General features: G+C 35.6%; 3 protein-coding genes and 1 long non-coding RNA gene across 6 annotated transcripts; 3 read left to right on the forward strand and 1 right to left on the reverse strand.

Moving 5' to 3' along the window:
- The first annotated feature begins 18356 nt into the window (after positions 1-18356).
- LOC149201204 (aspartyl protease family protein 1-like) lies at positions 18357-21786 on the forward strand. Its single transcript, XM_089401222.1, has 7 exons — positions 18357-18410; positions 18658-18828; positions 20227-20465; positions 20794-21015; positions 21113-21251; positions 21356-21420; positions 21521-21786. Exons 1-7 carry the CDS (start codon positions 18357-18359, stop codon positions 21675-21677), a joined length of 1047 nt encoding a protein of 348 aa, XP_089257348.1. The 3' UTR covers positions 21678-21786.
- An 11193-nt stretch (positions 21787-32979) lies between these two features.
- On the forward strand, positions 32980-34127 carry LOC149201205 (uncharacterized). 3 transcript variants are annotated; one of them, XR_016253403.1, is made up of 4 exons: positions 32980-33093; positions 33295-33381; positions 33475-33567; positions 33740-34092. XR_016253403.1 is itself a non-coding variant. In XM_089399687.1 (4 exons), the coding sequence occupies exons 1-4, from the start codon at positions 33057-33059 to the stop codon at positions 34029-34031; spliced, it is 510 nt and encodes a 169-aa protein (XP_089255813.1). In that variant the 5' UTR covers positions 32980-33056; the 3' UTR covers positions 34032-34127. The 3 variants fall into 3 exon arrangements, 2 of the variants coding, with proteins under 2 accessions (XP_089255813.1, XP_089255814.1); XM_089399687.1 differs by having other exon boundaries at positions 32980-33104; positions 33750-34127; XM_089399688.1 differs by having other exon boundaries at positions 32980-33104; positions 33740-34100.
- Positions 34128-50654: 16527 nt separating this feature from the next.
- Positions 50655-51804, forward strand: LOC149201206 (FRIGIDA-like protein 4b). The gene is made up of 3 exons (XM_089401223.1): positions 50655-50763; positions 50860-50938; positions 51261-51804. The coding sequence occupies exons 1-3, from the start codon at positions 50655-50657 to the stop codon at positions 51802-51804; spliced, it is 732 nt and encodes a 243-aa protein (XP_089257349.1).
- Positions 51805-53468: 1664 nt separating this feature from the next.
- On the reverse strand, positions 53469-54290 carry LOC149201207 (uncharacterized). Its single transcript, XR_016253404.1, has 2 exons — positions 54164-54290; positions 53469-53525 (listed from the first exon to the last, which is right to left on the reverse strand). It is a non-coding gene; the product is annotated as an uncharacterized LOC149201207 (long non-coding RNA).
- Positions 54291-72089: the final 17799 nt, after the last annotated feature.

Raw genomic sequence — 72089 nt, forward strand, 5'->3', positions numbered from 1 at the left:
GATGAGGGTCCCATTATTTGTTCCTTTACAAATCTTTATTAATGAAGATTACAACCTGGAACATTAGAGGTATAGGAAGTAGAAGGAAACAAAGAAATCTTAGCAATAGAATAAAACAAAAAAAAACAAATATGGTTATTATTTAGGAAACAAAATGCTCGATGGAAAAGATTAGAGAAATACATAACAAATGGTTAATCAAGTATGATTATCTAGAGGTCAAAGAAAAATGCTCGACCGAGGGGGGGGGGGGTACTTAGGCTTTGGGATCCCCAGAAATTTGGAATCCTGGATGTTGAAGCAGTCCAGGAACTATCTTTCATTGGTGTGTCAACCTTTAGGGGATCAGGAGAGTTACATGATCACAAATGTCTACGGGCCTCAAAAGCAAGAAGACAAACTCAAGCTTCTCACAGCCCTTGAGGAGCTAAGAGTGAGACACTTTGATGTGCCCTGGATTGTTGCAGGAGATTTCAATATGATTAGATCTCTCACAGAGAAAAAATGGGATATCATACAACTAGGCAGAGACTCCATTGCCTTCCAAAACTTCATACTGAACATGGGGTTAGTGGACACTAAAGCTTTAAATGGTACCTTCACCTGGAACAATAAGAGAGGAGGGGCTTCTCAAATCGCCTCTAAGCTAGATAGATTTCTCATCTCAGAGGACCTCCTTCTGTCAGGCCCTGCCATGTCAGCTTCTATCCTCCCCTTTGGAGGCTCGAACCATTGGCCTATATAGCTTGAAGCCACTTTTATGGGCACACTTGGAAACATATCTTTCAGATTTGAAAATTCATGGCTCTCTCACCCTAAATTCACCAACAATATTGACACATGGTGGAGGAAGGATCTAAACATTCAAGGCACTAAAATGTTCTTGCTCCAACAAAAACTTAAACACATCAAATCCAAGCTTAAAGATTGGAACAAAAAGGAGTTTGGTAATATTTTCAAAGCTAAAAAGGAAGTTGAGCAAAAACTCCAGGAGATAAAACAAAGCATCATCACAGATGGTTTCACTGAGGAGTGGAAAAATATAGTTGATTCTCTCCAGAAAGAATGGGAAGATAGATGCATGCAAGGGGAGATTTTCTGGAGACAAAAATCGAGGGTGCAGTGGATTAGAGAGGGAGAAAGAAACACAAATTTATTTCATAAATCTACCATAGATCACAGGGCACACAACAGAATCACAAAACTCAAATATTCTCAAGTGATAGAGCTCATCTCTCACAAAGAAATGGAATCTGTCCTTGTTCAACACTTCCTCAACATAGTAGAGGAGCCTCTGTTCGATAGATCTAGGTTGATCAGTAACTTTACAAAGTACATCCCTCAGCTGGTCACAAGAGAAGACAACCACAATCTTAACAAGCCAATGTCGAAGGAGGAGGTCAGTGATGTGATCAATGAAATGCAAAATGGCAAAGTTCTAGGCCCGGATGCTTCAATGTGGACTTCTTCAAAGCTTGTTGGAGAACAGTCATACATGATATCCTTGTGGTGGTTGAAGACTCAAGAAGATCCAAATCGGTTCTGAAGGCTCTTAATGCCTCCTTCATAGCTTTAATCCGAAAACAGGAAAAAGCCATGACTTCGAATGGTTTTAGACCCATAGTTTTATGTAATGTGGTGTACAAAATTATTTCCAAAGTTATCACCAACAACCTCAAGCCCATTCTTCCAGCTCTCGTCTTAGAGGAGCAAACTGGCTATGTGGAGTGAAGACAAATTCTCAATAACATCATCCAAGCTCACGAGGTGGTACACTCTCTCAAAAGCAATAAACAAGCTAGTATCATCATTTAGCTCAACCTAATGAAAGCTTACAATAAGCTATGTAGGTCCTATATAAAGGCAGTACTAAGAGCATATGGCTTTGACTACAACTGGATAAGACGGGTTATGGCACTAGTATCCACAGCTAGTTTTTCCAACTTTCTTAATGGTGCTCCTTCAAGAACCTTCATACCCTCTAGAGGTCTCAGAAAAGGGGATCCACTCTCTTCCTTCCTCTTTGTTCTTGTGATGGAAGGGCTAGGTAAAGCGATCAAAATAGCAAATGCTGAAGGAAGAATCCAAGGTCTCAAACTTACCCTGGATGGAGTGGAAAATACTCACCAACAATTTGTGGATGACACGATGCTACAGGGTATACCCACAGTCAGGGAAGCCAGAGTGATCAAACAAATCTTAAACGACTTTGCTATGGTGGCTAGCACAAAGGTAAGCCTCAACAAATCAAAAGTTTTCTTCTTTAACACTGACATTTCTATTCAGAGGAACATCACCAGAATTCTTGGGTTTCAAAGGGACCAGTTACCTTCCAAGTACCTGGGAATGCCTCTTACAGACAAACCTCTAAGCAAGGGAGTGTGGGAGCCGATAATGAATAAGCTTCAGGACAAGATTAGGAAATGGACATGCAGGTATTTAAATTTGGCAGGACACCTTGTGCTCACACAGGCTGTCTTGCAGGCTATTCCCTTTTTCATGTTCTCAGCTCTTCCGGCTCCTAAAGGAGTTCTGCAACAGATCAGGAGCATTCAAAGGGATTTTCTATGGGGTAGAGGGGAAGAGAAAAATAAATGGGCTTTAGTAGCTTGGGACAAGATCCGCAAACACAAGTCCCATGGTGGTTTGGGGCTTCATGACCCTAAAACCCTTAGTAGAGTTTCGGGAGCTAAACTTTGGTCGAGGTGGCTCAAGGAATCAGCAACCCCTTGGGCTAAGCTTTGGAAACAAAAATATGCAAATAATTGGCAGTAGAGGAATCACATCCAAATTCTAGGGTGCATTAAGAGCTCCCACATTTCGAATATTTCTTGGGAAAATAGAGGTATTGTCAAGCAGAATAGTTTCTAGGAGATCCGAGCTTGGAACTTGGCACACTTTTGGGAGGAAAACTGGCAACAAGAACCCAAGTTGTTTAAGGATGAATTAGCCGCTCTCAAAAATGATACTGACAAAAAAAAATTACTTATTGTAAGTGACTTCTGGGATCAGGTAAGGAATAATGGTAAATGGAGAATTTGGAATGATTTAGGCCACAGTGAAGATAGCCCTTTGAAGGCCGAGGGCAGATTCTCTTGCTCGGGATTTGGAGCAAAGGAAGATTTTGGTGTCCTTCTTGTCTGAACAACTAATATAGGGAAGGAGCACTAAAGGAAAACATAACCACAAAGAAGCTAAAAGAATAGTCACAGGGTTTAATGACCAAAACCCTGATCAGGTATGGAAGAACCTTTGGCAGAACCCTCACTGGATGAAAATAAAGTTGTTCATTTGGCTTGTTCAACAAAAAAGAATTATAACTTGGGAGAATCTGCTGAAGAGGGGTTTTGTCGGCCCATCCAAATGCCCTTTATGTGGCCTACAATAGGAGACGATGGATCACCTACTTAGCCTCTACCCTTTCACTCCACCGTGTGGGATTGGGTGGCTTCAGTCTTCAGGCATACTAGTCAAGACAGACTCAGCATCACCAACACTTTGAAGAATTGGTGGAAAAACTTCTCAGGAAATGAAATCGTCAATAAAGCTTGGACTCTGGTTCCAGGATTTGTCATCTAGGATGTTTGGAAAGAAAATAATGGTAGGATTTTCAAGAGAAAGACAAGCACACACCATCACATAATTGCACAAATTCTATGACAACTCAAATAAACAGTCAGAGGTTTGTTGTGGAAACTTCTGGAGAAACCCCCTCTGCCCCAGGAAGCTTGTATACTACTGCAGTTGGGTCTCTAGTCAATAGTTCCACAGGGAATAAACAAGGTTGTGAGCCAAAAAAATGCAAGTATGGATATTTGAGAGCCTCCTCCACAAGGCTTCTTAAAAGTCGATATGGACGGAGCGTCTAAGGGCAACCTAGGGTTAGCTAGTTTTGGGGGTGTTACAAGAGATGAGCAGGGATGCATAAAGGAGATCTTTCATAGTCACTTGGGGAAAGCCACTAATAACATGGCGGAACTCATGGCCTTAAAGCAATGCCTGGAAACCCTAGTGAATTTAAATTCACACAATTTCATCATTGAAGTTGATTCGGAATTGATGATCAAAGCAGCCAAGAAAATGTGCAATTGAACGACACCGAAAAAGTGTCGAAACATTGGAGGCTATCGCGGGTCTTTCACCGTATTCACACCCACCTGCAAATCGTAAGAACCATCAACTTTGTCCATGTGAAAAGAAAAGCAAACAGGTTGGATAATCATCTGGCGAATGAAGGAGTGATTAGTAAGGGAAGTGGTACTCAACACCTTTGGGAGTCGATACACCCAGGAAACCTATGTGATGATTGTCTCTGTCGGGCTGCCAAAGATATGGAAAACTTCCAGACCTTTAGCAGAGAGAAGGAGGAAGACTAGCGAAAGGTGAGAAGAGAGGAGGTCCTTAGGCTACGGTATCTCCCAATCATTAAAACTCAAGGAAAAGAAGATCGAAGAAGTGAAATGGTTATATAATTCCTAGTGGAACAGAGGTCGTGGGTTGTTCTAGATGAGCTACTTCAGAAGGGTTTCAAAAATGAATAGTGGATCTCAATCTAAGCATGGGAGGATCAGGAACAAAGGAAATGATATGGAATGGTTGGGAAAGATGGATCGTCAGGATGGAATAATGGTGCTCAGGAGAACTGCGGAAGTAAAACACTGCTTAGCCTGTTCGCCATTTGAATGGCTGCAGTCCACAGATTCTTTTGGCCTCAGTCATCCAACGGATTTTGGGCCAGAAAGAGAGCAACCGTTAACCACTTGGACGGACCTGAAATCCTATAGGTTGAGGAGCTCTAATCTTTTTTGGGTCTGGATTTGTGTTATTCATCGTGCTAGTGTTCAGGCCGAAATCATGGTGGACCATTGGATTAAATAGACTTTGATCAATGATGCCGATTCTCCGCACAGCTCTCTTGTTCGTAGGATTTGTGGACCATCGGATGGGAAGTTTGTTTCGAACGTGGGGATTGGGCATTCAGGTTCGGGCTTCAGGGGTGGACTGAAGAAGAATGATTGGTGTGATTTTAGTATTTTTTGAAGTCCAATGGGCTTCACAGTTTGCATGAGAAACCAGTGAATAGAAAGGAACTTGCTGCCTTAGTCTTTTATTGTAGAGTTGATGTAACCCCGCGAGATATTGTAACCTCATGAGTTATTATTTGATCTTGGGTTTTGTAAACCTTGTTAATGGTAAACCAACAACAGGCTTGTCTTGTGATGGTAAACTAGCAACGGGCTTGTCTTTGCACTGGCAAAGACATGTATCATATGTATTACACTTTTGTGGTTAATAGAAGGTCCCACTCTTACTTGTCCAAAAAAAATAAATTGTATTCCTTTTTATAAGGGGTGACAAGAGTGGGAGGGGTTATCTTTTAGTCTAATGAACAAAAAGAGTTATAGCTCACTTGGGGAATGGGTATATTGACCAATAATCAAGATGAATATCTAGCTCTAAGGAAAGAATTAGAATTGGTAATAACTAGAAGAATTCCCAAGATATTGGTGTTTGGAAATTCAGTGATAGTGATTCAGCAAGTTCAGAAAGCCAAGGGAAAATATACCTCTACCCTTCCTCCAATCCCGCAAAGGGTTGTTCTGAAAATTCACCATTTTCAACATATACAATATTATCATGTGTATAGGAATATAAATTTATAGGATGATACATTGGTAAATAAAGGAACCACATTGGAACAAGGGTTAATGGAGAAGGATCAAATTTCAGAAATCTATCATCCTTTACCATGATGATTTTGAAACATTATTCATCCTACAAAAATTAAATTGTTGACTACTACAACCAATAAATTTGTCAAAGGATGAACATGGTCTCAAGTCAATTCACTCGAATATTAAGTGTTACGATGAGGGAATTCCTCTTGATATATTTAAGGAAGGAATGGTGAACCATTTATAGTTCACAAATAAAAGGATCAATAGAGGAGTTCCATTATCAAAAAGGAATTAACACCTATCATATATATTCATTTTTGAGAATAAACATGTAGGATTTAACCCTGTACCAAAATGACCTACAAATGTATTATCAAAACAAAATAATAAACAATGGAAAGAATAGAAAACAAATATACATAGAGATTTTCCCTTGGATCGAAAAATCGGGACTACCAGATTGATTTTTCATTATGCTCCTTTCAATGTTACAATACATATATATAGATGTTGAAGCATTCATAAAACACAATCCATTAACCCTAGATCAAAACATAATTTTAGTTCTCTTTACTGTATCTACAAAATACCATGGGTAGAAAACCGCCATGCCCAAAAGATTGTTCAAAATCCATGCAAAAAACTGTGGGTAGGCTTTCCCACCATCTTTGGGTCTGCCTCCCATCCTTGGGTCTGCACAATTATTATTGGGTCTGCATAAAAAATGAAGAAGCTTGAGGTGTTGCCCCACACCCCATGCAGGGGGGCTACCAACCCTTGCAAACCCCTCAACAGGGGGGGCTACCACCCCCCTATGACCCCTCCCCCCCCACTGCACCTGGCACGACGTAAAGTGTGTGGATCTAGTCATCCAGGGAATATGAAACGCAACCAATATTCACCCATATCTTGTTTTCTTTTGACATAAGGGGTCACAAGAGGGCTTAGTCATTAGTCCAGCTCTGCAATGCCCATTATTTCTCTACACCAAAAAAGCTTCTCAGTGCTCACAAACTTCATCAATGCATCTGCAAAAAATTTCAAGGTGCCTACCTTTACCAAAAAACATTTTTTTTCTCAACCATATCTCTCACAAAGTGATTTTGAACATCAATGTGCTATGTCTTTGAATGATAAGTAGGGTTTTTTGCCAAGAAAATTTCACCTTAGTTGTCATAGTCTATTCTTATATGTTGTTGTACCAATCCCATACTTGAGCACAATCTTTGCAACCAAACTACTTCTTTTCTTGCATGAGTGGTTGCCATGTATTTTTCCTCTATAGTTGAAAGTGACACTATAAACTATCTCTTACTCATCCACCTGACTACTCGTCATAATAGGTTAAACACATAACTACTTGTAGATCTTATTTAATAGATATATCCAACCCAATCTGCATCAACAAAGCCAGGAATGTCCAAAAATATGTCCAATCCTAGTCTTCCTTGGTAGCACAAACCATAATCACTAGTGCCACAAAAATACCTAAAACCAACTTCGTTGTTATCCAATGCTCCTTCCCTTGTTTCAACATAAACCTTATCAATACTCCCACTGCATGTGCAATGTCTAGTCTGGTGCAAATCATTGCATACATCACACTACCAACTGCACTTGCATAGGAATTCATGACATGTCCTCTTCCTCTTCTTATGTCTTAGGACACTGTTCACTAGATAAATTTATACTTACAGGAATATGAACCTTCACTAGTTTACTATCCTACATATTAAACCTCTGCAATTTTCTCTCAACATACTTCCTCTCGTCTAATGAGAGCTTCCTCTTTTCTCAATCTCGTTTAATTTTCATGCCCAAAATATAGTTTGTAGCACCAACATCCTTCATGTCAAATTTGGAGGACAATTGGGTCTTCAAATCCTAAATAATTTCTTTCTCATTCCTAATCAGCAACATATCATCCACATATAAGACCAAATAAATAACACAGTCACCAATTAATTTAAAATACATACAGTGATCCGGTTTTCTTCTAGTGAATCCAACTCCCAGTATATATCTATCAAATTTCTAATACCACATCCTTGGTAACTCTTTTAACTCATACATAGACTTTTTTAACTTGCATATTACTTCTTTCTAATGCTTCACCGCAAAGCCTTCAAGTTTCTTTATGCATATCTCTTCTTCCAAATCCTCGTGAAGAAATGTTGTCTTCACATTTATCTATTCTACCTCAAACTAAAAAAAAACAACAATAGATAAAAAGTAATCTAATAGAATCTAACTTGGGAACAACAGAAAAAATATCACCAAAACCAATTCCTGACACCTAGGAATAATATTTTGCTACCAACTAAGATTTGTATTTATCCACCTTTCCTTTTATGTTCATCTTCTTCTTAAACACCCATTTTCTTCCAATGGGTTTCCTTCCAACAAACAACTCCACCATATCCCAAGCCTCATTTTTGTCCAAAGACGTCATTTCTTCAACCATGGCTTCATTCCGGAGTTTTCCATCCTCTAAATCTACTTCCTCCCTGACAGTTCTGGGATCATCATTAATAATATATAAAGAAAATTTTGAATAGAAATCAGATGGACTATACCTTTCTAGTTTCCTTCTCTCTTGAACTAATCTTCTAAAAACTGGAGTTTGTGGCTCTTCCTATTCTAATTATTATTCTGTTGTAGAGTCTGATTCTTCCTCCTTTAGATCAAACTCTATATTCTTAGGTTCCTTTCATAGGATTTCATGTTTAATAACATATTTCACCTCTTTAAACACCACATCTCATTTGTATACAACCTTCCTTGTTTTTGGCTTCCAAATATTATAACCTTTTAAACCATCCTTACACTTAATAAAGATGCACCTTTGATATTTACTATCAACCTTGGTTCTTTTCTCCTTTGGAACATGTACATATTCATCACAACCAAATACCCTCAGATGTGAAAGAAATGGTTTCTTACTAGTCCATACCTCATGTGGAGTCTTATCCTCCAATGTTGACAAAGGTGATCTGTTAACTAGGTAACATGCAGTCTCAACCACGTCTACCCTGAATTCATATCCTAACTCGACACCACTGAGCATGCTTCTTTCCTTTTCCATCAATGTCCTGTTGATTCTTTTTGCAACTCCATTTTTCTGAGGTGTGTATGGAGTAGTCCTCTGTGGTGCTATACCACACTTCTTACAGAACTCTTCAAATTCCTTCTTGTAGAACACTCCACTTTAGATTTCTTCCTGAGGAATATATCCATAAATTCCTTGAGAAGTCATCTATAAATGAGACATAATACACAGACTTACCCGTTTATGGAACCAACATAGCTCCAAAAACATCATTGTGTACAAACTCTAATATCCTTTTCACGCTCATAGCACCATAAGGGAAACTCACCCAATTGTGCTTCGCATTAATACAATGTTCATAGAAATAGAAATCCAGAGATAAAATAGACATACCTTCTACCATACCATTAACATGCAGTATTCAAAGGTTATTCTCACCAATATGTCCAAGCCTTTGATTCCATAGCATGGTCTTCTCTCAACAGACTACTAGGTTTTATGCTCCACCTTAAGGAACCACATAATTGTTGCACCCATCAATAAAAATCCTACCCAAAAGCTTGTACAGGCTTCCAATTTGAACTGCCTGCATCAATACCAGTGCTCCTTGAACCATATTGCAATTATCTTTCTCAAACATTTCTTTTACACCTACATCATCCATCCCTCTTACAAAAATCAGATTTCTAGTCATTATAAGAATATGTATAACACCGGGAAGTGTTTTAATCCTTCCACCTTGCAACTTTAGCTTGACGTTTCCATGTCTGATAATTCTATCCTTCTTGTCATCCCCTAAGAATACATCACCACAATCATCTTTCTCATAATCGCAGAACCATTCCCTATGGGGAGTTAAGTGAAAGGATGCACCTAAGTCAATCAATAATGCCTCATGATCTACATGTGTAATTGAAGAAGAAGTCATGTACACATCCCCACTTTCATTTGAGGTATTTTTTTCCTCTGCAAAAGGAGCATCATCAAATCCCTTTTCTTTCTCAGGAGCTTTAAATCTACAGTCCTTTTTGTAGTGCTTACTTTTCTCATTTCCAACGCACATTTATAGGTTTTCCTAGATATTTAAATTTACCTCTAGATTTAGATCCCCCACTCAAGGACCTTTTTTTTTCCCTATTTTGGGACTGTCCTCGTACAAATAAAGCATCTCTATTTTGGATCTCCATGTTTTTCGTCTCATCTCCTTTGACAACAAGGATGAGACTATATCCTCAAACTTCAAGGTAGTTATATTGCTACCTATTTCAACAACCAGACTATCCCATGACTCTGGTAAAGAAGATAACAAACTAATGCACTTATATTCATTTGAAATTTTTATAACAGATAACAATTGTCTTACCACAGTATTAAAGGCATTCAGATGATCTATCACTCAGTATCCATCCTTCATCCTCAGGTTATACAACCTTTTCTACAGGAACAATGTTGAAAATAACAACAAGAAATGATAAAAATAGAATCCATAAATTCCAGTTCAATTTGTCCTTGAATTAAACTGAGAATTAAAATCAAATTCTATTCCCATAGCAACTTGTAATACTTAACTAGTTTGATTGACTTAGTTAACCTAGGAATTTCGAGTTGGAAGTTTTTTTGAAGTCATGTATATGTTCTCCCTATATTATATGGGTCCAGGATGAGTTAAGTATGAGTTGTAATTAGTTAACTCAGTTTATTGAGTTAAGTATATTTAAATTACTTCCAAACTATTTAAGGAACTAAGAGTGAATTAACAACCAGTTAGTGCACTAATGCATTAACTAGTGCTACAACAGTTAACTGAAGATTCGCTCATCAGAAACTCATGCATGTCAGTTACAAGAAAGACCGAGTTGAGACTAGAGTGCAGGGATAGTGTACCATTTGTTGTAGAATTTTCTAAGTTGTACAGATGGTGCATGCAATCAGGAGCTGAACCTTGAAGGGATTTTGCAATTTTGGATGCACTGATTTCCCTTTAAGATGGGCTAATCAGCCATAGGAATTGTGCAATGAAATAGGGACTTGGAGAGCTGTAGAATTGGCTAAGTGTTGGCCAAGGGTTTTCTTGTGAGTTGGAGATTGATTTTATTGAGTGTTGGAATTGTTCTTGTCAGAACTGTTGGGTGTGGAGCCTGATTATCTTCTATATTCAAAGGTATCGCCATATTGGACCCCAGTTCGAAATGGGGGCGGCAACACCGCCCGTAAAATATTCGTTGTAGGGGGGGTCCGGGGGGGGCGGCTGCGACCTTTGGGAGCCCCCCCCGGCGGGGGGTTTCAGGAGCAGTGCCCCCGAAGCTAAAAACAGCTGTAAAATTGCCTTGTAAAAGTATAGTAATTTCTAGTCAATATGGGCCGTTCATTAGGCGGATGATCTGACGGTAGAAATTATGTTTAGTTTAGGGTTTTTTTCCCTAGAAGGCAACCCCTCTCTTTGTATGAGGGTATTGTATTTGAGGCTGTGTGATAGATGTGTATTCTGTGAGCGAGAAATAGAGAGGTGAGACTGTGAGAGAAAACAAAGGATATTACAGCGGATTTGCTGTAGGTTGTGTCTCTTCATTTTGATGGATAATAGAAAGGAAGGACTGGCTGTTCGAGGTGGACGTAGCCCAAACTGGGTGAACCACGTATATCTATGTCTCTCTTGTTTTGTGCATTTTCTGTGTTTATATTTCTACAATATTTTATGTGTTCCATTGCTCCGTAATATATATTTTTTCTAACAAGAATAAGCATTGTAATCTCATCTTGGATTTCTGATTTAATGCAATACTGATAGTGGGGCTTTGAGTTGTGGCTTTCCCCGGATATTTATTGTGTTATGTTCCATTGATGTTCTTCCTCTTGTCGATTATTTTTTTTCTCGATTTTTATGTGCTTCCGCTGTAAAGAGTAGAAGTAGATTCTTGTCTCTTATTTTAGTAGATTACATGTGCTTGTGAATCTATAGGATTTTATACATGGTATTGGAGCTGAGAAAAATATACTAGAGGAGATTTCGAAGTTTTTGAGTTTAGGGTTACAGGTGAAATTCGAATTTTCATTTCATGCTTTAGGATCGACAGATGGCGTTCTATGGTTTATGACTCGAGTATGCCTTGGATGGCAACTCAAATTATATATCATGGAAGGATAAGATGGAGGCTATGCTAGAGGATAATGTCTTGAAGGAATTCATTGATGAGGACATTCCTAAGCCACCAGCATCAGATGCTCAAAATATGAATGAATGTAATAAGTGTGTGGCAAGGGTGAGGCAGATAATCCTTTAGGGAGTTCGAGACCACATTGTCTCGAGTCTCCATCGAAAGGAAACTCTGCATACTATGTGGAAATCATTAAAGTTCCTTTTCTAGAATAACAATGACTAGAGCAAGTTGGCTCTAAAAGATAAACTTCAAAAAATCAAGATGGAGCCAAGTGACTCAATTCCAAATTACTTGACCAAGTTCACTCAATGTCATGATGAACTTGGAAGCTTTGGAATCACGACTGCTAAGGATGATATGGTGATTCTTGCTCTTCTAGGACTCCCAAAGAGTTGGCATAGTTATCATGACTCTATTAATGGTCGGGAGAAGCTACCATATTGGGAACGACTGTGGTCAGATTTGATGCAGGAAGAGATCAGGAGGAACACCAGAGATGGGACCTGTTCCAAGGAAGTGGAAGAGGATTTTTCCTTAGTGAGTAAGGAAAAGAAGGCCAAGGGAAAGATGTCCCAAGGTGAGGAGGGCACAAAGAATATGGACTTGATAAAAATAAAGTGTTTTCACTCTCATGAGCATGAGCACTATGTGAAGAACTACCCACAGAAGAAAGCAAGCAAGAAGGAGACGACAATAGTGGAAGCAGGTGAAGCTCTAGCTTCATAATTCAAACTTGATTTCACTCTCATTGCATGCATGGCTAGCACTGCCATGGGAGGCGTGTAGTATCTTGACAGCGGTGCCTCATTCCATATGATGGGGAATCACTACAACAAAACCAGCGATTAGCGTCCCTTTTTACTTCTTTTTTTGCATCTAGAGCCCATTTTTGGTGCTATTTGCATCCATTTATCAAATATGGTGCAAAACTTGACACAAAATTTGCGTCAAGTTTTGCACCAAATCTTACACCAAGTTTAGCACCAGGTATTGCAATAGGTTTTGCACCACGTTTTGCACCAAATTTTATGCCAAGTTTTGTGTCATCCTTTACACCAGGTTTTGTTCCAGGTTTTGCATCAAGTTTGGCACCTAATTTTGTTTGACATACTTTTGCATCCACTTTTTGCACCTACACTTGCATCAACTTTTGCATCGACTTTTGCATCCTTTTTCAAATCATTTTTTGCATCCATTTTTTCATCCATTTGTGCATCCCTTTTGCGCCAAGTTTTACATCGTGTTTTGTGTCTAGTTTTGCATAAAATGTTGCATCTACTTTTGTTGCATCCACTTTTCCCTCTTGTTTGGCATCCATATTTACATCCTCTTTTGCATCTATTATTGTACCCACTATTGCATCTAATATTTTTGTGCCACAATTAGCGCCTAGTTTGGCATCTCCTTTTGCACCCACTTTTGATTATAATTTTGCATCCACGTTTGCATCCTCATTTGCATCTAGGTTTTCATCAACTACTACATCTATTTTTGCATCCCTTTTTGTATCCAATTTTGGGCCGGGATTTGCATCGGGTTTTGTGTCTCGTTTTGCATCTACTTTTGCATCGACTTCTATTGCATCCACTTTTGCACGCAATTTTGCATCCACTGTTGCACCCTTTTTAAATTTCACTTTTTGCATCCCTTTTTACATCTTCATTTGCATCATACTTTGATTCTTTTTTTGCATCTATCATTACATCCACTTTTGTTATGCCACAATTTGCACCATGTTTTGCACTCACTGTTGTATCCACGTTTGCTTCTACTTTTGCATACATGTTCACATCCTATTTTGCATCAAATATTGCATCTATTTTTGCATCCACTTTTACGTCAGGTTTATGCATTGGGTTTTGCATCTCGTTTTGTATCTACTTTTGCATCTACTTACATTATATCCATTTTTTGCATCCAATTTTGTTTTGCCTGTTGCATCAATGTTTGCTTCCACTTTTACATCCATTTTTGCATCTTATTTTGCATATTTTTTGTCTATTGTTACATCCACTTTTGTTGCACCATATCTTGCGCCTATCATTGCAACCACATTTGCTTCCACGTTTGCATCCCCTATTGCATCCACTTTTGTTTCATCCATTTTTGCATATACTTTTGTTTCCGTTGTTGCATCCACATTTGTTTCACCACAATTTGTGCCAAGTTTTACACCTACCATTGGACCCATGTTTGCTTCCACTTTTGCCTTCATGTTTGCATCCAAGTTTGCATTGACAACTGAATCTACTTTTGCATCCACTTTTGTGTCAGGTTTTTCATGTTGTTGTGCATCTACTTATGTTATATCCACTTTTCATCCAATTTTACTTCTATTGTTGCCCCAATTTCTATGTTCGCTTTTGCATCCCTTTTCGAACACTCATCATATTTTCTGCATTGATGATATTCCTTATGGCATTGACAATTATGAACAATTGATGACAATGTCAATAATATTGACAATGATGAAAATGAAGATGATGGCGATGACATGAATTGTGATTATGATGATAAAGACGATAGTGGTTACAATGACAATGATGATGATGGCAATGATTATGATGATGACGATGCTAATGACGTTGGCGAATCTTCCCAATTTTAGATGTTGTCATTGTCATAATCATAAGCATTATCTTTGGTGTCATGATCATCATTTTCATCTAGGTCATCATCAAAAACAATAATGGCATGAATGATGATGATGCATGATTACAACAATGTCGATAGAAATTACATTAATGATGATGATGAGGATGATAAAAATGACAATGACGATGATAATGGTGGTGATGATGATGATCATCGATCATCTGTCAAAAATAGAGTTGTTATTTCTCTTACGTATATCAATGTGTCCTAAACAACCCTTTTCTAGCACTGATCACATTTTTTGGGTTGATGATATTTCTTACAACATCTACAATTATGAACAATTGCAAACAATGTCCATAATGATGATGATGATGGCATGAATGGTGATTATGATGATAATGTAATGATGGCAATAACAATGACAAGGATGATGGTGATGATGATGACAATGATTATGATAATGAGAATGACCTTACAATCTTATGGATTCGTGAACAATTACTAGTTTCAATACCATCTTCTGGATACGTATTACTATCATACTTTTTAAATTTTCTGTCTCTCTTGAGGTATCTTACTATAATGGTGTTGTCAACACTAGAAAGATATCTTGTTGTAATGGTGGTTCTAATGTTAGCACTAGCAAAGTTTAGTAGGGAGGATGCTACTACAAGAGGAATTCCTTCTAAGTGACTATGGCATTCAAAATGAGGCTTTATGGGCTGCTTGTTAACACATGTTCTCATGCTCATATAAAATTAATGTGAAAAGTTGCTTTAATTGGTTCCCATGCATAATTGATATTGATAATGGGGTGGTATAAAATTGTAATGGGCATATCCGTTAGTTAGTTATGATGGGTCAACAACATTGAAACCATCCAAGTGACATTTCACCTTGGAACAATCGTCGCTCGTGCGAAAACACGAAGTTTATGTAAATGAAAGTTGTGATTGTAGTGGAATTAAAACCATCGAGAAATATCAAAGAAGACGCTGCCTACCAGTTTTGAAAGACAACCAAGGCATTGAACAACTATTTGCATTAGGATGTAGTGAGGGAATCGAAGGAAATTTGGTAGCCCTAAGTTGCCATTACTATTGCCAATCACACATTCAATAGTAACCATAAAAGGTAGCCACATATAAACAGAACCTCGAGGTGTTGACAGTCAGAATCTATTGTAATAGCTTTGACGTATATATAGTTTTGTGTTTAGATGAGAATGAAGTGGGCTTCATCCAGGGTTCGGCTCAATCCTCGTCCATTCCATGCAGTGGTGTTTAATTTGCCAAGCAAGAGAATATTACGTGAGTGTTCAGAGTTAAATCAACAGAAATCAAGGACGTGTGATTGTCAAATTATTGCTCCTCCCTTATGATTGAGTGCTTGATGCGATGGTCATTATCCTTGGGTGATACTTTTATTCCCCATTTTCTATTGAAAAAGTAGCGTTTTTCTGTTTGATTATGATAGGATTGGATGAACGCCGGTTTGGGTGGATGTAGACCCATGTTTTTTTGTGGTGATCTTCAAATGTCTTGAGGATAAGAAAAAAATCCTTGACCAAGGTCCATGGTTTTGGGGATGAGTTGGTCTTCTAGTGAAGCCATGGTTTCCCAACTTCAATCCTCTCACTATGTTGCCGATGACTACTCTAGTATGGGTAAGATTCCCAGTTTTCCCATTCACTTTACCCATCTAGATCTCTTAGAAAAAGTGGGCAATTTTAATGGAAGATTCGTCAAAGTAGACAGGGAAAGACTTTTGAAAGGCATTTTCACCTATGTTTGCATATGTGTTTAGGTAGATCCCAATGAAGTTTTGCGAGATAAAATTGAGCTCAAGTGGATGGGAATTGTGTATTCCCAACCCCTGGACTATGAAAATACAACTTATAGATACACGTATAGATACACCAATAAATTTCAACCACAAACCTGTAAATTTCATTTTCCTTCACACCATGCATCTAATTTGTATTCTGTATGAGAATTAACAAAGGAATGATGCTCTTTTTCCTATATTTTGACTCTCGGAGAATACTATGATAAACGTGGATAGACATAGGGTCCTATATGGTCCATTTACATCCCATGCATGGGAAATCAGAAGTAAATAAAATAACATCCATTACATAGGCACTCATGTAAAATGGGGGAACAATGTTTTCTAGAATAAAAAAACTACAGTTCTTCCTATAATCTAGGATTTGGATACTTAAATTATTAGATAGAACAGTCCCCCAGTCCATAACATAGCTGCATCAATCAAGGGTACCCACTGGTCTGAAAACTTTTGGGTATTGACATAACCAAATAATCTACATATCATAGTGGCAACATAACAATATGGACCGACAAGAGAAGCTATAGAATGCATACCCTTATTTTCTCGCTTGTGCTTGCTGGCATCTCTTCTCCATCCTTTGATGACTTCAGATTGATCCTGATTTTCCTTCATGAATTTCTCAATGAAGTCATTATCATATTTCTTCTGAGCTGCCGACAACTGGTACATTCGAGTGGAATCTTTGTTGGTGAAAGAGCCGATGATTGTGTTCCTCTTGGTCATAAAGTTTCTGTCAGCGATGTTTAGATGGTCAACAACACATGTGATCATATCCATGTAAGGAAGGATGTTCAGCTGAGCAACAATTCTGTGGAGGAATGAATTGGCCAGATCACTATATGTAGTATCAGAAACCGGGTATGAATCTTCGGCTATGACTACTCTTTCTGTGACTCTCGGCTCTTCATCTTCGAAAAGTTGATATGTGGCCTCCCAGGTAGATGTTCCGGTGTTTGAGGTGCATGTGGTATTGGTAAATAATGCAAGCAATTCTGCAAACTCAGGGGGAAGAGCAACTGATTGTTGTTGAACAACAGGTTTCTTCATGGGTTTGGTCGACCAAGACATTTTTGTTGAATTATGCTTGTTGGGACTGACTTGTCAAGAGAAACACAAGGGTGAGAGTAACTAACATTCAGAGCGAATAACTTAGCAAATAACCGATTACATAATAATCCAAGACTTTTATGAGCGAAATCTCAAGAAACTGTTAGTAATAATGAATGCGTTTATTCTATCGAAAACCATTAATTCTCCACATTTGGCCATTAATATCGCATCCACCATATCTCAACTTTTGAAGCCTTGTCACTTTGAAACCTCCGATTGCAATACGTGTTGCAGACTCGACTGCTCCATCATAGCACACCTTAATATAATATCACAGTTGCCATGTCACGCCTTTCATATCACAAGTTTTAAAGACGTGTGTCTGGTCATGGACATTAAAAGTTGCAATGGTTATGGTTTAAATAATTAAATTGAATGGATATGGTGTAAATAAAGTCGCAAGTTAGAGGCTTCGGAAGTTTGGTCATGGACAATAAAACAAAAACGCCACTCGCGAGATCCCAATATGCAACGTGGCAGTTTTATGGGGTCGACCTCTTTATTACTATTTACATATATATGCTGGCTTTTATTATATTTATGCTTTAAACCTTTAAAATTTATTTGGAAAAGGTTTTAATCGCCATTTTTCTTAAAAGAATTTTTAGGATGTTCTAATATAATCCTTTCGCATTGAGGCTTTAGAATTAAACCTAAAATTTATCGCTCTTTTTAATTAATTTTTTTTTGATCTTAAAACTAATATTTCCTCTCAATTTTTTTTTTTATAATTATATCCTAAATTTTAAAATAATAACCCTTCTCTATTAATTCTTTTATTAATTATATAATAAAATTATTAATTCATACAACACATATTTAACATTTTACTAAAGTATTACTTTTACTTACTTCCATATCCCACTACTTCTATGACGTTGCACAAACCTACTTCCATATCCCACTACTTCTATGACGTTGCACAAACCTACTTCCATATCCCACTACTTCTATGACGTTGCACCGGTTTGTGCAAATGCTAGTTCTATATACGATGTAGGGTTTCAGGGTCGGCGACAATGCTCTTTAACTTTTTAAAACATTTATATCTTAAAATGGGTTGTTATATCGGATGTAGGGTTTCAGGTCCGCAGATATATCCTTCTCCGAGGGGTTTCAGGAGGGCCTCTTACGCCGCGTCCCCTAGGTGTTTACAAAATTCAAAATCAAAGTTAATAAAGTTCCCTGTTATTGTAATTCAATCTGTCATTAGGCTCCTAACTCCCTGTTCTCTGGTCTGGACAGTTTGTTCTACACCATGGTTCAAGTGGGCACTCCCAACGTAACATTACTTGTAGCACTTGACACGGGCAGTGATGTGTTCTGGGTGCCTTGTGATTGCCAAGCGTGCGCTCCTACTTCTGCAGCTAGCTATGGATTAAATGTATTGTATTTTCAGCTTTTCCCTTTTAAACTTACTGGTATTAACTTAATAGTTTTGATTTGTTCTTTGTTATCAACTATTATGTTCTATTGGATTGGGTACGAAATCCACTTAGACTATGGTTTCTGAGACTGGATAGAAAATTACATGAATGGTGATATTTCAGTCATGGGCTATTGTGTCCATCAGTTTGTTTTTCCCCAAATCATAATAAAAATCAATAAGGGTATCTGGTTGTATTTTGGTGCTTAACATTCTCCTCTCACAGCTTTTCCTGCATTGAAATGGATTTATTTTCTTTATTGTTCCCCCTTGCATCAATCGCAGAAATGCAAGGTACATCTGTAAAGACAAGCAAGAGCCTTTCCTTTTGCAGGGTATATCTGTTGGCTTTGCTTCCTAAACTTGTCAGGGTGGTTTCGTTGACTTGATGCTATTTAATTTAATGGATTACCAGCCAGAGAGTTTTGCTTTTTCCAAAATGTCAGGCAGCTAGCCACTCATTTCAATTGAAAACATTTTAATACTTAAGAAATCGCAGGGTAAAAGATATATAAGATATACTTCACAGATTACAATAAATTATCTGTCCTGATGCTTGAAATTGGATTTTGTCAATCAATTCAAATAAAAACCTTATTTTTAACCATCTTTTCTTGAAGTGGTTGACCTAGCTTTCAGGATTTACAGATTCTTCCAATTATTGAATCCACCGAAAATAGGTTAATATAATTTACCAGGAGATGTAGGTTTATGTGAAGAAGTCTAAATACTGTTGAAGGCTTTTAGTCATATTTTCTATTACTGACTACATGTATGAATATCGCATTGGCCTTTCAGAGCCTCATTATTGTGATAAAGTGACAAAATTTCTTCCTTATGGATGACATTAACGGCTTCTCTCATATCCACAACATTTTTCCACTTACTAAATGCATTTGCATTATTTGTTGTCATGAAAGTAACTCGTCTTCAGTGCAAATGGAGCAAGTTAAATTGATTCCTAATTACAGAACAACTTATAAAATAGCCCTCTTTCCGGCATGTTTCTGTTGCCATTTTGACTTGAATCAGGTGATCAGTCCTGCTTTCACACGGGAAACATTTCCTGATCACAAATGTTCACCGTTCTGGGTTGTTTGGTATGTCTGAATCAACCACTGAGGTCAAAAAACTGAAAATGTTCTGGATCGATGGGAATTGCAAAGGATTGTTCAGTTAGATTTCCACAACAGTTGCAGGAAAAAGGCTATTTTGTTGCATATCCAGTCTTCTTCATATCTTGTGTTTCTGTGGGTTCCCTTGATAATGAAACTCCTCAGCTTAATAGTATCTGTTTGTATGCCTCGACTTGAAATGGGATTCTCTTTTGCTGATATTTAATTCTTATTTAAACAGGGTATCATTTTACAGACTTACAGTCCATCAGCCTCGCAGACAAGCAAGTCAGTTGCTTGTAGTAATACTCTCTGTCAATTAAAAAATGAATGCTCCAAACTTAGTGATCAATGCCCATACAGCGTTCAATATCTCTCTGCAAATACATCCACTGCAGGAACTTTAGTGGAGGATATTCTTTATCTGACTCTTGGAGATGGGTCACAGGAAGGAATGGTGAAGGCATCTATCACGTTTGGGTATGATTTGTTTCTTGTTGTTGAAAGTGAATATGACTGTTCTGAAGATTTAGTGCTCTTCCTGTTCAAAGCAGTTGATAATGAGGTCATTTTTCGGTGTAATATTTTAAGACAGTTGAGGCACAGAAAACTCATACTGCTCCTCTCTACAGGACTAGAATTTTTAGAAGTGGGTTTTCTGCCTCTAGATTTCAGTCTGAGGCCATACTGAATTAGACCATGTGACATGACCTGAAAATTACTCTGCACTGTCAATGTTTTTCCATTCTTAAGTGCTACACATGAATGAACACTCGTTGAGTGGGTCTTTGCTTGTTGCAATTGATAGGTGTGGAAGTGTACAAACAGGCTCATTTCTACTAGGTGCGGCTCCTGATGGTCTACTTGGGCTTGGCATTGATGATATCTCTGTCCCGAGCATTTTGTACAATTCAGGCCTTGTATCAAATTCTTTCTCTATGTGCTTCCCAGATGATTCAAATGTTGGAAGGTTTGCCTTTGGAGATAAAGGGAGTTCAGACCAAAACAAAACTCCTTTTTATAATACATCGTGAGTGTCAGCTCTATGCATTCAACCCAATTTTTTTAAAAGTACTTCAGAGTTACCATTTAGACTCTTATATCATAAGGTGTTTATTGGATTGCAGCTCATCAGCATATAATGTAAATATGACAGACTTTTACGTGGGAAATGCCAATGTCAAAACAGACTTTCAGGCCCTTTTTGACACTGGCACCTCATTTACACAGTTGGCTGATCCAGTTTACAAAAACCTTACATCAAATGTGAGTGATTACAGATTTTTTTTTTTTTTTTTTGTATATAATCTCCCTTTTGGATATTTTCCCAATTGACTAACGAGTTTTGAAGGTAATAGTATCCTATGCAGACACAGAACTCTCCATTGGCAGTTGATAATTCAAGCATTCCTTTTGAGTTTTGTTATAGTGTCAGGTTGGTTGTAATCATACAAAACATTTATTCATCTTGTTTGAGCAACATTAACTGTCTCATTATTGAGAAAGAACTAATATCCTTACCCCTATCTGTGCAGCAACAGTCAAAGCATTAACCAAGGGCCTAATATATCTTTCAACTTCTACGGAGGAAACAACTTTCCTGTTATTCAACCATTGATCTCTCTTTTGGACACGGTAGAATTTTCAATACTACGTCTTGCCTATTTAAGGGTGCTCCTGACTAAGCAGTAAACCCCTTTTTGTTAAATAGAAGGGTCTATGCTGATGCTTCATCTTTGCAGAAACCTTGTTTGTATGGGTATACTAGTCTGGAAATGATTACAATGAGGGGTTACCTTTACTCAATGAAGGTTCAGATGTTTCACTTGTACCTTCCTCCTCAGGAGGCATGCATTTATGGATGGATATACATGAGTACTTTGCCAACTTGAAATGCTGGAGACTAAGCTTAAACAGATTTGAGATTCTTTCTTGCATATCCGGCACCAACATTTCTTTACTTCATCATTTTTCTTCTTTAATTTGGTGTTCTTGCAGTGGCTAATTTGTTCCTCTTATTAGTTTTCTTGTATGCCAATTAAACAATTGTTTTATCCAATTGGGTGGAAATGTATGTGACTGACACCTGGTCATTCAAGTGTTTTTTCCATGCAAACTGAACAGTTGTTCTGTTTATTTGAGAAGGAATAGAATAGCTTTTAAATATCCTGAGCACAAGCATTGAATTGCTTTTGGAAAATATGGTAATGCCACCGGGAAATATAATTATAATTAGTGTACCAAAGCATTGAAAAGCAATCTCGGATGGAAATATAAAATTTAAATTTGCCAATACATATGGTATACGACATACATATCTACAAATATTATCCTCAGACCAATTTTCCAATTTAAAAAATCTATCGGCCTCTCTTTGCACTTTTTAGGGCAATTGCTAGTCAGGTAGACGCATTTGCAAATATTTTCATTGTGCTATTTTTCTTTCCAGGCGGCGGATTGACTTGATCGGTGCATGGACAAAGGTGCATTTTTGGATAACCGATGCGGCTGGTTCAAATCCTCATATGCAATCGGATAGAGGTGAGTCTAAGCCTTGATTTCTTTTGTCCCTCTCAACCCATATTCTCTTATCACGATGTCTTTTTTGTTTTGTATTTTCGCTTCACATTTTCCAGAAGAGGTGCTGCTTATATTTGCTTTCACAGACTCACAGCAGGCATATTTTTTCAATCTGTGTTTTTTTTGGCGCATTTATTGGCTTACATATCGATTGATATTGATATATTTTCCCTCAATTTTTCTAATCTTTTATTTCATCCGAGTATAAAGAGATACATTCTGTAAATGCTTTAAGCTTCGAGAAATATCAGAACGAAAATATACATTCTTTGCTAAGCCTGAAGAAGGCATTGATATTGATTGAAGGGTCCTGTAACTTCTCTAAAATTCAGAATTCTTCTTTTGAGGCACTTGGATCATCTTCAGAATACTGAATGTCATAAGAATCCCCATTCGAGGATGCAGAAATATGTTCGTGTAAGATATGACAATCCTTGATTTCACTTCATAACCTTGAACCCTCAGCCAACTGTAGTCCTTCCTTCCTCAAGGTGTCTGCTTCACCATTTAATTCTTTGTAGACATGTTCAAAGCACTCTGAAATAAAAACGGACAGAACGTTTGATTTCATCTTCTACTACTACCATTCATCCAATTAATTACTAACAACTGATGAATTTAGTAACACTTGTTTAACAGATTCTTCTCCTACAGGAAAGTAGCACAGTCTGAATTTAAAGGCTAATCGAAACTGTAATCTGAATGTCGTTTGAGCCTATAAACGAAAATAGTTAGAAAACATGCACAAAACATGTAGATCACTGTCGAGAACCCCTGTTAATGCTATTCCATTATCATTGAATAAAAAGCTGCATCACTAACATATCTCAGTGCAAAATGCACTGCCCCCTTCCAAGTATTAGAACTTGTGTTTTGTGGCAACCTGATGAACTTGCCTAGGCTACACCATGTACTGAAAGTGTTGACTGCAAAACAAATGTTAGGCCTTGTGTTAACTAAGTACATGAGGAAACCTATCAATTCCCTGTATACAGATGTTCATCAAATCTGAATTAGAATCAGCAAAGTACAATGGATTTACTACCACAGGGGAGTAGCCATGGGTTTGCACTACATCATTTGAAATCTCATAAGAATTTCAATTGCATACACTGGAGTAGCCATGGGTTTGCTGTCCATCATTTGAAATCTTCTAAGAATTTCAATTACATACTTTTTCTGTCCAAGGAACACTTCACTTGCACTTTGCTACACCCCTAGAGCCAGCAAGTAGTGCTTCAAGTCATGACAAATTCTCTTGCCAATTTTGCCCTGCACCAGTTTGTGGATTCCTTTTAACTTCCTGTGAGTGTAAGATTGTCTACATATGGGACTAAAACAAGCAGATTAGAATGATCTACCAAATTGTAAAAATTAGAATCTGCATCTGTCTCAGTGAAACCCAAATCTGAAAGTTACTCATCGATCTTGGAGTGCCATGCAAATGGTCCCTGTTTCAACTCATAAAGGGCCTACTTCAACTTGTAAACATGGGTCTCAAGCCTATTCACCTAAAATCCTCTTGGCTGGTTTATTCATATAACTCCTTAATCAACCTATTAAGAAATGTTGTCTTTACATAAATTTGATATAAAATCCAATGGAAGATTGTTGTGAAAGACATAGTAAATCTGATAGAGGTATATTTAGTAACAAGAGCAAAAGTCTCCTCATAGTCAACTCCTTTTTAATGGGAGAACCGTCCAACCACAAACCAAGCTTTGCAGTTTTATATGCTGCTATCTGGTGCATGCTTAACCATGCATGATTGTTGTAAGAAAAACTAGAGTCAAATACTGACTTCTCCACTAGTCTAGGCACTATCTCCTACCCATCATTCTTTAGGAGGAGATGTATTCCTCCATCATGGCATTTTGCAGTACTTGCTTCCTTACTGCCGTTACTAGAAGGTTTTGTTTAAATAATGAAAGATATCAGTGCAACATAACTAGGGAACTTTTTAGGAGGGTGGCTTATTTGAAGGGAAGTAGTTGGAGCACCAACTTACTCTATTGCCTCTTTTAATGTCTAGATTAGCCATCTAGGCTTTCTAGCTGAACTTGAAGGTAAAGAGGCACCCCTTGCACTTCCAAAAGCTTGCTGATCTAAGTATGTGTTTCATGATCTTTTTGATTTCTGCAGATCTGTTTTTGGGATACCAAGCTCTTCTGCCTCCATGGTCACTATTGGAGGTTCTTGAGACTTAGAGGACCATGCATTTTCTTCAAACTTGGTATCTCTGCTCACAACTACTTTATGTTGAGATGGAATGTATATTCTATAAGCTTTTGAGGTTTCACTCTAACCTACAAAAATTCCCTTCAAACTAGAAGGTTCCAACTTGGTCCTTTTCCCATCTGGAATATGAATGTAGATAGGACAACTGAAAAACTCAAAGATGTGTTACTTGAGGCTTCTGAATTCCTCCAGTCTTATCCTTCAAAATTCTGTGAGGATACCTATTCAAAATATAGACAATGATGAGACATGTTTATACACAGAGACACATGAGCAGAACTAGATCATGAATCAAGGCCCCAAACTACTGAGGGTTGTAGGGAACTATCAACATTTTCTTGATTCTTGATTTCATGCAAAAGGTATCAAACTCCTTTGGTTTTTGTGAATTAAGTCTAGGACTTCCTAGAAGAATCATCAATAAAATATTCATAGTAAATGTTACTTGATAAGGAAGTTGAAGAGATGGGCCCACATACATTTGAGTTGATTAGGTCAGAAACCCCTCTTGACCTATGTTTACTGCCAGGAAAACATCCTTTACATGCTGGCCAAGTGCACAACCTTTTCACACTCCTTTCTTCTCAGCCTTGAAGATTGGCAATGCCCACACCATGTTTTTCAAGATTGGCAACATTCACTAGTGCAAGTGACCTAGTCTCTTTTGTCAAAGCTCACACATGTTGTCACTATCATACCCTAAAGTTCTTATAGGATTCCCTTGCAATTTAGGATGAGGACTTGTTGATCTTCAAAGTTAGCCATATATGTAGGATCTATCATCACTGAAATTTGAAAGAGATTTTTAGTTAAGCTAGCTACATACAAAACATCATTAACTTAGTAAGCTTAAGGATATCACTTGATGGATCCCACTCTTGCAATTGGATATGTGGCATCATCACCAAGTTCTACTAAAGGTACTCTTGTTAGAGGTTGTATGTTTGCAGGCTCCACTATCCACATACCAGTCCACATCAGACATGATGTCAGATGACAGGCATGAGACCATTGAGAAGTGTATCTCGAGATTGGATGAAAGCTCATCCACTTGAGTTGATGATTTTGTACTCTTTACAAGTTGCTTTCCCTTCCCCTTCTTTTGATGACATTGGAAGCGAAGTGCCCAAACATTTGACACTTGAAGCACTTGATGTGGCTCAAGTCCTTCCTTCCCTGGTTACAAGAACCTGGCTTCTCTTTCTTCCCTTTTTGACTGTGAGATGTATCGTGGTAAATCCTATGTAGTGCCCAATACGGATCAATGTTTTTCCCAGGAACAATATGGATCAAGTTAGCTTGGATAAATGGTAAGTATTTGATTTAATCCAGCTGGACCTCTTATAATGACCATTTGTAATTTATTTATATTGCAGCTGCCCTGATTCTTTTCTGAACTAAAATGCTGGCAGAGTCTAGGCTTTATCTAGACCTTAAATTTTCATTTGATGTGAAATACAGGATTGTTCCACTTCCAACAATAGTGATAATCTGGAGTGCAGGTGTGGTTAAATGCTTTATAAGATGAGGGGAGTAGATTCATCATGGAAGATTGTGTCAAAGGAGGCAGAGGTTCAACCAATCTGTTCAATTATTACTTAAGGGATTTTTGTTAATAAAAAAGGTTTCATTTGTATTATTAGACTGGCAATGACTGAAGGTTTCTTTTTATGAGTAGACAAATATATATAAAGTTTCTAGTGTATTATTATGTCCCTGCAGGGACATATAGCATGCGGTCTCCTGTGTTTTTCTGTTCATACATATAGCCAATATATTTTTTACCTATAGGTTACGTTAGGTAACAATTTTTATTTTTTCTACAACAATTTGTTAAACCCTTTATATGAACTCTGATTTGGTGCTGCAGGTATGATGCCAGCCTTGGTAGATGGAGTGCTGGGGCCGATGGTGCGCTGATGTTGGTTTTCAGTTCAGCTCTATGGGCAGAAGTCTATGTGAAGAAGAGGTAAGCATCAATGTCTCATCTCGGTTCATAGCAAAAGGGTTTTTCATATCAAGCAGCATAGAAATAAGAATGAGGAAGAGTATTGGGATAGGCAGTTTTACATTCAAACCAAAGTGGTCATGCACATGATAACACGAAGAGGAGAAAATTCTGGCTATTTGGGTAAGCTACCCATTTTTATTGTCTATCTACCCTTCTTAGTTCCTCTTTTCTTGTTGCCCTTCTTCGTCTTACTAATGGGGACAACATTCTGCTCCTTCTAGTTGAAGTCATTCCGTAGCCTCTTCAAAATGGGAAGTTTTAACTTTTTTTTGGCCTAGATGTCATAGCCAAAAAGTTTCCAAAAAGAACAGGACCTATTTAATGCAATGAGTACTAGCTTTTCACCCTTCACCTCCTCTCAATTGCTGCAAGTTGATCATGGAGATCAATAATCTTCATTAAGTAGGAAACTACAATATCCTTTTACTCATTTGCAGGGATTAAGCTTATTTCTTAGCAATGTCTTTTGTTTGTTGTTCTCACTCTGATAGAGTGACTAGAGCATCAAAAATGTACTTTATTGTGGTCTTTTTGGTGATGTGAGGGATCTAATGATCCTTCATAGATTCAAGTATGACTCACTTGACCTTGACCATCTTCTTTTTATGATTTACTAATTACACAGGTTTGGGAGGCTCTACAACTAGTTTCTCAATGAAGTTAGACAAATCCTACTCCAACAATATCTTTGTGCCTAGAGGCGCTCACCAGCCTGGTATGGAAGAGATGTTGTAATGTCGTGTCTTGATATGTAAACATTTTGACTCAGTCAAATTGCATAAAATGGAAATGAAATAAAATTAAAAAAAAATAAAATAAAAAATAAAATTAATAATTAAAATAAACTTGAGGTAAAATAGTCAATTTATTGTTGGTGGTTTTGACAACCCATGGTTTTGCTAATGGTATTCTTATGTAAGAATAATTTCTCACTATAGATCCATCTTAACTCCAGATCTATCGAGTGTCGAGAGGGATCAAATCTATTGAGGTGCAAACCTCTTTTAGAGTGAAAAGAAATTTGATCCCGCCAATGCTTGGAAGATCTGTAGTTAAGATGGATGCAGGCTGGTTACCTGAGACTTCCCTGGGATGAAGTTAAGAGGGACCTTCCAATCTGTCCATGTATTTGAGATTGACTGTAGCCATACTACTGCATTGGAATATCGCCTAAACGAAAGTTAAGACAGATCAGCAGCCTAACAAAGAACCTGACAACTTGAAACTTCACTGTGCTTTTCTCAAGCATGGATCACAGCATCCAATCCCTGGAGCCTCCTGACAGCTCCCTTTCATAGGTAGCAGTCCTACTATCTATTCAAGGATTTTTAGAATGTTTCAACAAACCTTTCTCTGATACCATTATGAATTTTTGTCTAACTCATTGTAAACATATTCTTCTTCTAGTGGAAACTAACACTGTCTAAATTTAAAGGCTAATCAAAACTGCAATCTGAATCTCACTAAAATCTACAAACACAGTTGGAATACATACATTGGAACACACAGATCAATGTCAAAAACACCTGTTACTACTATTCCAATACTGCTGAATAAAAATCTGCTAGAAAGGATTTTGTGTAAGAACTGAAACTAACCCTATTACAGATCCATACTCTCACTCTTTCTTATAAGTGACACCTAGGGTTTATAAAAATAGATATATTACTTAGATCTCTAGATCTGTGCTCTATCTAACTGATAAAAAATGAATTCAGAAAGACTGAAAAATAAAACAGAACTGACTCATCTAACTTTAGCACTTTATCTTTAACCTGAAGTATAATGATAAAATTATCTTATTCTTTTTATGGTTGGTCCATACATGCATGTGTGTGCCCTTATTGCTGGAATAGTAAAATTTGTGATGTGATCCTACTGTCTATTTATTGCTGCATTCTCACCAACAGATCATTATGCTGTTTGGAATTTAATGCTGCATGGATTTGTGTAATGCTGCTGTAATATAAGGTGCCCAGATCTGCCATGTGTGCTCCAACCTAGTAGAAGATGATCTGGGGTACACTATCTAACAACAATGAGCCAACAAACACTGGTATTTTTTTAAATGCCACTGTGGGCTGCTAGCTTTTAGAGTATTGTTAGGGAAATAAGCTCGGTGTAGTTATTTGATCCTCACCTAAATCTGTTTTAAATCTGATACAGTGAGACTTATTGAGATAGAGAACACATATGGCTTCCCTTTTTTGGGGGGTACCTTGACTAGCTCCATCAAAGTAATCCCCATGTTCCAGATTTGTCCATAGGAGCACGAATCAACTTTTTCTATGTTGGGGTTGATGAAAAAGCTTTGAAGTTTGAGAAGATTGACTGACCTTGGAAGGCACATTGAAAGAGTTATATACCTGTCTTCAAAGATTTCAACATTTCTATCTTTCTAGATATTCCCCATGATACTATTAGAGGAAGGCCTTTGAGGACTGAGTTTTGCTACCACTTTCTAGAGCACTCTTCAGCATAACCTCCTTGTCCACAGTCCTTTATCCTTGTCAAACCATCTAGATTTCCTTTATTAAGGACAAAATATCAGTAAGTGGTCTATGTTCTTTTCAACTCTTTTACACATGATACATTTGCTTGGACTTGATCCATTTCTTCTCTTAAGAACTTCCTATGTGGGTGCTCTATTTAAGATTGCCAACTGCATGTAAATAATGAACTTTTGAAAGGTTCTTATCCAGATGCGCTTCCACCATGAGAGTGTGCATTCTGGTCTGTCCAGGGTACACGATTCTTATCCTAACTTTGGAGTGTAAATCCCCAAGGCTGGATTTTAGACCAGACATGTTCATCATCAGAGTCTTTTATATAGGCATGGCACACTTTTGATTTGTTTATAAATCCTTTTGATTGAATATTTTCTTGGCCTTTGAGTCGTCTCTCTGTTCAGCGCTATTCCAATCCTGCTGGCAAATGGAGGAGTTTCCTGGTCCAGCTGCCTGGTCTAGATTGAAGAGAGTTTATCACTGCTTCTGGCAGCTTGTACTCAGCTCCACTGCTTATCCATGGGTCTATACTGATCTTCGCCTTAGCCTCATTGCAAACCTTCCATGCCAGCAATCTGCCTATTAAAGGGAATGTTATAGTCAGTACTTTCAATAATATGGATGCATTGTTGATTGACTTGTTTGGGTTTTCAATCCACTCTTCTGCTGAATTGGGCTCAATATATCTCTGAATGTGAATCTGATTCCACAGGTCCTCTTTTGATATTAGTCTCCACATACACTTGGCTTTTAGGGCTTTCCCGAAGGAATGATATTCGATATGTAATGCATGTGGCCTTTTTTGTATACCTTTGTTTTCTTAGCAAAATATAGTCTTATATTATAAAAAACAGATCAAGTACTGTAATTGCTTTCTCTTTGCATCCATGCTAGAAGAGCCAACATATCAGATTGGGCATCATATTTGAAATGTCTCATGTCATTCTAAGGACAAAATCCACAACAGTGATAAGATTCAATGTTTGCTTTTATTTTTATTGTGCTCTTTCCAGCTTTGTGGCTGGAATGTGTTGTAGGTCCAATTGAATCTGTATTGAGTTCAACCTGATTGTACAATGTATTTTTCTAACTTTCTACAAACGTGTTGTTTATATCTAGTATAAGCAGATGGGGGATAGACTCATGGAGTACTAGGCTTGTGCAGTTACATCCTGTAATTAATCTATTAAGATTGGTTCTGGTCTCCTTAAGTCCATATCCAGATGGGTCATGAGGGGAATGCAGAAGTTGATTTTGTATTCTTATCGGCACTGGGTCATAGATCCCACGATCCTTCATTTAATGTCTAGTTTTTTTCAATAATTAGGTTCTGTTCTTTAGATACTCCAATCTTTAGTTTTAACTTTTAATGTTTAGTGTTCTTTTATGGTGATTATTTTTTAGTATTTAGATCCTGTAATGATCCTTCTACTATGATTGGTTCTTTTTAAATTCTTTTCTAAATCCTTTTCTAAATCCTTGATGTCAAAGGAACACAATTTCGTTATCGAGTCAGGCAAGTCTTTGTTCATTGGAATTAAAAACATTTTACGGAAATGGGAGTGCTACCAGGAAAAAATTTAGATAATACAGTTCTGTAGTTTGATGCTACAACAAATTTTGTTTGTGCTGTCACTGCCTTGTTTGGTTATTGGTATCAATTCTACTTTGGTACTGCATTTAGATACTTCAAGCTACATCATTTCCACATAAGATTGATAGGAATTCGACTATGTAGTGATTATAAAAAACACTGCTGTTTATCTATCCTATTTTAGTACTACCACACGACTTGCAATTGTGCTAAACATAAAATACGAAATAGTTAAAATTTTGATCCATTTTTTGCTTTTGTAAGAAAACAATAGTTTATTTTAACCAGTGTTCCATGAGGATGTGTCCCCTATGGTGGGGTGCACGTATCCACGCTTCCCACACACTTAGGATGGGAAGATGCTCAGGGACATGTTTCCCCACGCCCCCTTTTAGGGAGACACAGGGAGACGCAGGGGGAAACGTTTCCCTACTGTGGGGATGTGTTTCCCCAAAAGGGGTGCTTCTGGGCAGCTCCCCTAAAAAAGGGCTAGGTGCTCCCCCTTAATTTTTCTTGAAACAATAATTTATGAGTGGGAAAGCTCAACATTCAACCCTAGGGCCCTATTAATTGACTTAGGATGTTTGAGAGTGGTTCTGACCTCATTTTATTTCATATGGAGAAAGTAAATTTCAGATTCCACTCAAAATGCATCAGACATAACAATTTTTAGGATTTCAGGAATGAGCGAATTGCGATGTTTCCATTGGGCTCTATTATATATAAGGGTTTGGAACTACCATTTAATCAAGAGCACCAAGCCCAAAAGCACCCCTTTTGAGGGGGGCCATGTTCTGCTTAATTTTTTTTCTAGTAACTGTTGTAATATAGAAATTAAAAAAAATTATAAAACAACCATAAAAAAAAATTAAAATTAAAAAGAACAACACATAACAAATATCAAAACCTAAACTAATTTGCAATCTCTAACTCACTCATTCGAGTTACCAAGCTTATGTCTACTCAGCTTGCTGCGCAGCACTATTTGACTTACCAGTTAACTCTTGCACCTCCTCCTCCATGGCACTCCTAAAATGCTCATTGGCCATTTTTAATCGTCAGTTTTAACTTTCGAGTCTTGACTTTAGATATGGATGACCTTAGACTGATTCTTTGACTTTCACTCTTTACCTTTTTTGAGTTTGAGTTATATCAATTTACTATTCCAATCTTCAGGCTTAAGTATCTACTATAGTCTATTTTGGTTAGTACTAATTAGATTCTAGAATCACGAATTTAAATTTTAAATCAATTTAGAATCTAGAATGATGAATGATGAATTTAATTTTTAAATCAATTTAGATTCTAGAATGTTGAATAATGAATGATGAATATGGATCAATCTAGTTCATTATTGAATCTCGTGGTGTATGAATGAATGATGTATGTACTAGTATGAATGATGAGTATGGATCAGTGTATTTCATTATTTAATTCAATCATGTACGGATCAATGTATTTATGCTTTCATTATTGAATATATATATATATATATATATATATATATATAAAAAATTATATACCGCCATATCCCCCTGCCCCCTAATTTTACCTAAAATTTGAGGGTACTCTCACACGCCCCCCCTGTGCATCACCCCAGACATGCATCTCCCTATCCCGGAGTCTTGGTGGAACATTAGCTTTAACTTGCCAACATATAAGGGTTGAAAATATAGTATGACTTCATATTGAAATATGACCATGCCCTTCAAATTTGATGCCAGGTTGAAGAAGTATTTTAGGAAAAGTATTTTGAAGTGTGTTCTAGTGTTTGCGTTTTAGAAAATGTTAATCTGTTTTCAAGCTTTCTTTTCAGTTCTTATAACTGATTTGTTTGTTTTACTTTAGTGGTTTATTTATAATAGTTAAAAAGGCTTACGAGATTTAATGGAAACCTTTTATACCCACACCAGATATGCCAAAAAGACCTTAGACGTGTGAATGCCAATTTTGATGCACCATTCATATTGTGCAGTTGTGATGTTTTTTGTTAACGATTGTGCTGAATAGCTTTGTGTCGAATCAATTTATACCACAAGACAATTTATACCTTCAAGACAATTTATACCTTCAAGACAATTTATACCACATACGGGAATCACATGAGATGGATCTAGATTTGAAGATAGAATTCTTCAAACATGTTAACTAATGCATTCAACTGTCCAATGTTCTTAGGTAGCGGTCTTGTAAGATTTCTTCTACAATATCTGGTAACAAGAGTATTATTGTAATCATTAAAATGTTATAAATAAGATATATGAAATAAAAATTCAGGTATTGAATTTTTCATTAAACATTATTTAGAATGTATTAATACTTATAAGTATCTTAGACATGTATTTGTGTGAAAATAAATTGAATTGGTTTATGTTTAAGGACAAGGCATCCAAGGCGAGGTTAACCAAGACAAAAGTCACTCATCGTAGTGGCCAGAAAGGTTTAAAAGCACTGATAACAACCTTTGTAAGTATATTAAACATGTGATATTTTTTTAATAAATTTTGTACTAGAAGAAAGTCATTGTTATCTAATTTCTCCCTATTTACTGATTGATAGGAACTAAAATATGGAAGACCTCCAAATCATTTGGAAAAGGAGGTGCTGCAGCAAAAGAGATGGGTTGAATTTGTTGTTTGGATGGACTCTATGGTATGTAATCTTAGTTGGATTTCCAATATACTTTTAAACCATATTTTCATTTTATTTTTTAGTACTATTAGATATTATATCTTACCTCATTTTATGGTTAACATTGTATAACAAAAACATGTGTTGTGTTATGTAATTAATACTAACATGTAATATTGATTTTTTTTGTCAGAATGCTATAGGTAATGATTGCCAAGACGATGATCCAAATTATGTTCAACATATATCAGGAGATGATGAGGATGAGGATGAGGATGATGGTGGTGAAGGAGGAGATGATGATGATAGTTGCGGTGTTGGTGATGATGTGGATCAGAGTAATGAGGATGGTCAAGATGATCATGAGGATGATCTTGGTGGTGGTAGCTAGGCATGCACATGCATTGTTTTTTATGAAGAAATTATTGTGTAGAATGACATTGTTATGTTTAGATGGGTGTTGTGAATTTACCCTATATCAATGAGACATTTTGATTTTGTAATCATACGATGAGTTTGATTTATGTATGTTGTTAATTTATCGTAGAATAACGATATTCATGAAATATTTTGATTTGTTAATCATATTTGAATTTTACTTGTTTTGATTAAAAATAATACTGATTTTATTAGTATTATGTTGCTATTTTATACATGTTTTGAAAATTGTTAATGACACATTGTTATTTTTTTGGATGGATGTTGTCAATTTCTCTTAAATTGCTTTACAAATGATTTTGAATTGTGATATCTGCTTTAATGATATTTAGAAACTATCATATATTTCACTATGAATCTATAAAGGGGGTCATATATGTAAAGAAAAATATACTCTATATAAGAAGTCAAATGCAGATGTAACCATGGATGCAAAATTGAAAGTAAAATTGGATGTTAAACTAGGAATTAATACAAAATGCAAACAATTGACATACAAAGTGTTTTAAATTAGAAGTGAAAATTTGTGCAATAGCTGACACAAAGAAGGGAACAAAACATGGCATACAAAAGGATATCAAATTGGGCAAAAACAAGGACACATAAATGGGCACCAAATTAGATGCAAAAAAAGACAACAACTAGATGTAAAATAAGATGCAAAGTTGAGCGTTAAAAAGAAGCAAAAAACGTTACAAATTAATATGCCAAATGATGATGCAAATAATGGTGTAAATTTGGGATGCAAACTTGGGTGCAAAAAAAAGAAAAAAAAAGATGTAAGAAAAGACATAAAACAAGATGCAAAATGGGGCTGAAAAAAGGTGAAACCAAGGATGCCATATTGGATGTAAAAAATGATTCCTAATCACCTGCAAATTTAGGCTCAAACTCAGACACAAAATTATATGCAAATGTGGACACAAAATGAGGCAAAAAAAGATGCAAATTTGGATGGTGAAAACGATGTAAAACTAGACGCCAAAAAAATGCAAAATTGGATGAAAAAAGTCGGTGTAAATAATGGTGCAACATTGGACACAAGTAGACACAAAAAAATGGTGCAAAAAGGGGCATAAAATAGCTTAAAATTGGATGCAAAACTTGGTGCAAAAACAAATACAAAAGTAGACGTAAAAAATGGCTCTAAATTGAATGTACCATTAGACACAAAATAAGATGCAAAGGTGGACACAACACATGACTCAACATAAGATGCAAATATAAAAGCAAATTTGGATGCTCAAAATGATGTAACATTAGATGCAAGAGATGGTGTTAAAAATGATGCAAAATTGGATGAAACAAATGACGCAAAATATGGTGCAAAATGAGATGGGAAAAATGGAGACAAATCAAACGTAAATGTGGATGTAAAAAATGGTCCAAAAAAAGATGCAAAATGGGCACAAAAATGGATGCAAAATTTGGTGCTAAATCAAATTCAACACATGGTGCAAAGATAGGCACCAAAGCTGGTGCAAAAATAGAAGCAAAAACTAGTGTAAGACTAGATACAAAACCTGGCGTAAGACTAGATACAAAAACTGACACAAAATGGATGCATAAAAAGACGTTAAATTGGATTCAAAATACAGTGTAAACTTGATGCAAATGATGGTGCAAAAATGGAAGCAAAGAATGACACAAAATAGGAAGCAAAAGAGAATGAAAAATAGATGCAAAAAATGACACAAAACTAGAAGCAAAACCTATCATAAAATAAGATGCAAATCTTGGTTCAAAATTTGACGCAAAAAATGATGCATAGTTTGGTGTAAAAAATGATGCAAAATCTAGTGTGAAAAAGGATGCAAAATTAGGTGCAAAAAAGGACGCTTTAAAAATTGTACAATAGAGCCAGATTTAGCGCCAGGTTGCTCATCACAATTACAAAAAAAATGCACTAAAATCTGGCGCTAAATCTGGCGCAAATCGCTGGTTTTGTTGTAGTGAATAGAGATCTCTTTAGTGATTTTGAGGAGAAAGACATCAAGCAAAGCATAAAGTTCGGAGATGAAGAAAGGTATAAAACTACCAAGATTGATACAATTACCTTTCAGAGGGAGTCTGGCTCCCCTCTGAGGATCACAAATGTGATGTATGTTCCAGGACTAAAGAAGAATCTTGTTTGAGTCGCGGTGTTGTAAGACTGTGGCTATGATGTGGTTTTTAGTAAGGAAAAGGTTTTCCTTAGACACATCACAATGGGACAGACGAAACAGATTGGTGAAAGGGTCAAGAAAATATATGCTCCTGAGGTTCAAGATTCATGCAAATCCTTGAGGAGCAAGGAAGAGGTTAGAAACTTGGTGGTTGAGAGGGAGAGTAAATTACCTTTCAACATGCAACCCTAGAAGAATCCTCTGAAGAAGCTTCAGGAAGTTGTGGAGCAACCACATCTAGAGAAGCTGAGAGGAGACTAAGTGGAGAGATCCACACAAGCAGAGAAGAAGCAGTCTCAAACAATTGTGGAGCAGCCACAATTGCAGATGTTGAGAGGAGACCAAGTGGAGGAATCTAGTCATGTAGAGACCTCCAGTAGGGGGAAATGTCGAGCCAAGTGGGCAGAGGGATCACATGTATTCATATCTCTAGGTGATAGGTGGGGACATGTGAAGTGATAGTCCCAAGAGGGTTGAAATTAGTAAGGGTTCATTGAGAGGTTTTATTTCATGGATCATACCTTGATACGGGATCCCATGGTACATAGTAGTGGGAGGAACCAGTGAAATTGATGTAGTTAGAGATCAAAGTGACAAAGGCTAGAGCAGTCAAATACTAAAGAAGCATAGAGAAGGGTTGGAAATAGTGCAAAAAGGAAAAGTCAATAGGAGCACAGAGTTTTCAATCGACAGAGGCAATATTAGTCAGAGAATTTGATGATAGAGGCATCATTCTAATTCAGGTTGGAATTTTTTTGTTTCTAGAGTTGTTGGAGCAACAACACTCGAGAGAAGTCTTTCATGCAAAACATTCCAAAGGTTCAGGATTAGGATCGAATTGAATTCCTTTCTTGTTTAGAGGGAGTGTTGAAAATACCAACAAGAAATGATAAAAATAGAATCGAGAAATTCTAGTTTAATTTATCCTTGAATTAAACTGAGAATTAAAATCAAATTTTATTTCATAACAGCTTGTAACAGTTAACTAGAGTGAGTTGACTTAGTTAACTTAGGAATTTTGAGTTGGAAGTCTTTCTGAAGTCATGTATATTTTCTCCCTATATTATAGGGTTCCAGGAGGAGATAAGTATGATTTGTAATTAGTTAACTCAGTTTACTAAGTTAAGTCTAGTTAAATTAGTTTCAAATTGTTTGAGGAACTAATAGCGAGTTAACAGTTAGTTGGTGCACTAATGCATTAACTAGTGCTACTCTAGTTAACTGAATATTACCTCATCAAAAACTCATGCATGTCAGTTCTGAGAAAGACCCAGTTGAGACTACAGTGCAGGGACAATGTACTATTTGTTGTAGAATTTTTTGAGTTTTACAAATGGTGCACGCAATCAGGAACTGAACCTCGAAGGGATTACATAGTTTTGGATGCACTGATTTCTCTTTAATATTGGCTAATCATCCATAGGAATTTCACAAGGGAATAGGGACTTAGAGAGCTGTAGAATTGGCTAAGTGTTGGCCAAGATTTTTCTTGTGAGTTGGAGATTGATTTTACTATGTGTTGGGATTGTTCTTATGAGAACAAGAATTGTAATCTCATCTTGGATTTATGATTTAGTGCAATACATATAGTAGGTTTTTGAGCAGTGACTTTCCCTAGATATTTATTGGGTTATGTGCCATTGATGTTCTTCCTCTTGTCGATTATTGTTTTTCTCGATCTTTATGTGCTTCCACTGTAAAGAGTAGAAGTATATGCTTGTCTCTTGTTTTAGTAGATTACATGAGATTCTGAATCTACAATATTTTCTACAAACAATTTGTTCACCAGATACTTAGATTGGTAAAAATTCCCTAACACTTTTCCCACAAAGTCTTCGTTGTAGCTTCCCCTGATACATTCAACAATACATAATCTGAGACACAAAACCATATTATGCTATTTTCCTTTCTATCCAACTTTGCCCAATCTTTTGCTGACATTGCCACTAGTTTAGTACCTAGATTTACCATGATCCACTCATATTTATCCACCAACATATCCTCCATCTTGAGATTCCACAACCCAAAACTTTTTCCACTGAATTTTTCAATCTCTATGTTTCCACTATTCACCATCTTCTTTCACAGTAAGAATCGATCTCGCAGTTTTCCCACTATAACAGGGTCTGCCACAGGTCTGAGAAAAACCCATCAGTAGTAAAGGAATCCCCTTCAAGTTGAGATAACTTTGATACCAAAGGTAGCCTTTAATCCTGTACCAAAATTCCCTGCAAACAAATTCTTAAAATAGAAAACTAAACAATGGATAGAACAAAAAACAAACATACACATCAGTTTTCCCCTGGATCCAAAAATTGGGACTACCATATTGTTTTTCATTATGTTCATTTCAATGTTACAATACATATATATAGATATTCAAGCATTTAGAAATCCATATACGTTAACCATGGATTAAAGCATAACCATAGTTCCCTTGACCATATATACATAATACTATCGTCAGAAAACCATCATGCCCAAAACCATGTGAAAAACCTATGCGCATAACCATGGGTAAGTCTTCCCACCATCTTTGGTTCTGCCCCCCATCCTTTGGTCCACATAGAAAAGAATCTCGGGTCACTTCCCCGAACCCTGTGTAGGGGGGTACTGCCCCCTTTTGAACCTCCCAAGAGGGGGGGTTTCCATCCCCGCTGCACCCAATGCAACATACAATATGCATAGGTAGTCATGGAAATAATATTACACACACCCAATAAAACAAGTGGATGAATAACAATAGTAGAAGAATGGTGGATATAGGTGTAGACTTCTCCTACTTTGCTCAAATAGTCAATTCAATCTATAATAGTATTAAACTCCTATTCCCTCTGTACTTCTTATCATTCATGATATTCAACTGAGGAAATAAATAGTGTTATGTCATGGATTTGGAAGAAATGCAATTAAATGCTAGTGGATGACAATTCAAAGGAGAGAGTGAATTTGTTTTTCTTAGCATTATCCATAACAAGAAAGGAAATTTTCCATTTCCATAAAATATGGATAGAGGGATGAATCAATCCTCATTAGCTAGCATCTTCCAAATTTCTACTTTGCATCAAGGAGCATCCATGGTAAATAATGAGATAACATCTCTCAAGCAAGTGTAAGAGAAGATGAAACAAGACTTGGAACTATTATTGGAGGTGGTGGGAGGTCTTTTGAAAGCTATGAAGCATTGCAGAATAATGGAGGAAAAGGAAATATGAAAATATCTAATATTATTGGACAATAAATATGAATTTATGTAGAGGATGTTTGAGAAGTTTCAAATAGAACTTCAGACCAAGTTGGTTGTCATGGACATGAGACTAACAATAGTGGAGAGAGACCTCAAATTCAGGAAATGAGCATCTTGGCAGAGTTAGAGACCAACATGGAATTAGAAAAGAAAAGGATAAAAGAAGCAATAGGTTGGGAGAAATAGGTCAGGAATGACGAGGCTAAGTAACAGGTAGAAGTTGTTGAGGCAAGCACATCAATTGCCAAATAAATTGTTTTGTTGTGAAATTTTGTGTTTTTTTTAAGCACAAGTCATTGTTAAGTATTTTCTAAAAATATTATGGTAGATACATGTTTAGAATAATGGGTAAAAAAAGGCCATATAGATAGAATCTCTATGTTTTAGGCTAGTGAAAATAGTGCTATCATCGAACACAATGAATTTTGTTAGTGTTCTAGTTTGGAAATTAGAATTTGATTACAATATAAAACTCCTACTAATTCCTTGGATATATATATATATATATATATATATATATATATATATATATATATATATATATATATATATATATAGATATAAGATTATGATATTTATGTAAGTGATAAAATAGTAAACTCGTGGAATAATGACAATCAATACAATACTTAATTTCTACATTTTTTCAAAGAAGATTAATTTTCCTTTCGTTTCTTAGATATTAAAACTTTACAAGTTATAAAATATTCATTTATACTTTAAATTATTTTAACATTCAATTTGGTTCAACTCTTGCAATCTCTTTCCACTAAGATTCTATAAAAAATTATAACAATGATGTATGCATTCAATTCTTCTAATACTTATTGGTGTACAAGTCTTGTAATCTCTATGCCACAACATTATTTTTTATGTTCTTAATAGTACTATTTTTTTTGTTTTTATTAAATTTTCATTACCGTTAGCTACTAGTTGCATCCAACTTGTTCAATATTCCAAGTTTCACTTTCATGGAAAACATTATAACTCTTTATATGAATCTATAACATCATTTTGTAAACATTTTACATATCAACCAATTAAAACATTTATCAAACTTCTATCTAACTAAGAATAAGGAGAATGTTGATACAAGTTCATGCTACACACTTGCTATTTTCTTTACTATTCCATCTATATTTTTCAACTTCACTCTTCCATGTCCATCAAACTCATCAACTAAATTACCTCCACGAAACATCATGCTTGCATAAGATTAAGAACGATCTAGCTTATGTAGGATTCCCCATGATCTACAAACTAGTCACTCCACTCTTACAAGGACCAATATGAAAGGATGATCGTAAATGAATCATTCATGTTTCTATATATGTATTAATTTTAAGGAATGCATAATAGGGATACAAGATTCCCCCACAAGTAGAATTATTCAAACATAATTAACATTAGTCTTTTCTTTCTGCAAAAGTTTAGCCCTGTATCCATTTTTCTTGTGTAATTTCATGACTTCCGCTAGAGATCTAAATCTCATGTATTTCTATCGCATTATTGACATCAATCTAGATCTAGATATCATACAACTAAATATATCATCCTTTTAATCTTTAGATTGGCTCATAGTTACAAAATCCTCAATCTTTATTTTTTTAGAAATTCTTCTCTTGATATACCCTTGATATATCTACTAATCACCATTTATGTTTTGTTAGTAATTTAGAAAACAATATGGAAAAGAGCTTCTTTTATCATCTACTTAAGATTACAAATTCTTTCAATTTGATTAAATAAGGAATTGAAGAAATCAAAGTAATTGCAACCATTTTATTATATTTTATCTCCAAAACGTTGAAAACATTTATGTGAGTTGCAACCCTATAATTATTTTTCAATAAATCTACCTTCCAAGTAAATAACATATTTATGAAAAATATTGATTTATGCATTTATTAAAGACTATCATTGTCTTTCCAAGATATATTTTTTATATAAAAACATATTAATCAAAAATATGAAGTTTTTATATTTATTAAAAATATTATCCAAAAATAAATCAATATTGTAGCATTCAAAATATTTTTTATTACTAAATCAAACATATATATTTTTATCAAAAGTCTAGCCTTCTCAATTATCGTGTTCCATTCTTTCTTCTAAATACCTTATGATCTATTGTAACACAAATTCATTCTTAATGTATTTTTACAAAAATATATTTGATCTCCATTTTTACAAAAACAAATGATTGAATCCATTCTTCCTTCTAAATACCTTATGATCTACTGTAACACAAATTCATTCTTAATCTATTTTTACAAAAATATATTTAATCTCCATTTTTACAAAAGCACATGCATTTCAATCAATACTTAACATTTTCAATTTCTGTGTTTCATTCTTCTTTCTAAATACCCTTTAATTTATTGTCCCTCATCGCTTTTACAAATCTCCTTTCACAAGAAAACATTTGATCTGGGATTTTTAAAAGGTAAATTTGGGATATTTATATTTCTTCATATTAGAATGTTTACATATTTATTAGAATGTTTCTATTAATTATAATAACAGAAGAGGACGTGTTTTAATTTTTTTAATTTAAACAATAAAAAGCCCAACTCCCTACTAAAAATCTCAAAATACAGGTTCTTGTTTATCCAAAATTAACCAACATAGATTACGCAATTTTACAACAAAGAAGAGGCGGTGCTTCACGAGCTAAAGTACACTTTTTTAAATAAAATAGGAATATAAATACAATCAATAGACACACAACAGAGAGAATAAGAATAATAAAACAAACTGTTTCAAGAGACACGCAACACAGAGAATAAGAATAATAAAACAAACTGTTTCAATAGACACGCAACACATAGGATAAGAATAATAAAACAAACTGTTTTGACCTTTCTCCTTGGCTCCCTTGAAAATTAGATTAATAATTGTTGGATCAGGTGCACAACAAACATAAATACACACAGCAAAATATCAAGCACATAAACACAAGAATTAACGTGGTTTACCCAACCAATCTGGGCTACGTCCACCAAACATATGCATCAGGAATATATTAATCAAATTAGGAGATTACATCATGAAATCCTCACACTCACCTAGCAAATCATCCGAATGACTGCCTGTTATATAGCATAGAGAATCTAACAGCCTCATAACTCCCTCACATCAAATATAGGAGGCATTAACTCCCTCCCAACAACCTGGAGCTAATCTAGGAGCTGAATCCCTATTGTTGTCATCCTTCAGAGATTTTTGCCTATTTGACTAAAACAGAAAATCTCAACAATATCCACCTTGACAACAATTCGCCTGATGCCCTGTTATTATTATTTTATCTTTTCTGCAAGCCAAGAGAAGCCAAACACCAGCGTAGCTTCTCCAACAAAACTGGTTTCGTGAACATGTCTGCACAGTTCTCCTTTGTATGCACATTTTCAAGAGAAACTCCCCTTTCAGTGATAACCTGTCTTACAAAATGATATTTGATTGGAATATGCTTTGACTTACTATGATAGGCCGGATTCTTAGCCAAATGTATTGCACTTTGACTATCACAAAGTAACCTGATGTTATCCTGTAACCTACCAAATTCACCAAGCAAACCTTTCAACCAAACTGCCTCTTTGCAAGCATGAGAAGCAGCAATGTATTCTGCTTCAGTAGTGGATAAAGCAACAATATTCTGTAGCTTTGACATCCAGCTTATAGCTCCACCTGCAAGAGTAAATACGTACCCTGAAGTTGATCTTCTCTTATCCAAATCTCCTGCAAAATCGGAATCAACATATCCGCAAACAAATTCACTACTCTTATTGTAAGAAATACAATAACTACTTGTGCCTCTCAAGTACCGAAGCACCCATTTCACTGCTAACCAGTGCTCTTTACCCGGATTTGCCATGTACCTGCTGACAACCCCAACTGCATGAGAAATATCTGGTCGCATACACACCATCGCATCCATCAAACATCCTACTACATTGGCATAAGGAATTTGAGACATATAATCCTTTTCTTCATCTGTATTAGGACATAAACTCGAAGAAAGCTTAAAATGGGAAGCTAAAGGGATCGACACAGGCTTCACATTATTCATACCAAACCTCAAAAGTATTTTCTCCACATACTTCTGTTGTGATAGCCACAGCTTACCATTGCCCCTGTCTCTGAAAATCTCCATGCCCAAAATCTGTCTTGCGGCTCCTAGATCTTTCATATCAAACGTCCTTGCCATCTTAGTCTTCAACCTGTTGATTTCTTCAATGCTTTTGCTTGCTAAAAGCATATCATCAACATACAACACTAAGATAATGAACATGCCATTATTCAACTGCTTAAAGTAAACACAATGATCATATTCACTTCTTACATATTTCTGACTCAACATGAGAGAATCAAACTTCTTATACCACTGCCGAGGCGACTGCTTCAGGCCATATAATGACTTCTTGAGCCTGCAGACAAATTTCGCATTGCGATGCTGAACAAACCCTTCCGGTTGTTCCATATATATTTCCTCATCTAAATCACCATGTAGAAATGCAGTCTTAACATCTAACTGCTGCAACTCCAAATCAAACAAAGCCACTAATGCTAACACAACTCTAATTGAAACAATTTTAACCACTGGTGAAAAAATCTCATGAAAGTCTATGTCAGCTTTCTGAGAAAACCCTTTTGCAACCAGTCTCGCTTTGTACCTGTCTTCCGTATCATTCACACCCCGTTTCAGCTTGAAGACCCATTTGCACCCCATAGTTTTCCTGCCTTTCGGAAGTTCAACCAGATCCCACGTGCCATTCTTACCTAAGGCCATCATTTCTTCCTTCATGGCTGCTTTCCATTTGTCACTATTTGAACCTTCTACAACTTCCTGATAACACAAAGGTTCATCATCATTAGCGATCAAAGCGACTGAAGTAACATGATCATCATACCTTCTCGGATGACGTTTGATCCTTGTAGATCTCCTTAAGAATGTTTCTGGTGCTTCCACAACTGGCTATCTATCAACTGAAGGAATTTCTTCATGATCGCCATCTGAGACCTGTTCATGTCCTCCATCTGAACCCTGTTCATAATCTGATTCTGAAACCTGTTCATGACTAGAATCTGAACTATGGTCGTTATGACTATCATTAGAAATGCTGTCAAACTGAATATGCTGGAAATCAGATACATCATCCTGTTTCAATCTTCTATCTACATCTAACTGTACAAGAGAGGATTCATTAAACCTTACATCTCTGTTGATGATGATTTTGCGGGTAGTAGGATCCCACAATCTAAATCCCTTCGTTCCATCACCATACCCAACAAAGATATATATTTTCGATTTCGGATCTAATTTAGTTCGCTGATGTTTAGGCACTAGAGCATATGCATCACAACCAAACACTCTAAGTTTAGAATAGTCACAAGGGTGTCATGTCCATACTTCTTGTGGAACCTTGCAGTCTATTGCCGTTGATGGAGATCAGTTTATCACATAACAAGCAGTTGCGACTGCTTCCGTCCACAACTCCTTCGGCAACCCGGCGTTACTCAGCATACACCTTGCTCTCTCTAGAAGAGTCCTGTTCATGCGTTCAGCAACTCCATTCTGCTGCGGAGTATAAACCGTGGTCTTATGTCTCTCGATCCCTGTATCCTTGCAATAGCTGTCAAACTCCTTGGAGGAAAACTCACCACCATTGTCAGTTCTTAAACATTTTATAGTTCTACCAGTGTTGTTTTCTACCAATGCTCTAAACTGCTTGAAAACTGTAAAAACATCAGACTTCTTTTTCAACATGAAGACCCAAACTTTCCGAGAAAAGTCATCAATGAATGATACAAAATAAGATGAACCACCATATGAAGCTGTAGGAGCTGGACCCCACACATCTGAATGGATATAATCAAATATGCCTTTACTAGTATGTTTGCCTGTTTTAAACTTTTGTTTCCTTTGTTTACCAAACAGACAATGTTTACAGAAATCCAATTTTCTAGATTTTAGATTAGGAAGTAACTTTCGGTCAGCCAAAATTTTCAATCCTCTTTCACTCATATGCCCCAATCTTTGATGCCATAAGTGAATGGAACTACCGTCATGTTCAGACACAGACACATGATCTGACCCAGTTCTACCTTCTAACTGAAATAGATTTCCTACTTTCTTAGCTTTCATAACTAGTAAGATGCCTTTGTAAATTTTCATTACTACACCTTGAATTACAGTTTTATATCCATTTGAATCAAGTGCTCCTAATGAAATCAATTTTTTCCTTAAATCTGGCACATGCCTCACATCAGTTAATATTTTGGTTGTGCCATCAAACATTTGTAGTTGTATGCTTCCAATCCCAACAATATTACATGTTACATCATTACCCATGTACACAACACCATCATCAATTGATTTATATGTTTTAAACCAATCTCTATGTATACACATGTGGTTAGATGCCCCAGAATCTAACAACCAATGTTGATCATGTTTTGAAATATTAACTGACAATACTTCATCACTCATACCTGAACTGGATACTGAACCTGTATCTGTGGTGTTTGCTTCCTTCTTTTCTGTTGAAGAGCCTTCTTTAGCAGCCTGCTTTCGCTTCCAGCAATCCTTTTTCAGATGTCCAGCCTTGCCACAATGCCAGCACTTCACCTTTGGCTTCTTTCCTTTGGATTTTGAGCGAGAGTCACTATGCTTTCCCCCGGAGTGTCTCTCTCGTGAGCGTCCTCTGGCCATCATTACCTCTGATGTAGAGGCGTCTGCATTCGACCTCTTCCTCGTCTCCTCAGCCAACAAGGCTCCAACAACATCGTCAAATTCAAGAATTTCTGATGTACTAAAACTTATGGAAGTAACAAAGTGATCCCAGGATTCGGGCAATGAACATAATAAAGTTATCACCTTATCCTCTGAATCAAATTTCACATCTAGACTGTTTAATTGCACCAACAAGGTATTAAAAACATTCAGGTGATCAGCAATTGAGGTACCTTCTTTCATCCGCAAATTGTAAAGCTGCTGTTTCAGGAGAATTCGATTTGTCAAAGATTTCGTCATATAGAGCTTCTCAAGCTTCGACCACAAGCCTGCGGCGGTTTTCTCTGACACAATGTTAAATAGAACATCGTCCGCCAGACATAACCGGATTGCGCTCAGAGCTCTATCGTCCATCTCATCCTATTCATCCTCTGTCATGGAAGGAGGCCTTTTGTTTTTCCCCAACAGTGCTTTCGCCACACCTTGTTGAACCAGCAGATCGTGCATCTTCACCTTCCAGATCTCAAAATTATTCTTGCCATTAAACTTTTCAATTTCAAAACGGGCACTTTGTGTTTTGGCCATCTTGTATCAAAAAACACAATAATCTCCAATATCAACGTTTTAAATACTAGCAATTAAAAAAAAAAAAAAATTGCCTATGTCTTTAAAACAAAATATCTTCCCTTCACAAAAAAAAAAATTTTGCCTATGTCTTTGTACTTCTGCCTTAAAAACACTGCCCTTTTCCAATCACTTTACACAAAAAAATATATATATATATTTCTTTGCACTTCACAAAAAAGAAATTTCTATAATCCATTGCCCTTGAACATTTGCAACCAACCATTAATGTTCACGGCGACGTGAGTGGGCCTCAATGGGAAAAGGTTTTAGCAAATGCCGCAACGTTCTTACAGTCCATTATATCACAACATGTAAGCCCTCCTCTCGTTTATTCTTTGAGCATCCTTCTTTTAAAATCAAAAAGAGTACAAACTCCCAACTGCAAGTCGATCAAAGATCAAAACAGGTGCTCAAATAACATGATGCCCCGGTCACGGTATTGCATAAGCACTGAGAATATCAGGTAGAAATGCAAAATGGATAAATTTAATACCACTTTGCCTTACAAAGTGATTCGACCTTTTCCAACGCTCCAGCACCAGTCAAAACAACCACACATTCAAAGTGATTCGACCTTTTCCAATGCTCCAGCAACAGTCAAGTCAATTCAAAATACGCACCACTCAAAAATTCAAATGCGTTTTATCAAATCACACTGCGTTTTATAGCAGAGACTGCGGGTTTTAACAAATCACACTGCGTTTTTCTGAGATTTTAAATAAACACCAGCACGCACACTAATACGCAGCTATTTAATATGCAATGCACCAGAAATGTAAATACCACGCATCAGAAATTTAAATACCAGGTATCAGCGCTCTGTTCATTGCTTAACATACCAGGTACGCACCAGCAATAGTAATTTAATATGCACCAGTTCTTCATATGCACCAGCAACAGCAATGTACTATGCACCAGCACACGTATCAGGCTACACGAAACTACACGCAATTCAGCACATAACATCTGCTTCAAGCTCGGCCAGCAAAAAATGCAACAGAGATTACAGCGCAGGACCTCCAGCATTGATCAACGCAGCACCTCCGTCATCGATCAGCGCAGCGCCTCGATCAGCTCCTCCAGGCAGCACCTCCAACATGCTCTGATACCATTTGTTGGATCAGGTGCACAGCAAACATAAATACACACAGCAAAATATCAAGCACATAAACACAAGAATTAACGTGCTTCACCCAACCAATCTGGGCTACGTCCACCAAACATAGGCATCAGGAATATATTAATCAAATTAGGAGATTACATCATGAAATCCTCACACTCACCTAGCAAATCATCCGAATGACTGCCTGTTATATGGCATAGAGAATCTAACAGCCTCATAACTCCCTCACATCAAATATAGGAGGCATTAACTCCCTCCCAACAACCTGGAGCTAATCTAGGAGCTGAATCCCTATTGTTGTCATCCTTCAGAGATTTTTGCCTATTTGACTAAAACAGAAAATCTCAACAATAATCACTTTATAGAATTCGCTCGTCCCATCGAGCCCGGCCCAAATAGTAATGACAACCATATCGTTTATGTCCTGTTCAAAGAATAAAAAGACTCAAACAAACTATTTTTACTTTTTATTTGGCTTTCTTGAACATCGTATTAACTAGCATTTGCACCAAATGTTGCAAAGGAAACGCCGTAAGGCATAAATTGAGGAAAAATTCTGACATGGGAATGGGAAAATGTACATAAGATGCAGATATGTAGCATAAATGAGATTCTAAAGATGTATAAATTGAAGTTTATTTAGGGTGCTTAAGTCTATATTTTTTTTTTATTATTGAATTAATATTGCATATAAATCTCATAAAATTCAACCAACTTATAATTGAGGGCTCTGATCTCTAAGTTTGACTTTGGGTCATTAACATGGTAATGCACTGTCTCAACCACTAAACCACATAACAAAAAACAAAAGACTACAAAATGTTACAATCATTACTATAGTAAACCCAATGACTCTACACACAATAATTTATTCTTTACTCGAAGAGAATATTGCTTAACCATATCCACAAAAAGATTGCAAGGTGGAAAGCATTATGCAGAACAGAATCTCTGTTATTATAACTTGTAAGTTGTAGCATTGTTCCAACCAATAAAACTATCTTCACATTTTGGAAGATCAAATGGAAATAAGTTTTGAAGAATTCAATAAAAAACGTCCAAGATCATTGGATCACGTGATTAATGGTACCCTGTCCTATGAATCTAATATTTTTATGCACTTACAATTAAGGGAGAAAACAAGGTCCAAACAATGTATACCACAGGGACCAATAAATAGTATATTTGCTAATCCTTGCTAGGATCAGAAAAAACAACATTACTTCTCCTTAAATCCTTCACAATCAAATTATACAATTGTTGTACAACACAAGGCCCATGCTGTTGTCAATAGTTCTGATTGAGAATGCGACCAGATTCCTTCAATCTCATACAGTGATTAATGCACCAATTATACAATTGTTGTACAACACAAGACTCACGTTGTTGTCAATCAAGAAATAGTTCTGAATGAGAATGCGCCAGATTCCTTCAATCTCATATAGTGATTAATGCACCAAACACAGATGTACTAGTTGCAATGACTTTTATATCATTTTGCTAATGTTGTCATGTCAAAATCAATGTGATACAATTAAGTCACCTTTAAGAAGAACCTCATTGCAATTTCTATACAAGGATGTTTGTCTTATGATTACTCATTCTAATTTCACCTCTTTTATTGTCAGACTTCACGAATTAGCCTCCAAATGCTTGCTTCATCCACAAACCAGTGAATTACCTTTTATAAATATTTTGTTTGAGCATTGGAACTCAATAACATTTACAAAATTATAAAAAGTTTATCTCCAATCAATTTCTTTTCTTTTCTTTTTCTTTTTCTGATTTCCACTTATTATTGTTATATAAATATCTAAACTCATTTTATAATACTTTAAAAATAGAAATTTTCAGATATTATAATCCCTAAATCCTTTCTTCCCATTCTTAATGACTTTTGCAATTGGAAATAGGGCTTTGCAATTAGGTTCCCTCTGTATTAAACTCTGCAACTGACCCACCACGGTTAGTGTTGGAGTCCTTGGAGGGGTTTTATTCTCTTGAACAAAAGTCAAGTGACAAGAAAGAGTCTGGGATCTCGGCTCTACGCCGGGCCTATACATTATTACTGGAATCTCTTGTACCTGTTTTGGCAGATCCTATTTTGGGTGTTGAACATCCAGTTCTGCCCTTAAATATAAAGGAGCAAGCCAAAAGTATTGCACATGAATGGAAGTCGAAGATAAACCTTGAAGGAGATGTTGCCAATGGCAATTCGTTGGAGGCCCGGGTCTTCTTGCAACTTCTAGCTACTTTTGGAATTGCGTCAGAGTTTGATAAAGATGACTTATGCAAGCTTGTTCTTACATTTGCACAGTGCAGCCAAAAACCTGAACTCTGTCGTTCCCTTGGACTTGAATAAAAAATGCCAGCTTGGTTGGCTGGTGTTCTGTAATGTTAGCCTCAGTGGCTAGGCTGGCAAAATTTCCATCCATTTTGGTAGATAGGCTTTTTGTTGTTTTTCTGGCATTCATGGCTAGCTTGGTTTTTTTGAGGGACTGGTGGATTTTATCAGTATGCTTGGTTGTGGCTGATTGAGTTGAAGATAAATTTTGGTAATCCTGGCTGTAGTAAACCTTCCCAACATTTTTTGTTTAGTCCAGTGAACGGGTTTCTAAGTTGACGGGGTTGGTAGTCTTTTCTTTAGATCTCAACATTTCATATGGAAGGTAGATACTGAGTGGCCTCTACTAGGTAGACATCTTTTTATGAGGTAGAAAGTTGTATGTAAGTTATTTTGTTGATATTAATAAAGGCACCTGAAGATGATCAGCTATGGTAAAGTGTCATAAGGCCTTTCATGAGTGGGGAACTGTTTACTTACGAAAATGGTCTCAAGCTGGCATAGCTATTATATTTATTGACAAATCCGTTGAAGTTGTCTGTATTGTTTTTTCTTTCACAGTAAACTGTCTTTTGGTATTTCAAATGTTTGTGACATATTCAGATTAACTGAAAATTTTGTGACAATTTCATGCAGATGTTGTAGAAACCCTGGTCAATAGTGGAAAACAAATTGAGGCAGTCAACTTTGCTCATGCATTTGGGCTAACAGAGAAGTTTGCACCTGTTCCTTTGTTGAAAAAAAATTGAGGCAGTCAACTTTGCTCATGCATTTGGGATGACAGAGAAGTTTGCACCTGTTCCTTTGTTGAAGGAATATCTGAAAGATGCTAAGAAAGCTTCTCAGGCAAGTTTAAAAAGCAGGAATAACTCTACTGTTGCACTAGTACGATTGTATTACTGTTATACAAAATGTCTTGTTATGTGATGATCATTTTGGCTTAGTATTGTTGGTTATATCGGAAGTTCCTTTTTTGACCGATATTTTTATTTGCTGCTACAAAATGAAGTAAATACAAAAGAGCTTTCTGCTTACAGAGCTGTTATAAAGTGCATTGAGGAGCACAAACTTGAATCGCAGTTCTCACCAGATCCTCTTCAAAAGCATGTAGCTCAGCTAGAGAAAGCTAAGGCTGAGAGAAAAAGGTCTGCAGGTGCTGTTAAGTCTCAACCTAAGCGTCCTCGTGCTAATGGAGGAAATTCTGGTGTATATATGCCTCCGTTAAGTGCAGATGAAAGAACTCCGACTCTTTATGCTTCTTCCAATGGTGTAGACAGAAGCTTTTATAGGTCTTTGGATAGAGTACAATATTCTGGTTCAGCTCCAGGTGTTACATCCTACAACCTACAGGGCCAAAATGCATATGACAGATCAAACCAAGGATTATATGGAGCAGGCTATGGTGTTGGAAATAGGACTCCAGTCTCGCTCTCAAGGCCATATATGTATCCATCAGATAACATGGGGCCTTCGTTGTTCGGTTCCGATTCTTACAATTCCTCTACTAATTACAGCAACCATCACTTAGGCAGTAGACTGCCTGCCCCTCCTCCAGCTTATCAGTCTTCTTTTATACATTAGGTAGGTACGGTGCTTATCTTACCGTGGTCAAGCAAGTTCTGATCTTATCAGGCCCCATAAAACCTTTTCTATTGGATGTGGCTGGTAGTAAGCACTTAGCTTTGAAGAGGTTTTTTGACTTTGTTTCTGTAAATCTAAAAGATTGGCAAAGTTCATTTGGCAGCTTTTCACAATTTTCAATGGTGTTTTCTTCTATTAAGGAATCTTCTATTAAGGAATTTTATTTTTGTATGGTATTGAGTGCTTCATCACTTTCCCAGGTTACTATATACTGTAGTGTTTACAGTTCAAAGATGATTCTATGCATAATTTCGGTATTTTTTTATTTGTTTGACAAATCAGAGAGGATCAATCTGTCTCTTTGTGGAAGATTAAAATTTGGTGAATAATATATCATTTGTGATCTTGTTCGGAGCTCATAACACAAGACTTTCAATTGCATTGTATGCCGAGGGCTAGTCTTGTGCTGAATATGATTTAATTGTCCACTTGCACGTTACCTCATTGGTACCTGTTTACTCTACGCCTATGAAACGAAAAAGATTTTATTTTGATTAGTCCAATTGTAAGGCTATTTTTGAAACTGGACCCTTCCCCTCTTAAGCTGGACCCTGCCCCTCTTAAGCTGCTGCATGATTTAAATCCCCCTTTTTGAGCAGAAATGATTTGTAGTGCTAGTGGTATAGTTGTTATACCCTGCATTAATATTTTTGTGTTCTCTGTAACGAGGACAAAGCACATTGGAGTTATATGTCCCATCTAGAACTAGCAATTGTCTCAAAAGGTACAAAGTGAGGTCGATAGGATTATTAAATTAGAATTGTTGAATTTCTCTAGAAGAGATGTTGGTTCAAGCCTACAAGGAGCAAAGAGATTTGATGTTTGGAGTTCTATGCTTTTTAGACACCATATTTCTTTAAATACAACTTAATTTTAGAAAAAGTTCAACCGCAATGCAGTTCTACCATGCAGACATACACTTAAATCGCTATTGGGCTTATGATATTGACAAATTCAAAGTAAACTGGTATACAAGAGAATGTACCAAGCTAAACCACAAGTTACACATCTTCAGACCTAAAAAAGTACATAACAATGGTTTGGCATATCAATAGCGATATCATAATTGCTTTTCCTTCCACATACATACAATTGCTCCAAAGGCAAGGACAAGAAAATTTTTCAGCTCTAGTGAGCACCAGTGGGTCACCAAAATGAGTGACCACTAATGGCTTTCACATTTATACAAGGAATTGGCAAGGGACTTTACATGGACTCCACTCAACTTCGGACACAGCTTCAGCCAATATGAAGAGTGATTGAAATTGAACATAGCTAAGTAGTGGCATTGGCTCACAGTAATACACCAAGTATAAAATATTTAAGCTTTTACAGAAGCAAGGAGTAAGAAAAATTATGAAGCTCAGAGAAGTAGATTTAAATCAATCAAAGCTTGTTGAACGGCTATAATGTCCATAGAAATAATCTTCCAATGTTCTGCTCTCATGTACAAGATTTACACTTTGATCTGGACTACTGTTTGATACCAAATCATCATCAACTCCAAGCATTGCAAGTGATAGATGAGTTTGGATGTCACAACTCCCAGAGTTTTCTCCAGATTCATCCTCAATCAATTCATCTAATTCCATGGACATTGTCAATTACCTCTTGGTCCAATAAGGTAGGTCATCTCCTTCTCCTCGTAGTAATTTCAAAGTCTGCAATAATAAGTTATAGACAAACAATGAGGAAGAATAAGTTCACGTTCTTACATTAACATTTATCCATTGTTTGAAATTTCACAAAGTCAGTTTAATGCAAAGGTAAGCCACTTTATTTGGGGAAACCAAAGCTTCCAATTCAAATCTTGCAATCTAGATTTCAGCTAGGATAGTGATTCTCAGGAAAGATATATACTCTCTTGATATTGGAGCGAAAGCAGATATGTTGGCTCTTCTTGCCTATTCAGGGAGGGGTAATTTGCATACTGAAGCTTTGGTTTGAGATATGATGTAATCTCTTTTGCTAATATTCATTATTGGCAATTGAGGCTTTGAATATTTTGCCATAATCCACCATCAGCATTTAGGGCTAACCTGTTTAAGGGTGATGATTTTACAAATTGAACTACTAAACAAATGTTTAGATTACAACCCTAAACACTAGGTCTAAACACCCTTTACTCTATGTCAGAAGGATATCAACTCGATATTTCATGTGCCATTCTTCGTTATGGGAAAAAACAATTCTAGCACTAACTCCTCACAGGAAAGGAAATGTCTTCAAGCAACTAAATTTGACATAAGATCAAAAACTGAAACATATAGATGCAACTAATGAGAATAAGAGTAATTACTCTGTTCATTCGAGGTCGAAACTAAGCTGCCTGTCTCAGACAACATGCTGCACCAATGACCATTCTCTTCATCTTCCTCATGTCATAAGCATCTTCCAAAAGTGGATCTGCAAGTTCTTTTACAGAGCCAGCTGCCAATAATGGCCTTGCCTAAATTTTGAAATTTACAAGAGATTAAGATTCTGAACCAAGACAACGAAACCAAAAGAATCCAAAATTATCAAATACAAAACAAGCAGCCTTGCCTAAATTTTGAAATTTACAAGAGATTAAGATTCTGAACCAAGACAAAGAAACCAAAAGAATCCAAAATTATCAAATACAAAACAAGCAGCCTTGCCTAAATTTTGAAATTTACAAGAGATTAAGATTCTGAACCAAGACAAAGAAACCAAAAGAATCCAAAATTATCAAATACAAAACAAGCAAGGACACTAGAGCCCTACCCACATAACCAAGCTTTCTTGGCCTTTAGGATTCTTGTCATTGATTGGTTTTCTTCCAGTTATTAGCTCTAGAAGAACTACTCCAAAGGAATACGCGTCCATCTTCTCATTAACCTTGCCATACATGAAATATTCTGGAGCCAGATACCTGAAATATGATAGCAGCTAGTTTTATGAAGGCTTGATTATAAATGACATTTATTTTCCTAAGGAAAGAGCTGGTGTAAAGAAAGAAATGGATATTTACCCAAATGTACCTAAAACATCACTACCTATTATTGTTTCTCACCCCCTCGAGAATAGATTCACTAATGGATTCCCACAGTTTGAAATAGAATCCAAGGCATCAAAAGGTAAACCTAGGATACCCACTTATTCAAGACATGTTCTCTAGAGACTGTCACTTTGCATTTAAGTAATTTCATTCATCCTCTTATGCAGATCTCAACAAGTTTCCTTCAACCGATCATCTTGGGTACCTGCTTGAGGTACTGGAGAATAACGAAGATGAGCCTAAGCGGGACAATGATGATCAAGAAAGGTAGAGACCCTCATCCACAGTCTGCAGTTCTGTAAAATAAAGAACATGACAAAGATTTTACTTAGAAAACAAGCTGTCAATAATGGGTTCCTGGAAGTAGTTGAATAGAAGCTACTTTGTTTTGTTTTGGTGATTATTATAAAAAGGTAATGATCAGTGAGTTTCTTTCCTTGCAACAGCTATGGACATAACCTTCCAGAGAGTCCATTTTCAAATCTTAATGGATCCAATGGTATTAAAACAATATTATATACTACAGAGAAAACAATGGGGAACATGCCCACTATTTCCAAAGTTTTAACACAAGCATCATCAACATCTGCTATTGATAAGGAACTTACTTGTTCTATATGCCTGGGTACTTAGAATATTCGTTTTTTTTACATTCTTATTTCAATGATTTATCTGTATTCTAACATCAGACAACAAAATCTGAAACTTCTACCCATAAATCTATGTGCAGATGCCGTTGTGGAGCCGAAGCAATTAGCGTGTAGCCACTTATTTTGTTTCAAATGTGTGCCAAAGGTGAGATAAACCAAGCACTCATTTGCATTATTAAATCAATATATTTTTGAAAGAACATATATAACTGATTCAGGCTGCCATTTCTGTGAATTCTGTTGGTGCAGGTAATTAAATTGTCTGAGGAGTGCCCTATCTGGGTGCAACACAAGGGCAACCAGGTCTTTAAACTTTCTGCAAGAAGAGATTTACAATTTGATTATTACCCTTGGGAAAGAGAGCCAGTCCCACACCAAATGTGTCGTAGTTATACAAAATATACATCATGATACTCAGCTTGGTCCATTTCTCAGATGGCACCGAATGTGTCGTAGTTATACAAAATATACATCATGATACTCAGCTTGGTCCATTTCTCAGATGGCACCGGATCTAAAATATAAAACAATTTGAAAATGGTGCAAATGCAATCCTTTGTACCTATATGAAGATACAGATAATGTACACAGTGCTTTCTTGAACATCGTATTAATAATCACTTTTTATAATTTAAGCGTAATGGCAACCATACCTTTCATGTCCTGCACAAACAAATTACAAGTTGCTTTCATTAATGCAATCCATTCCAACCAGAAATCCAAGCCACATAAATCATGCTGGTTGTGATCGAGCGCCAATTAGTTCCAGCAGTAAATTCTAGAAGTTGTACGAATAATTCAATGCCAATTCCAACCACAATTAGAGGTCTCATAAAACTTGGTTGTGATCCAAGGTGCCGACCACAAATCCTGGAAGCCCAATTGCATCGCACTGGTTGTTGTGATGGAGAGTGACATTTGCTTTTCCTAAAACAATTCAGGCACGAAATTCTCCAACCTGTACAAATAAGTTGAATCCAACTCCAGCCACAAAAAAGAAAAATAAAGATCCCATAAGACTTGGTTGTGATCCAAAGTGCCAAGCCATAAACTCTAGAAACCCAATTACATCAAACTGTTGAATTCCATTAAATCAACGTTTTCCATCGTGCCAGTGTCCATCACTGAATAATCCGAGACAACGATCACCATCGCATATGGAACGATCCTCAATTCTACGTCACTGATGAGGTGCATCGGCTAACTAGAGTTGTGTTACTGTTGGTCGACAATGTTAGTGATAAGTAGTGTGCGAAACGAATTCTAAGGATATATTTAGAAACGAATAAGTTCTAAGATGGTGAGAAACGGTCGATTATCACAACGAAAAGCGCATGATAAGGATGGCACCTAATCTCCATGGCATGATATCCACTGTGAAAAACATAAATTCCCTCATCCAAATCCATAGACTTAAAGCGTCAAGCAAGGAACACCATAAATCTTTAGGTTTACAAACCATAAATCCTGAAAGGGTAGCATCAGGATATATTATCATGGTTGTGGTCAGGAAAAGCGATATTTTATGGAAGCTGTAAGTCAAATGGACATCTATGTGATTAAGACATCCTTAAGTGGACTATTATTGATGGCACTATAAGATCATAATATTGACAATATCAATGATTTTTGTATAGACAAAAATCAATCACATTGGTTAAGAAGTGAAACTGCAGAACGCTTTTTTGACTATTACACAAATATTGCTTGGTACACATCGAAATAGCAGATGGTCCTCAATACAATATACAAAAGCAAACATTTGATAAAGGCCAAGCGCAATGGAAGGCTGCAGTTTCAGTTCCAATTTTAGTGTAATCCTACGCGAAATCTTACCTATTTTCATAGAGTTTGAAAAATAGTAAAACTCAAAGGAAGGGCTGTGGGAACTTGAGACCTACCATAAATATTACTCATTTGTTGGCTAAGTCCAAGTAGAAAGAGTTTTACGGAGAATTTTGCCTAGGCCAATAATGGGTCCTCATGTTTTTGCATGCATCGGATCTGCGATTTTGCTAGAAATTAGTGAACTAGAATTTCATCGAATTCCCATAAAATTGTTCAAAACTCATACTAACATACATGCATATGTTTTGTGGCATTTCTTTTGTCTAGCAGATTGATTTTATATAATTACAGTATAGATTTATTTTAAGCACTGATCTAATATGAACATAGAGATATCAAATTTCTTGAAGTATAAACTTATTTTAGAGTACAAAAAAAGCTTATTTTTTTATTGTTTAAATTGTATTTTTTAATGTTATAAAAATTACATAATTTGTATTGAATGATTTTACTAGCTCACATTAAACATGTTTTTTTATTATTAATATATTTTAAAGTATACATGAATCTTAATTCATATTAAAATATTTTATTCATAATTTATGTTGGATATTTTATTCGATATAACATTATTATATTTTAGTATTTTTTCTATATATATATATATAGATAGATATATATGAAGTTGGTCTCACGTGTAACACTTAATCACATTTTTTTTTTACTTCTAATTACTTTACATGAAATTATATTAGGTCATATGGACATCTAATTAAATATGCATAGAATTTTTTTTTATTGTAACCAATATTGCTTTTCTATTTAGAGAAAATTTTATATGTATTTTAAGGAGGACGCACATACTTACACGTCGCCTTCATGTTGGGTTGTAGAATGAGCCTCTCATCTGAACCAACATAGATTCATCTTAAGCACAGATCTATTTCCTTAGATACAAACTTATTTTAGAGTTCAAAAAAGAATGTGTAATTTTTTATTGGTTAAATTGTATTTTGGGATGTTATAAAGATTACATATGTGTATTTAGTCATCTTATTAGCTCATATTAAACTGGTTTTTTTATTATTAATATATTTTAAAGTATACATCAATATTAATTCATATTAAAATATTTTATTCATAACTCACATTGGATATTTTATTCCATATAACATTAAAATGTTTTCTTTTAATATTTTTATTCTATATATAGAAATATATTTTTGAAAAGTATAAGATTTAAACATATTACTCACATACTAATGTAACACATCGCTTTCGCATTGAGCTTCAGAACCAACATAGATTCATCTTAAGCAAAAATCTAACATGAGCCGAGAAGGATCAAATTTCTTTAGGTGATAACTTATTTTAAAGCGCAAAAAAGAATGTGTAATTTTTTATTATTTAAAATGTATTTTTGAATGTTATAAAGATTACATAATTGAATGTTTTAAAGTATATTACTATTATCGTGTTATTCCTATTATTATTAATATATGTTAAAGTTTATATCAATATTAATTCATATTAAAATATTTTATTCATAACTGTATTGGATATTTTATTCCATATAACATTAAAATATTTTTTATAATATTTTTTCTATATATATAGATATATGAAGTTGGTCTCACGTGTTAAAATATTTTTGAAAAGTATAAGGTTTAAACATCTTACTCACATATTTTTTTAACTTTTAATTATTTTATATGAAATTATATTAAGTTATATGAACAATTAATTAAGTATGCATAGCAATTTTTTTTTTATTAAAGCAAATATTGTTTTTCTATTTAAAAAATATTTAATTTTAATTTTAATAAGGATAAACATAATTACACATCAGCTTCACATTGAGTGATAAAATCGAGCGAAAACGGTGAAGCATTACATGACAACAGGATACATACTCTCGCTCTTTATTTTCATTTGTGGCTTTTTACACCTAATGACAATTACTCTTCGAACTTTTATATCCTTTGCCTAAACTCTTGAAGATATTGATCACATAGGATTATGCATTATTATGCTCTGTAAATACTCATAATTTAGAAAGTTTTACATTGGAATGTTATCATGAGAAAGTATGAAAAGTTGGAAACACCCCAATGAAACCATTAAAATTTTCAACGGATTCACGAAGAGATGCAATTGATGCATCCTTATCAAGACCAAGCAATGAAGGGTACATGTTTGTACACATTGGAAGCCTCTATCATGTCTGTTTGGAAACGACAACAAAGTGTGGTATGAAAGATAATACAATAATTTATAGTATTAATTATAGACCAATTATTTAGATCACTTATAAGTTAATTATGGTCACAACTGATTAAATAAATTACTCCTCGAGTATAAATCCAAATTTGTCAATGCAATGGCCACAATAAATCCATAGTAGTTGTGAATGTGTTGTGAATGGTAGAAATCATAAATATTATTACCTCTTACTAATTTAACCATAGAAATAAAGTATTTTAACTTAGACATGAAATCTTATGTAGGAGTAGAAACAACACACTACTTAGTAAATTATATTTAAGTGTGTCATGGTATTATTGTAGAAGAATAAAGAGCTTACTGATAGGATAGGATAATTAGACTTGTTAGTGTATTCCTTAGTCTTATTATGATATATGCAAGCATAGAGATTAGATTATTCTTTCATATATCTTTAGCATAAAGAAAAACAATAGGAACAAAGACTATTTACATCAAAAGAATCAATACACCTGCTCTAAAATTTGCATTGCCTCTGTAGATTGTTTGTAAATTAGTTCTCATCTAGACCCAAATAGATAACTACCAACAAAGGACTACAAGAAAAAAAATGATACAATGGGCCAAAAAATAAGGCTAAACCCCTTGAATTCATTACACCCTTGCAAGACATCCTACTATCAACAAATGTTTTTCAGACCTTGATAAAAATAGTTAATGGAAAATGAAAAAGTTGTTGTCATGAAATAATTATTAAGACCTTAATTTCAACTATTTATACAAGGATATAAGAAGATTCACTACAGGCTAGTTTGATATTCAATTTCAAGAAGTCCCTAAAAGGACCAAAGAGCATGAGGGGTCCCCATGGTAATTTTTTAGATTTCTATTTGGTCCCTAAAAGGACCAAAGAGCATGAGGGGTCCCCATGGTAAGTACGTGTTTTAGTTTATACATTATATTTTTTGGATGAAGTTAGAATATAACAAAAGGAATGTTGCATCATTAAAAATTAGTTTATTTGATGCTCTGTGTGGAAGAATATATAGGACACTAGTGAGATAGGATAATAAAGTAAAAATATTTGTGTGAGGGTTAAACATTCTCAAGGAAATGGAATAAGAAATTGCTAGAAACAAATAGAACTTGAAGACATCCCAAAACATGCATGAAAGTGATGAATACAAGAACATAGTGCATGGATATTTAGTGTTGGGAATTGTGTCTTCATCAGAGTCAATCCAAGGACATAGGTATCGCCTCTGCTAGTGATCTATGGGGAATTATCTACAACTCATAGAAACCTTGGGGACAGATCAAACAAGATTTCATGCTCGAATGTCAAGATAGGCACACTATAAAGAGGATCATTGAGAAAATAAAGCTTGAATTGTTAGGAAGGCTCTTAAACCATGCACCTCATTTCATAATGTAGGATTGGATGTGAGATAAGAATTTTATTTTCACCAAGTGCTCCTAGATGAAAATTTGGTATGAGGTATGGTATTCTCATTTTGAGAGTTAGCTCACAAATAAGAGAAAAAATAAATGGGGAGTGGCATTCTCTTGGGAAAAATGGGAAGATTGCTTCAAAACCCTAACCTCTACTCCAATTGAAGGAAAACTCATAACCTTCTGGTGGAATGTCCTCCAACAAGGGCTTCTAACCAAAAAAATGTTTCCATTGATGGCAAGGGGAGATGGGATATGCCCCTTATATTATCTATTGGAAACTACCTTACATATGATGCGGTGGTTTCCACATGCCAAAGCTATTTGGAGTCATTCCTGTAGTACCTTATCCCCTTTACCTAGAGAGTAGTCACAATAGAACTAACACTCTTCTAACAATCTCAAGCTCTTCCATTCTCTATCACATTGGTAAGTCTACATGCAATATATCTTTGATCTCCACATCATGAGTAGCTTGTAAATCACTATTATTGAAATATTGTCTTTTATGTTGGTGCAACTTCAAGGTGAGGAAGGAAAAAAGGATAACCTACTAAAACACCAATGAAAGAACACCACTAAATCAACAATGAAAGAACTACACTTGAGGATCATGATGAGACTGTACACTCGACAAATTTATCTATTATTGAATATATTTTATTCCTCATGTCTTCCTTGAAATGGAAGTGGTAAATAATATGTAGACATTATAAGACTTTCAACAACTGAAAATATAGGACTTACTAGCATATAGAAGCCTTGTTTCTTAACTATCAATCAAGTAGAAAAATTCTATTCATTATCATTTTCTTTGGTGATTGTTTAACAAGAAATAATATGCATCTTGAAGGGCACCAATTATTACCTACATTGGTGTCCCTTTAAGTCATATATTCTATTAAGCTACATTAAAAGGTAAGAAATGGACTTTAGCAATCCCTGCTCGAGCAAAAGAAAACCACACCAATTTGAAGAGAACACTTTCTCATATGATATATCAATAACACCTAAAAAGACAAAGAAAAAATTTGACAAAAAGTTCATCTTTTGGATCTGCTACCATTCCAACAATAGTAGATACTATTTGCATTCAAAATGGAAGGGATGTGACCTCTCATACTGGTAGGGATTCCAAGCTCAAATGTTTCCCCAAAGTGGTAAAAGAAAGAAGAAAAAGATAGCCTATCCCTGCTGAAAAAAGCAAGTATAAGCCAAGGCTAATTGAGTCCTGTTGCACTATAGGTAGGTGCACTCTCATTGTCTCTCATGGATGTTAGGGGATTTAAACTACATTTTCTACACCATTAAAAGATGGAATTTTCCCATGTTGTATCATAAAAATAACATGGAATAACCTAAACCAATAGGATGGTGAGATAATTGGGCATGTGCACATGGTGTATTTGTAACAATTTCTCACTTGGAAGGAGAGAAAAAATCATGGTACAACAAATAGTGCATACAAGAAAAGCATGGTATGTAAAGTTATCCAGAAATTATATGGACATAGTCTATGTATTGATGCTACGTAGGCGTCCATATTACAACAGTGCAAACAAGAAACACAAAATATAGATAGAATGGATGATATAGATTTAAAGATGTTAAGAAATATGGCCATATCCTATTTTAGTGTTATAGCCCCCACAACATCCCTTTTAGTTCAAGAGCAATAACTCATTCCAGTTACAAAGATTACATATCATAGACATCGCCAAAACCTAAATATCCTCATAGAATATTTTTCTAAAACGTGTGTAATGCATGTAGAAACGTCAAATTAAATTAAATATAAATCACCACATCTAACCCTTTGGGCCCATTATTTTACCACTTGTCTAACTCTATGGGCCCATAAACTTAACACTTGTTTCTCTTACCATAACCCAACATGTATGATGGAAAAAAACAAAGAAAAACAACTTTGTGCTAGTAGAAAATCCATGCAAGTTTGCAAAGGCTTCAAGGCTAAGGATGACCTCAACCACCACGAATGCAACTATTTGAGAAAATTCATTAATGAATGCAGATATTTGAGGAAATTCATTAACTCTATCCACTAAGATTTTGTTATTTTCCACCACCACCAATGTTGGAATCCTTGGGTAGATGTGGAGCATCCTTAGATATCCCTCAATAGAACTAGAGAAAGGTCATAGTTTAGCTGCAGTTTGATGGAATTTCTGGTCTAAATCTTAGCATTAGGTATCTTATCTAAAATTTTGAAATTTGCACTCCCTTCCCAGAATACGCATATATGTGAATGTAGGGATATTATCATAAATATGAGTATGATATTATATTCTCTACATAGAGCATAACATCGTTAGTTACTAGTTAAACCTTGAGAGTGAAGAATAGAGTTGCTACAACTTGTACAAATAAATCGAGATTTGGGATACAACGAACACACCTGGAGAGGGTTAAATGATAAATTCCAAAAGAAGGTGAGGTGGACACATGTGTTGCAAGGTGAATTCATATATCTGATACTTATTGGGAAGGCATGCAAGGCCCACGTGTCCCTCTCCACAAACAATATTTGTGTTTGTGAGCCTCTGTTAGGTTATGTAGTAGGCTTGTTGGACATGTACATTCCTCATTTACTTTGCAATAACATACGGGCTCTATGTTCCAGATTGGAATTTTGTTGTGCATAATAAATAGAATCCTCACAACTGGGATCCATTTATAATAAGTGCCTTGTGCCCCTCAAAGAAATAACATGAAATTTTTTCCATAATGACACTAATTATTACTCTTTTCAACCATGCAAAATTAGTCACTATCAAAATAATTGTAAGAATAACAAATTATTTTTGTGCTCTAAATTTAACCATTGCAGTGTAAATATTCCAACCAAGACATCATCGAGAAATCTAGGGTTGGATTAGATGGATTTTTCATTGCAATACGCTCTTGTGAAAATTGTAGATTGTAGGCAGGATTTCCTTGCCCTATTACTCTAGAAAAGTCCCTTGGCCAGGGATAGAACATTTTTAAGAAATGTGTATGTGACGTCTCTTTCTTGTGTGATTTCAAAATAGGAAGCAGGCCAATTTACACTTATGAGTGTGATCCCATATCAACAACTTGTATATGGAGTCCCAATAAGCAATGCATACATATTATGCTTTCAAAAAAAGTTTCATCGCAAGTGAAATAATAGTTTCATTGCAAGTATATAACTAATATGCTAGGGATTACCATTAAAGATAAATGATGCATAATTCCAAGTTTATATTTGTCATATTATGCTAGGGTATTATGGTAGCACCAGTGAGAGATATAAGTGAAGGTGGAAGGAATGGAGGAAGTTGATGTAGTCTCAAGAGTAGTCGGTGAAGTAATTCCATAGCCATGAGCAAGACAGGACCCAATTACTAGTTACCCCATCCAAAAAGTAGAGACAATGTCAAATCCTTATATTTCCATTGGCGATAAGATGTCTTAGAAACTTGTTGGAGACTTGGACTATGAAAATAAAAAATGATAGACCTATAGCCTTCATATGATAGTTCAATTCCCACGTATTTGGAGAGACCCTTTCAGATTCCATATGTAGTATAAACCATCAAGCACACTAGATCTTTCTAGTTACTCATATGATTGAAGTATTATAATCTCCATTTCTTTAGTTCACATGAGAAAAGAGGATAAAAAAGAGAGTCACATCTTTGGAGCTATTGTGTGGCATAGAGGAAGAAGGAGAATCATGAAAGGACTCTTAAGACAAGTCAATTCATGTGTATTTGAATGAATTGTTCATAGTTAGTAGGTGATGTACTGTTATGCAACAATACTAACGCAGAGGTAGTGACAGATTATCAAGTTCTTCCAGAGTACATGCAGATATCCATGGGGTGTGTCGTAAGCTGCAAGTGAAGATACATATTATGAAATTAAGCATTATCAAGCCAAACATACATTTAATGCTAACATATATTAACATTACTTATGGTTGGAAAATGTAATACCCCTGATAACTCTGCTTATGACTTTTCTTACCTTTAGTTGAAAAGGTAAAAAGTAAGATAAAAGAGATAAAGGATATGTGATAAAATATTGTTTTTAATTTTAGTTTCAAAAATAAAATTAAAAGAGGAATTATGTTGTGATACTAATCCTCTGAGGAAAATGTTAAAGGCCAGCATGCTATATCAATCTTTAACTTCTAGGAGGGGAAAACAAGAGAAATCCTCTTATCAATGTCTAGAAGAAAAAGATAAATTGATACACCACAATATTTTTCTATGGTTGGAAATAAATTCCATAGCGTTGAATTCAGTGAAAAGAACTATGGGAGATAAAGATTAGTTTGGCATAAGTACTAATGGGAGAGAAAGACTGGTCGAACCTAGATAATTTAGCAAGATGTTGCTATGGTTTCAGAACCCAAAACAATTAGCAGGATGCTGCTAAGGCTTTACCAGGTGTGAATCATAACAAATTTTATAAAAAAAATTCAAACATATAGAGGAAATCTAGGGGGGAGCGGATGAATGTTGGGTTCAAGGTTGGGTGGAATGTGGATGGCCTTTAGCCTTTTCCAGAAAGGACATATGTGTATGTTAAAAATTCTTTGTATCCTAAATATGAAGAGAAGAAAATATAAAGATGGAATATATTTTATGTGGATTGATTGTGTGCTTTGGAAGAGAAATTGTACATGAAAGTGAATTGCTATAGGAACATACATTTTGTAGCTATGAAATATTTTGTTAAACTAACTATGAAATTGTACAAGACAAAAAAATATTGATCCGAGAGGGAAAAAACAATAACCTTTTGACAGAGAAATGTTATGTGGTAATCCAAGTTGATTATAGGTATTGAACAATGTTTAAGTTGTTATAAATGTTTTCTTGAAACTATATATGTATAGGAAATTAACACAGATATATATATATATATATATAAATAAAAAAAAATATGTACAGGTGAGAAGGAATATTAAAGGAGAAAAACCTCTAGTAAACATGCAGTCCTGAACGAATAAGTTAAGACTCAAAGAAGTGGTAGGTGTTCTCTATTATAGATATAGATATCCCCATGGTTATCTTTGTACTAGAATACATTTTTTCAAAAGGAAAATATACAGTAAGCCCAGTACAAGATTGTCGATAAACTTAATATCAATACATCTAGGTAAGCAGATTTTACGATAAGTAGTGGCACCATAACTCTATATTTCCTTAGCATTGTATACTAGATAAAGAGAAGTAAGTCATTGTTTACGTGTAAAGGAATATGGATGCTAGTAAACATTATGTATTTAAGTTTAATCGCACATATGTAAAAACAAAGAGTAAATAAGAGAATATATTCCTTATTATATTTATAGATCAAAGAACCAAAAAACTGCATATTTCGACACCGAGATTCAGTGATTAACTGTAACAATGACATTTTATAAGTTGGCTAAAAAACCATGTGATTTAAAGTTCAGACCATGTGAGAAGGGGAGTTGACGTAGAGTTCCTTAAAACATTTTGCAAAGATAAAGAATTGAAGGGTAAGTGCGAAAAAAAATAGTTGGATTTCTACATTTGAGTCTGGGGAAGTAGGAAACCCAACCTTTCCAGAACCCTAAGGGGGGAGAGGCCATAAGATTTAAAAGAAAAATACTTATACAGTGGAAAGAGTAGATAAAAGAATAAAGACTCTCTTGTAAATGTCCATACAAGGCCGTAATAATTATTACATAAGTTTTCAAGAAAAATTATAACAAGGAAAGTGGGTCGTAACTACTACGGTATCTGAACAGGTACCCAAACCTTGATATTGTGATTAGACCCAATAACGGAACGGAAATATACTAAAAATGTCGTAGCTTAGACAAACTATTATATTGTTATTCATTCATCATAACATTAACCTGGAAGAATAAGGGATAGACTGCAACTTGGAACCATCGCCAATTTTTTGCAACAAAGTGAAAAAACATTGTGAGAAATCCTTTCCACTATAAGTAGATTAATGTACCTACGAGAGAATTGGGTAGTCACTAGGATCCATCCAACTATAATATATATAATCAGAAGCAAAGGAAATGGTGGGTGCAAAATACCTTGTCAAGAGAATGATCTCACCGATAGCGATGCTCATTGGTGTGCAGTAAAATTAGAGTCATGCAGGAAGAAATTTTTGAGGAAGGGTTTATATATAACCCATAAAATATCTCTTTTGCTGATGAAACACCTTTTGTAATTTTGTCGTGAAATATCAGTGAAATGAAGTAAGCTTCATTAAAATGTTGAAGGAAAACATCCAAATTTTTTTAATGAATATATTAGTACATAACCGCATCTACCTTATGAAAATGTGCCATAGATCAAGAAGTCACGGCGGTTATCACATATAACTGAAAGCCTCAAGAAAACTTGGTAGAGACAATCTTAAAGGAAAATCAGATGCCAAAAGCATGTTCAGTAGGATTTGAAATTAGAGAGTTGAGCTCCCAGCCTCTATCAAGACAGGTGCAAATGAGACGGTCATTGCGGGAGCAGGTAGGTTGTTATTATAAACTCAAACCATGGCAATCTAAGCTATCCCTTGTAAAATTTTAATCCAGATCGTTGGTCTATCAACGTAATGCAACACCAGATGGGATATGGGACATCCTTCCCCTCCACATATGAAAATCCACATGAACATTAATGATTTTATAGATGGTGGTCTCACACTTTTGGTTAGATTATACGAACCACTATAGCCATTAATACCATGGAAATGAAGAACAATTATTTAATTCCCTTGATAAAGCACATGAGCATTATGTAATATTATTTATAGCCACAGGGGCTCGTATTCAGTAATACCCAAGGTGTAGACCAAAAGGTTAGCACTGGTAATGATTATGATACTCCCATTATGAATTATGAGTTTAATCCATTAAAATCATTTCAAAGGATGTGAAATTTGTATGGTTATGGGGGTTTGAAACATAAATGTATTATAAGTGATGAAATCTAGATTCAAATACGCAGGTAAGATTCAATATAAGAGTAAAGTAGGAAAGTTGGGATGGGTTGTATAACGAATAACAATGATCTCTAAATATAAATGAAAACTATGAAGAAGAACCTTAGAGCATCACGTAGGATATAAATTTTAGAAAAGAAAAAGTGTTGATATGCCTTAAATTTGATGTATGATCTAGATAGTGAGTAAAACTCTCCAATGATAGCAGAGAATGACAAGATTCTTTCTTTTCAGAGATAGGAAAATAAACATATATATATATATATATATATATATATATCCTTCTTTTTTGGGTTTGAATTTCTATCTTCATACTTATGTATAGCTAAGTATTTAAATGTTGACACTTAGTTTTCGATACATTAGTTATGTCATAGGTGGTATCAGACTATAGGTTTCAACTCTAAGGCCATGGGAACAACCTAGAGTTGAAAGGTTTAACAAAATTGTTGTTGATGTTTATACAAAATTAAGAGCTACATAAGAAAGTAAGGGTAGAAGCACCAACTAGATCTCCTAGAAAAGGAGAGCAAACCTGGGTGCACTTAGGAGATGAGGTGTCATTTCTAGTAGCATAAAAGCTGGAATTAGTAAAATATTTGAACCTGAAAGTATCCAATAGTAAAGTAAAATCCTAATAATGTTGGTAGATAAGGTAAAACTATAGAAGGGATACAAGTAATCTAGAAAATTATTAATTATATAGCTAAGAAGAGAAGGTTGTATTATTAAACACTCATGAAGACAAAGTACATAAGTATGATTGAAAAAAAATCAAGAAACCAAAGTAGAAAGATAATATCATATTAGTATAATTGTATCAAGTTAAGCATACAATGTAAAATGTAATCAATATAGACAAACATCCATGTAGGGAGGAATATATGAACAAATATATATGCTGTTACATTGCACATTTGGTAAGCCATTACGTAACCCATTATTGAGACTCAGATATTTGTAGATGCTTGTATAAACAAAAACCAATCGCTTTTGTGTCAAACACAAGTTGTTTTAAATATGAACCTTAGTGTTGGTCACAAATTCCATACATAGTATCTATCCAAAAGTAAGTATATCTAGTTAAGATATTTGAATTAGAATAGGGTGAGTAGAGCCATAGTAGGCCTTTACAAAAGGGAATGTACTAAAAGGGAAGAGAGCAATGAAATAAAAATATTTATGCTCTTTAATAATTTTATGGCTATGCCTTTCTATAGACTTGGATACAAATCAATAATGCAATTTTTTTCGTTAGAATAGATATCACTTTTATCTTGAATAGATTTGTCATCTTTACATGTTGCTAATAATTTGTATACTAAGAAAACTCTAGTTATGGCCTTGAATGTAATTATGACAATAGCATTAGTATAGGAAATCAATATTAAGCTTGGTAGGGTAAATGTATAATTAAAAGAATACAAAAAGGGGGCTAGATCCAAGTTGGAAATTTACATAATTGTAAACGTTTAATTAACTAGAGACTCAGGCACCAAATTTTGTGAAATACATAGCGTTTTTTTGTACTTATGAAGGATAATAAATATTTTTGTTGTTGGTTTTATATACCAATTATTGTATCAACCTAGTCTGGGTGAGGAAAAGCAATTAGCTATAGGAGTACAGAGTAACCTCTACCGAGAGTTATTATCACAAGGTGAATACGGACAATGATTAGTGTCATGCATAAGTAAAGATAATTGATACATAATTGATAAACCATAATGGAATCATTGTAAGTTAATACACTTGTACTAGCATAACTCTAGAATCATAAAGAAAAAACATTGAAAGAAAAAGGAATTTACCTAAGGGAGGTGGCTTTTTAGAGGTTGGATCCAATGCATGTGCATAGACGTAATGGTAATAAGTAGAGTAAGAATAAGTATAAATGAAAGTACAAAAATATTCTAATAAATAAATAAAATAGAAAATACAATTAAAGTGGTACAATAAAAATCTCCTGATATGAATTGTGAAAATGGGCTATGTAAATATATAAAACAAATCCAATGAATGCCAGAATGCAGGATTAATTACAAGTAATACTTGTGATAGCGTATGCATGTGGCACTTCTGAGAATTCAAAACCATAGCTAAATCAATAGAGTGTAGATCAAAAATGTAGACAGGCATAGAGAAAGGATTTTGACTATAATATTAAAAAAAAAAGACTTATGCCAAAGGTTAATTGTGCAGGAAACCTGAGATAGAAAACAATTAAGAATTGGAGCTATTTTATAAAAAAATAATATGGAAGTATGTACATAACAATCAATGTTTTCTTTTACAAAGTTCTAGAAGAACTGAAAGGTATTGTGTTGTTGGTCAAGAAAGCATTATGATCCCTAAGGTAGACATCGTTAGATGCATGGTATGAAATTATATTATGAATTTTAAGAATTCCTTCTTGTATGTTTAGAAGCACAGTTAAAGGCACTAGTGTACCATAAAGACTATGAAGGTTTGGGAACCTTCACTATGAATACTCTGGGTTGAGAGTATAAATATGTTTGTGTAAAGTTTTCAGAAAATTGTGCAAAAATCCTTTATTTAAGTTATAGGTGACTTATAATCCTAGCAAGAAAAGATGGTTATGTCTATGCTTCATATCTATAGCAAAATGTTTGAAAATCCCTGGAGAAGGCTATAGCATGCAAATAGAAACATATAATAGTATAAATATAAGTCCAACAACTAAATGGAGAATATGAATGCTCAATTTTATTAATCAAGGACATTACACCTACTGAGGAGTGATTATAGAATTGGTTTTGTAGATCCCCATCCATGGGTTGGTTCCTTTCACCTTGCATATTAGCAATGTGTTTCTCTTTGTCAATATGTGGTATGGAATGCGAAAAAGAAATAGAGGATGCTTGAACTCAAGTGTGAGCTCAAATTGATCAAGGTGGATATTGGTGTCCACCAACCTATTCCACCTAGAAAACCATTCAATTTCATCTATTTCCTTGATTATAGTAGCATTTACTATTTCTAACATTTTTTTTGGTCCTGAACATCTAGAGTTCTTTTGACCCCCTAAATGACATTTTTTTTAGATTTGCAACAAGCCTATGACCTGCCTCAAATCATGTAGCCCTCAAAGAGATATTTCTAATGAGGTATTTTATGTGCCAAACGAATATCATATGACCAACTTACAACCCCAGGAAGTTGGATGCCCAACAAACCCCAACGAGGCCCACAAACCCTTAGCGTTTGATTTCCAGGGGTTAGTTTTTGGTTGTTTAGGGTTTTCCCTTGTCGTTCTATAATAAAAATTCCCTTGAGCCTCATTGAATCACAGTTGAGAGGAATATAGTTGCCACATCTCTTCTTAGAGATAAGCTGCCATCACCAAAGATAGTTTATTTCCATTCTATCTGTAAGCATATTTCAGTTCTTTGATATTAAGGAAATGAAGTTTTATTTCTGCTACATCTCATTTTTTATGGTTGTATATGTACTCTGTTGTATTCTTGTATAAATTTGGGTCAGTGGTATCATAGTGGTCTACTCTTTCTCTCTTTTCCTTTTCATGTCCCCGACAAGGTTAGGTTATAAGGAGTTAGGGATCGAAGTAGTTGAACCTTTGCAATACCAGACTTGCAAACCCCAGTGACCTCCCATGGGGGAAGAAAATAAATATGAGGGAGCCGAATCTCCTTTCAGAAATTGCTCAAATAATCCCTCGAGCGATAGAGGAATGTGATGATGGATAACTTTTCCTAATCCCTTTGGCAGCTACCCATAGGTGACGCATATTCATCCAACAGCCACTCTCGAGGCGCCATTCCATTCAAGGTACAAGTCAAATTTCACATTCCCATATTTGAAGGCGAGATAGATGCAGGCACCATACATAGATGGTTAAATCTATTTGAAGGGTATTTTTTGGTTCATGAATTTTCCAATCTGGAAAATATTACTTTTTCACTCCTCAAAGTCGCCCACCGTGTCAAGTAATGGTGGGAAACCTACTGTGAATAGATGAACGAGAGTGAACCCTCACTATTTTCAGCCACCCCCACTTGGAATTCTTTCTGAGATGCCATCAAGGAACAATATTACCCTGCTGGGAGCTATGAAGATAAATACAT

The sequence above is a fragment of the Pinus tabuliformis genome, chromosome 2_1, assembly GCF_031772625.1.
Source record: "Pinus tabuliformis cultivar Carrire ecotype Pingquan chromosome 2_1, CPIR1, whole genome shotgun sequence".
Classification (NCBI taxonomy): Eukaryota; Viridiplantae; Streptophyta; class Pinopsida; order Pinales; family Pinaceae; genus Pinus; species Pinus tabuliformis.

Bases quoted from the DNA above. Each gene is read 5' to 3' on its own strand.
- LOC149201204 (XM_089401222.1), top strand. From the start codon at position 18,357: ATGACGTTGCACAAACCTACTTCCATATCCCACTACTTCTATGACGTT. The intron at 18,411-18,657 runs GTTTGTGCAAAT...ATCTGTCATTAG, and splicing joins ACTTCTATGACGTTGCACCG to GCTCCTAACTCCCTGTTCTC. The intron at 21,252-21,355 runs GTGAGTGATTAC...TATCCTATGCAG, and splicing joins ACAAAAACCTTACATCAAAT to ACACAGAACTCTCCATTGGC.
- LOC149201205 (XM_089399687.1), top strand. From the start codon at position 33,057: ATGTTAACTAATGCATTCAACTGTCCAATGTTCTTAGGTAGCGGTCTT. The intron at 33,382-33,474 runs GTAAGTATATTA...ACTGATTGATAG, and splicing joins AAGCACTGATAACAACCTTT to GAACTAAAATATGGAAGACC. The intron at 33,568-33,749 runs GTATGTAATCTT...AGAATGCTATAG, and splicing joins TTGTTTGGATGGACTCTATG to GTAATGATTGCCAAGACGAT.
- LOC149201206 (XM_089401223.1), top strand. From the start codon at position 50,655: ATGGTAAAGTGTCATAAGGCCTTTCATGAGTGGGGAACTGTTTACTTA. The intron at 50,764-50,859 runs GTATTGTTTTTT...AATTTCATGCAG, and splicing joins CAAATCCGTTGAAGTTGTCT to ATGTTGTAGAAACCCTGGTC. The intron at 50,939-51,260 runs GTTTGCACCTGT...TTCTGCTTACAG, and splicing joins GCATTTGGGCTAACAGAGAA to AGCTGTTATAAAGTGCATTG.